Source organism: Hylobates moloch, unplaced genomic scaffold (assembly GCF_009828535.3).
Source record: "Hylobates moloch isolate HMO894 unplaced genomic scaffold, HMol_V3 SCAFFOLD_8, whole genome shotgun sequence".
In the NCBI taxonomy this organism is placed as follows: Eukaryota; Metazoa; Chordata; class Mammalia; order Primates; family Hylobatidae; genus Hylobates; species Hylobates moloch.
The window spans coordinates 41,641,711-41,712,327 of record NW_026652283.1 but is presented as its reverse complement, the minus strand read 5'-3'; the positions used below and the strand labels follow the sequence as shown (position 1 = coordinate 41,712,327).

Sequence of the window (70,617 nt, the reverse complement as noted above, 5' to 3'; positions counted from 1 at the left end):
AGATCGAGACCATTCTGGCCAACAAGGTGAAACCCCATCATTACTAAAACTACAAAAATTAGCTGGGTGTGGCAGTGCGTGCCTGTGATCCCAGCTACTTGGGAGGCTGAAGCGGGAGAATAGCTTGAACCTGGGAGGTGGAGATTGCAGTGAGCCAAGATCGTGCCACTGAACTGTAGCCTGGCAAGACTCCGTCAAAGGAAAGAAGAGAGAGAGAGAGGAAGGAAAGAAAGAGAGAGAGAGAGAGAGAGAGAGAAAGAAAGAAGGAGAAAGAAAGAAAGAGAAAGAAAGAAAGAGAAAGAAAGAAAGAAAGAAAGAAAGAAAGAAAGAAAGAAAGAAAGAAAGAAAGGAAGGAAGAAAGAAAGAAAATTGTTGCAGTTTAAAAGGAAGAACAACCCAGACGCAGAGGCTGGGAGTCTGGGCAAGTGGATCGCTTGAGTCCAGGAATTCAAGATCAGCCTGGCCAACACAGTGAAACCCTGTCTCTACTAAAAATACAAAATTAGTCGGGTGTGGTTCCACGTGCCTGTAGTTTCACCTACCCTGGAGGTTGAGGTGGGAGAACCGTTGAGCCCAGGAGGCAGAGGTTGCAGTGAGCCAAGATTGTGCCATTGCACTCCAGCCTGGGTGAGAGAGTGAGACCCTATCTCAACCAATCAATCAATAAATGGAAGAACAAATTCCTGGCTAAATATGAAGATTGTTCACATGTGCTTATCTCCACTCCTGAAATTCCACTAAAATGACAGCAAGTGGATTAGAAGAAATTTGTTTTAATTTACAAGTACACACACAAAAAAAGGAACGCCAGGCGCGGTGGCTCACTCCTGTAGTCCTAGCACTTTGGGAGGCTGAGGCAGGGGGATCACCTGAGGTCATGAGTTCAAGACCAGCCTGACCAACATGGTGAAATCCCATCTCTACTAAAAATACAAAAAAAAATTAGCCGGGCATGGTGGTGGGCGCCTATAATCCCAGCTACTCCGGAGACTGAGGCAGGAAAATCACTTGTACTCGGGAGGCAGAGATCACGCCATTGCACTCCAGTCTGGGTGACAGAGAAAGACACCACCTCAAAAAAAAAAAAAAAGTCTAGTATCCAGTTTTATCCCCACTGACACTGAGCTCTGGGTGGCTCTTAAAAATATAAAAAATTTTAAAATTTTATAAAAAGAGTCTAGTATCCAAACTATATAATAAATTCTTACAACACGACAACGAAAAGACAACTCAGTTAAAACTGGGCGTGGTAGCTCACACCTATAATACCAAGGTGTGGTAGCTCACACTTATAATACCAGGGTGTGGTAGCTCACACCTATAATACCAGGGTGTGGTAGCTCACACCTATAATACTAGCACTTTGAGAGGCCCAGGCAGGAGGATCCTTTGAGGCCAAGAGTTCAAGACCAGCCTGGGCAACATAGAGAGACCTCCTTTCTACAAAAGATCAAAAGATTAGCTGGGGCCAGGCATGGTGACTCACACTTGTAATCCCAGCACTTTGGGAGGCTGAGGCAGGTAGATCATTTGAGGTCAGGAGTTGGGGACCAGTTTGGCAAACATAGTAAGATCTGGGTATCTACTAAAAATACAAAAATTAGCCGAGCATGGTGGCATGCACCTATAATCCCAGCTGCTCGAGAAGCTGAGGTAGGCAAATCACTTGAAGCCAGGAGGCAGAGGTTGCAGTGAGCCAAGATAGAGCCAGTGCACTCCAGCCTGGGCGACCAAGTGAGACTGTGTGTCGAAAAAAAAAAAGATTAGCTGGGTGGGGTGGCTGGCCTCTGTAGTCCCAGCTACTCAGGAAGCTGAGGTAGAAGGATCACTTAAGCCCAGGAGGTAGAGGCTGCAGTGAGCCATGATCATGCCACTGCAGTCCAGCGTGGGCCATAGAACGAGACAATATCTCAAATAAATAAATAAATAAGCAAGCCAGGTATGGTGGCACACGCCTGTGGTCTCAGCTACACTACTCAGGAAACTGAACGGAGAGGATTGTTTGAGCCCAGGAGGTCAAGGCTGCAGTAAGCTGTGATGGTGCTACTGCACTCCAGCCTGGGTGACAGAATATGACCCTGTCTCAAAAAAAAAAAAAAGTGGGGGGTGACAAAAGATTTGAATAGACATTTATCCAAACAAGATATACTAACAGCCAATAAGCACAAGAAAAGATACTCAACATTATTAGTTGTTAGAGAAATGCAACTCAAAACCACAAGAAGCCCCGGCACAGTAGCTCATTCCTGTAATCCTAGCACTTTGGGAGGCCAAGGTGGACGGATCATTTGAGGTCAGGAATTCCAGACCAGCCTGGCTAACATGGTAAAACCCTGTCTCTACTAAAATACACAAATTAGGGCCGGGCACAGTGGCTCATGCCTGTAATCAGAGCAGTTTGTGAGGCTGAGGCAGGCAGATCACCTGAGTTCATGAGTTCTAGACCAGCCTGGCCAACATGGCAAAACCCAGTCTGTACTAAAAAATACAAAAATTAGCTGGATGTGGTGGCATGTGTCCGTAATCCCAGCTACTCAGGAGGCTGAGGCAGGAGCATTGCTTGAACCTGGGAAGCAGAGGTTGCAGCGAGCCGAGACATGCCACTGCACTCCAACCTGGGCAATAGAGCGAGATTCCATGTCAAAAAATAATAATAGGCCGGGCGTGGTGGCTCACACCTATAATCCCAGCATTTTGGGAGACCAAGGTGGGCAGATCACCTGAGGTCAGGAGTTCGAGACAAGCCTAGCTAACATGGTGAAACCCCATCTCTACTAAAAATACAAAAATTAGCTGGGCGTGGTGGCACACCCCTGTAGTCCCAGCTACTCTGGAGGCTGAGGCAGGAGAATCGCTTGAACCCAGGAGGCAGAGGTTGCAGTGAGCCAAGATCATGCCATTGCACTCCAGCTTGGGCAACAAGAGCGAAACTCCATCTCAAATAATAATAATAATAATAATAATAATAATAATAACATAAAATAAATCGGTAAAATACAGAATTACCCAGCCTTGGTGGTGCATGCCTATAATCCCAACTACTCAGGAGGTGCAGGTAGGAGGATTGCTTGAGCCCACTAGAAGGCAGAGGTTGCAGTGAGCAGAGATCATGTCATTGCACTCCAGCCTCGACAACAGTGTGGGACCCTGTCTAAACAAACAAACAAACAAACAAACAAAAAAACCACAGTGAGATACCACTTCCACACCCATTAAAGATGGCTATAGTAATAATAATAATAAGCTCGAGAATAACAGGCGGGGCTTAGTGGCTCACACCTGTAATCCTAGCACTTTGGGAGGCCGAGGTAGGCAGACCACTTGAGCTCAGGAGTTCAAGACCAGCCTGGCCAACGTGGTAAAACCCCATCTCTACTAAAAATCCAAAAAAAAAAAAAAATTAGCTGGGGGTGGTGGCGCACACCTATAATCCCAGCTACTCTGGAGGCTGAGGCAGAAGAATCGCTTGAACCCGGGAGGCGGAGGTTGCAATGAGCTGAGATCGTGCCACTGAACTCCAGCCTGGGCAACAGAGCAAGATTCCATCTCAAAAAAAAAAAAAAAAAAAGAAAAAGAAAAGAAAAAACAAATGTTGGCAAAAATAGGCAAATAAAAGAAACCACTGAATCATACACTTTATTTTTTATTTATTTTTTTTTTTGCAACAAGTTCTTACTCTGTTGCTCAGTCTGGAGTGCAGCAGTGCAATCATGGCTTACTGCAGTCTCAACCTCCCGGGCTTGAACAATCCTCCCGCTTCAGCTCCCTGAGTAAGCAGCTGGGACTGCAATGCACGACACCACATCCAGCTAATATATATATATATGTATGTATTTTTTTTTTTTTTTTTTGAGTCAGAGTCTCGATCTGTCACCCAGGCTGGAGGGCAGTGGCGCGATCTTGGCTCACTGCACTCTGCCTTCTGGGTTGAAGCGATTCTCGTGCCTCAGCCTCCCGAGTAGCTGGGATTACAGGCCCGTGCCACCATGCCTGGCTAATTTTTTGTATTTTTAGTAGAGATGGGTTTTTGTCATGTTGACCAGGCTGGTCTCAAACTCCTGACCTCAGGTGATCTGCCCACCTCGGTCTCCCAGAGTGCTGGGATTACAGGCGTGAGCCACCATGCTGGCCAGCTAATATTTTGTCTTTTTTTGTAGAAACGGGGTTTCACCATGTTACCCATGCTAGTCTCGAACTCCTGGGTTCAAGCAATTTGCCCACCTTGACCTCCCAAAGTGTTGGGTTTACAGGCATGAGCCGCTGCACCCGGCCTGAATTGCACACTTTAAATGGTTAAAATGTTGAATTTTATGGCATGTGAATTTTTCCTCAATTTTTAAAAAAAGAAAATGAGGGGGAGGAGACAACAGCAATTGACAGATATATACAAACCTTGTGAAGCTTGAAAGCAGACAGATAAGGGCTGGCTGATTTAGCAAAAGGCCAGAAAAATCAGAAACTGTAACTGCTTATGGTGGGAGTGGGAGAAGGAGAAGTATCAACCAGGAGCAAGCCCATGAGTGCATCAGAACCCAAGAACTGCTCATCAACTGGAGGCACTGGATATTTCTAAAGGCAGGATGGTAGGATGGGGCTGAAAAGAAGAAGATTGGATGAAAGTAAAAGGAATTAGACTCCTAAATTTTCTCCCTCAACTTCTGTAATCAGGTGACCGCCCTCTTCCTACCTGGCGGGAGACAGGTTGAATTGAGAGGCTGTGGATTTGGGAACACCAGGCACAGCTGAGAACAAGAGTGATGGACTGTACTGAAGTCAGGGCGGGATTAGCTGAACGATAAGGTAGATCCCTTCATCTCCTTTCCCCTCTTGGTACCCAGAAGGCTGGCAGCCAGGTTTCTAACCTCGCCCTGGTAGATTAGAGGGCTTCTGTATGTGAAAATAGAAAGGTAGGCTGGGTGAGGTGGCTCATGCCTGTAATCCCAGCACTTTGGGAGGCCGAGGTGGGTGGATTACCTGAGGTCAGGAGTTCGAGAACAGCCTGCCCAACGTGGTGGAACCCCGTCTCTACTAAAGATAAAAAAAAAATAGCTGCGGCTGGGCGCAGTGGCTCACACCTGTAATCCCAGCACTTTGGGAAGCTGAGGCAGGTGGATCACGAGGTCAGGAGATCGAGACCATCCTGGCTAACGTGGTGAAACCCCATCTCTACTAAAAATACAAAAAAAAAAAAAAAAATTAGCCAGACATGGTGGCAGGCGCCTGTAGTCCCAGCTACTTGGGAGGCTGAGGCAGGAGAATGGCGTGAACCTGGGAGGCAGAGCTTGCAGTGAGCCGAGATCGCACCACTGCACTCCAGCCTGGGCGACTGAGCAAGACTCTGGCTCAAAAAAAAAAAAAAAAAAAATTAGCTGGGCATGGTGGCAGGTGCCTGTAATCCCCAGGTACTTGGGAGGCTGAAGCAGGAGAATAGCTTGAACCTGGGAAGTGGAGGTTGCAGTGAGCCGAGATTGCACCATTGCACTCCAGCCTGGGCGACAAGAGTGAAACTCTGTCCCAGAAAAGAAAAGAGACGAAAAGAAGAAAAGAAAAAAGAAAAGAAAAGAAAAGAAAAGAAAAAGAAAGACTGGTACTGACAGTTGAGGAGTCCCCTGCTAGGTACCTGCCTAATTTTTAGTGAAGCTCAGTAATCAATACCCCCCCCACACACACCCATTTAGAGCTTTCAATCAGCTTTTAATGCCTCACTGTTTTGTTTTGTTTTCTTTAACATGTGGTCTCACTGTATTGCCCAGGCTGATCTTGAACTCCTGGGCCCAAGCAATGCTCCTGCCTCAGTCTCCCAAGGGATTACATATGCACACCACCATGTCTGGCTCTACTCTGTAATATACATAAACATCTATACCAAGGATTGTCGGGTGTTTGAGAAAGCCTCTAATGAAACACACAGAGCAAAGTAAGCCAGGGAGAAGTCAGAGAAAACAGAGAAAACGGAGCACGAAAGACTTTCAAAATCTATAATAAATATGAAAACTATTATTAATAGCCTCAGAGGAAAATGGGAAAAAGATTGCGTCCATGGAAAAAGAACAGGAAGCTGCAAAAAGGGAACATTTAGGGAACAACAAGAAAAAGAGCTCTTAAAAATTAAAAAATATCAGTCAAAAAATGTTTAAGTTGAGAAAAGGGTTGGAAGTTGAGAACATGAATAAAAGGATTGGACGTTTGGCTGGGTGTGGTGGCTCACACTTATAATCCACCTGTAATCCCAGCACTTTGGGAGACTGAGGCAGGTGGATTGCTTAGCTCAGGAGTTTGAGACCAGCCTAGCAAATATTGGGAAACCCTATCTCTGTTTTTATTTTAGAAAAAAAAGGATTAGAAGTTTGACTCCTAGGAAGTCGAACAGAACACATAAAGGTAGAGATGAGAGAAAAGACAAGACAAGACAGGAGTTTCAGAGAGGGAGAGGGGAAAAAAATGGAGGGGAGGAATTTCCCAAAGGAATAATTACAGAGTGAATTGGTTTCCAGATTAAAAGGTTTAGGGCAGCTGGGTGTGGTGGCTCATGTCTGTAATCCCAGCACTTTGGGAGGTCAAGGCAGGCAGATCACTTGAAGTCAGGAGTTCGAGACCAGCCTGGCCAACCCCATCTCTACTAAAAATAACAAAATTAGCCAGGCGTGATGATGGGCACCTGTAATCCCAGGTACTTGGGAGGCTGAGGTGGGAGAATTGCTTGAAACCAAGAGGTAGAGGTTGCAGTGAGCTGAGATTGTGCCACTGCACTCCAGCCTGGGTGACAGAGCAAGACTCTGTCTCAATTTAAAAAAAATAAATAGCAGGGCGTAGTGGCTCACGCCTGTAATCCCAACACTTTGGGAGGCTGAGGTGGGCAGATCACGAGGTCAGGAGATCGAGACCATTCTGGCTAATACGGTGAAACCCCGTGTCTACTAAAAATACAAAAAGTTAGCCGGGCGTGGTGGCAGGCACCCGTAGTCCCAGCTACTCGGGAGGCTGAGGCAGGAGAATGGCGTGAACCTGGGTGGCAGAGCTTGCAGTGAGCCAAGATTGCGCCACTGCACTCCAGCCTGGGAGATGAGTGAGACTCCATCTCAAAAATAAATAAATAAATAAATAAATAAAAATAAATAAATAAATAATAAAAAGGCTTAGCTCAAAGAATTCAAAAAGATGCTGCAATGCAATTCTGACACTATCTAGAGTTAGGCCAAACTTCACAAGTTAATGGCACAGTCTCCACAAGACTGCCTTCACTTCAGAAACCAGCTATTAATAGAAGCTCAGGGTTTCCCAGGCCACCCACACTTCTGACCAAATGACTACAAATCTGGGGGTTCCCGCTACCCACTCAGGTTCAATAATTCCATAGAACACCAAACTCAGGAAAGCACTAAACTTATAGTTACAGTTTTATTATAGCAAAGGCAATACAAATCAGGACCAGGCAAAAGAAGAGACACAAAAGGCAAAGTCTTGGAGGATCCCAAACTTGAAGCTTCCAGTGTCCTTTTCCCACGAAGTCAGGATGCATCATCCTCTGGCACATTGATGTGTAACAATACACACAGACTATTATTAACCAGAAAAGCTCACCAGAGCTTCAGTGTCCAGAGTTTTTATTGAGGGTTCATTATGTAGGCACGATTGACTGAATCATTGTCCAGATGATTTAACTAAATCTCCAGCCCTCTTCCCCTGCCCAGAGGTCAGATTGATTATCAAGTGGCTCAAAACCCCAGCACTCTAATCACATGGTTTGTCTTTCTGGCATGGACAGCCCTTATCATGAGTCATCTTAAACTATCTAGGGGTCCCCCATGGGTCACCTTGTTAGCATAAGCTCTCAGTGCCTACCATAAATAACAGACACCCCTATTACCTGGGAAATTCCAAGGATTTAGAGGTTACCTCCAAGGAACTGGGGAGAAAGGCCAATAAATTCTTTATTCCAACAGACCCCCACCAAGGCACATCATTGAAAACATTTAAAATGCCAGGGACAAAGAATATATCCTAAAAGCTACCAGAGAAACAGGTCACATACAAAGGTTTGTAGTTAAAATGACATCAGTCTTCTCAATAGCAATACTGGTTGCTAAGAAACAGAAAAGAAGTACTTTTAGAATTCTCAGGGGAAATTATTTTCTAATCTAATATTCTATAGCCAGCCAAACCATCAACCAAAGGGTATACTAAAGACAATTTCAGAAACACAGAGTCTCAAAACTTTTACTTCCCAAGTACCTTTTCTCAAAGCAGCTGCTGGAGGATATGCTCCACCAAAGTGAGGAAGTAAAACAAGAAAGAGGAAGAAATGAGCTCCAGAAAACAGGGGATGCGACACAGGAGAGAAGCAGAGGGAATTTCCAAGATGATGGTAAAGGGAAGTCACAGGATGACAATTGTGAAGCAGGCCAAGAGATCAATAAGTTCAAACTGGAACAGGAAGACAAGGGGCTCCAACCAAGATGATTCCTAGAAAAAAAATGTAACTGATAGACTGATTACCTAGTGTGTTTGACCATGTGGAGTAATCTTTGTAGCTCTAGTGGGAATGTGTAGGGTTAAATTCATAATAGATATGTAGAAATCTAAGCAAAAGAAAAACTGAGGCAATTTAACACTGAAAAAAATATTGTATAAGAAAGGAATTATAAACTGGGTACAGTGGCTTAGGCCAGCATTTGGGGAGGCCCAGGCAGGAGGATCACTGAGCCCAGGAGTTCAAGACCATCCTGGGCAACATGGTCAGACCCTGTATCTACAAAAAAAAAAGAAAAAGAAAAAAATTTTTAATTAGCCAGGTGTGGTGGTGCGCACCTGCAGTCCTAGCTACTAGGGAGGCTGAGGTGAGAGGATCGCTTGAGCCCAGGAGGCTGAGACTACAGTGTGCCAAAATGGTGCCACTGCACTCAAGCCTGGGCAACAGAGTGAGACCCTGTCTCGAAAAAAAAAAAGAAAGGAAAGGAAATTTAGGCTGGCTCTGGAAGCTCTGCCTATGAGTATAAGTTAGCCTTGCTCTGCAAGGTGCAATTTAAAAAAAAAAAAGAAAAGAAAAAGGGCTGGGCATGGTGGCTCACGCCTGTAATCCCAGAACTTTGGGAGGCTGAGGCGGGTGGATCACCTGAAGTCAGGAGTTTGAGACCAGCCTGGCCAATACGGTGAAACCCCATCTCTACTAAAAATACAAAAATTAGCCGGGCATGGTGGCGCACACCTGTAGCCTCAGCTACTCAGGAGGCTGAGGCAGGAGAATCGCTTGAACTGAGGAGGTAGAGGCTGCAGTGAGCAGAGATCATGCCATTGCACTCTAGCCTGGGCAACAGAGCGAGACTCTATCTCAAAAAAACAAAGAAAAAGAAAGAAATTTAAAAATCAGGAAAAAGTAGATATCTGTATTGGTCAAAATATGGAAAGAAATATGAGGGACAGGCCTGGCATGGTGGCTGAGGTGGCCGGATCACAAGGTCAGGAGTTCGCGACCAGCCTGACCAACATGGTGAAACCCTGTCTCTACTAAAAATATAAAAATTAGCCGGGCATGGTGGCACACACCTGTAATCTCAGCTACTCAGGAGGCTGAGGCAGGAGAATTGCTTGAACCCAGTAGTCGGAGGTTGCAGTGAGCCGAGATCACGCCACTGCATTCCATCCTGGGCAACAGAGTGAGACTTTGTTTCGAAAAACAAAAACAAAAACAAAAAACAAAAAACAGCTAAAACAATAGCTGCCTTTGGGGAGTGGGAATCAGTTGATAGCAAGACAGAAGATGGCCTTTTTTTTTTTTTAACTTTGCCATATGCCTAATTGATTTTTAAAAAAATTATTACATGTATTTTGATTAAAAACATATTTTAGAAAAAATAAAGGAAATAAAATATTGCCGAAAAATGGAAGGTCCCTGGGGTAGCATTTGTTACTTTGGTAAATTCATCACCATCCTGGGTCCAGCTTAGAAACCAGAGTTGTTAGCCCTAAAAGCAGCAGCATCTCTACGGAACAGACACACATTAACCAGGCTCATGAGACTGATATTTCAAATCAGATGCCAATTCATTAATTTATAAGAGGAAGCAGGGCTTTGAAGCAGACTGGATCTTCCTGTTCAATGATGAGTGCATTCTCTCCCTGTGGACTGATCTACATAGGAAACAGAATGGTTTTTAGAGGGTTGCTTGGTGATCCAGAGCATGAGTGAGGTAGGGGGTGAATTGAGTGGCTCCGAAGAATGGTACTTCCATCTCCCCTGTTCCTGGACCAGCATCTTTGTCCCCAGAGAATGGACACTGCTGGTGATTGTCTTGGCAACTCTCCCTGATCTCTGGCTTCCTTGGCTGCCCAGAACCTCCTAACTGGCACCCTCTTTCTTTAGCTGCATTAATACTTTAAACCAGATTGTAGTCTAGACTGGGCCTGAGAGTTATTCTGTCTCTATAAGCTATAGTTTGGCTCTGCGTCCGCAACCAAATCTCATCTCGAATTGTAATTCCCACGTGTCCAGAGAGAAACCTGGTAGGAGGTGATTGGATCATGGGGGCAGTTTCCCCCATGCTGTTCTTGTGATAGTGAGTGAATTCTCACGAGACCCGATGGTTTTATAAATGGCAGTTTTTCCTGCACTCACACACTTTCCTGCTACCTTGTGAAGAAGATGCTTGCTTCTCCTTCTCCTTCTGCCATAATTGTAAGTTTACTGAGGCCTCTCCAGCCATGCGGAACTATGAGTCAATTAAACCTCTTTTGTTTATAAATTACTCAATCTCAGGCATTTCTTTACAGCAGTGTGAAAACACACTAATACAATTGACATATCTCTACTTTAAAGCATTAGAGGTGGGATGTGGTGGCTCACATCTGTAATCCCTGCACTTTGAGAGGCCAAGGTGAGAGGATCACTTGGGCCCAGGAGTTTGAGACCAGCCTGGGCAGCATAGGGAGACCCCATCTCTACAAAAAATTAGCCAGGTGTGGTGGCGCATGCCTCCTATGGTCCCAGCTACTCAGAAGGCTGACATAGGAGGACCCTGGAGCCTAGGAAGTCAAGGCTGCAGTGAGCCATGATTGCGCCATTGCACTCCAGTCTGGGCAACAGAGTGAGACCCTGTCTCAAAAAAACATAGCAAAAAAATTCAGAGGCCAAGGCAGGTGGATCACTTGAGGTCAGGAGTTCAAGACCAGCCTAGCCAACATGGTGAAACCCCGTCTCTAGTAAAAATACAAAAAATTAGGGGGAGGGTGGAGGGATAGCATTATGAGAAATACCTAAAGTAAATGACGAGTTAATGGGTACACCAACATGGCACATGTATACATATGTAACAACCTGCACATTGTGCACATGTACCCTAGAACTTAAAGTATAATAATAAAAAAAAAAAGGGACAGAAGCAGTATGACCTTTAAAAAAAAAATAGCTGGGCATGGTGGCAGGTGCCTGTAATCCCAGCTACTCGAGAGGCTGAGGCAGGAGAATCACTTGAACCGGGGAGGCAGAGGTGACAGTGAGCCAAGATTGCACCACTGCACTCTAGCCTGGGCAACAGAGTGAGACTTGTCTTAAAGGAAAAAAAAAAAAAAAAACGCAAAAACTAAAGCATTAGAGTTTTGTGTTCAGTCATATACTCAGCACCCATGATGTGCCAGGCTCTGTTTTAAAGCCCTGGGGTACAGGCATGAATAAGGCTGACATTTGTCTGCCCTCATTGAGTTTACAGTCTGACAAGGAAGACATTAAACAAACAAAAGTATGCAAAGTGAAGAAGCAGTGTAACTCTCAGAAGACAACTTAATTTCCTTTTTCCTACTTCTTGAGGAGGGACAGCACCTCCTGGTTGCCCCCAGATATCATCTACAATGAAACCGTGAGAAGAGCTGCAGGGTGGGGGCTGTAGTCTAGGTAAAGAAGGCCCCTTCTCCAAACATAAATTTCCAGCCTCCCTTGAGGTCTATACCACCAGTTATTCCAATAAAGTCATTTTCTGCTTACATTTGTCTAAGGTTGGTTTTTTGTTTGTTTGTTTTGTTTTGTTTTTTTGTTTTGAGACAGAGTCTCGCTCTGTCGCCCGGGCTGGAGTGCAGTGGCGCAATCTCGGCTCACTGCCAGCTCTGCCTCCCGGGTTCACGCCATTCTCCTGCCTCAGTCTCCGAGTAGCTGGGACTACAGGTGCCCGCCACGACACCCGGCTAATTTTCTTGTATTTTTAGTAGAGATGGGGTTTCACCATGTTAGCCAGGATGGTCTCAATCTCCTGACCTTATGATCCGTCCGCCTCTGCCTCCCAAAGTGCTGGGATTACAGGCGTGAGCCACTGCGCCCGGCCTAAGGTTGGTTTTTGTTATTTATAACCAATAACCCAGACTAGTACAGCAACCATCTCAGACATCTGCGGACCAGAGAAAAGTCACTAAAAGACAATCCAACGCCTGTGCCTTGGGGCTGCAACCAAACCTGGAACCCTTCTGATTTGTGGCTTCCGTTTAGCACAAAGCAGGGCACACAAGCTGTCTCAATGAAATCTGGTTGGCTGAGTCCCTCAGTAAGTCAGTTAGTTCACAAATGTCTGCCAGAAGCTGTTCTAGGTGCAGAAATCACAAAGCAAGTAGGAGCAGGTTTCTGCCTTCAAGATATCCCACATGCAGCACAGACCCAACGTATCTAAAACGGAAGGCTGTCATTTTCCCTGCCTTCCCAACCCATGTAACAACTCACATCCGTGTCCCATGCTCCAACCGCACTGAATTGCTTGCCCTTCTCACTTCCGTCTGCCAACAGTGAGTAGTTTGGTGTTCTTAGACCACAGGGGAGGGAGGGAAAGAGAGAGACCGCAGGCAATCAGGCTGGGGTATACAGACACCAGACCTTGATGCCAGGTGGAGGAATCTAGATGCATTGGCTGCTGTCCCAAGTTACTCTCCTCTGGCCTAAATCTCAGACTGGCCGTATAGTTTAATTTTTTTCTCTTCCACCAAAGGTCATCTGTGTAGAAGATGACACAAAGGGGGACCCAGCACGGTGGCCCGTGCCTCTAATCCCTGCACTTTTGGAGGCTAAGGAGGGAGGATCATTTGAGCCCAGGAGTTCGAGGCTGCAGCGAGTCATGATCGAGCCGCTGCACTCCAGCCTTGACGCTGAGTGAGACCCTGTGTCTTAACAAAATATATTTAAAATTTAAAAAGAAGATTATACAAAGGGGTTATCATCTTGGCCAGTGATGCAGGGCAAAACTTGAAACAACTTGGTCTGGCAGTATTTTCCAGATGCCAAATCCTCATTCTCTTTTCTCTGCTGTACAGCTCCCACAGTGTTTTGTGTGAGATGAGAGGGAGCATGGCGGGTCTCAGCCCTGGCTTTGCCCTGGGAAAAATTCCTCATTTCTGCACCGCCTCCCCAAAGTGGGGGCTAAGCCAGCGCCGTCTGCCTCTCCGCCTAGCCCAGGCCCCTTGCCTAGATGCTCTATTTCCCTAAAGTCACAACAACTCTGTGAGGTAAGCATTACCATCCCTTCATTTTACAAATGAAACTGAGGCTCAGGAAGGTTACGTTTCGGGCTATAAATCCCGGAATCTTCGCTTCGATGCCGTCCAGGCTTGGGCCACCGAGCTCAAGAAATGGGCCGACGGGTGACCAGACGGACGCCGGGATCAGCCCAAGTTCAGGGCTGAGGGCCGCCAGGTGGCGCGTTTCCCTCCCCCCCTACCCCCCGTGGCGGCTCGGGCGCACCTGAACCCAGCGGGGCGCGCCGGGGAAAGTAGGCGCGCAGGGTGGGGCAGGGAGTAGCCCTAATTCCCCAGCTCGGAGTGGGCAAGGAGCACGGTTTAGCTCAGCCGGCTGGCACCGCCAAGCGGCCGCCGGGCCGCATCAGCCCTCCTCCTGTTTGAGCTCCCCAGCGTGCAATTTATTTGGGGGCTACCGGGGATAGAACGGAGCAGGCGAGCGCTGCCAGGAGGTGGGGCCGGCCCCACCTGTCGACTGCCCGTAGTGGGCAGGGAGAGGGCGGGGTTTGTCCCATAGGGCCCGCCCCCTAGTCCCCGGGTCCCGGGCGCGCGACGAGATATAAGGCAGTCAGGAAACAATGCGCCAGCAGCTCGCGCTCCCGCGCCGATCCCGAGAGCGTCCGGGCCGCCGTGCGCGAGCGAGGGAGGGGGCGCGCGCGCGGGGGGCGCGCTCGTGAGTGCGGGCCGCGCTCTCGGCGGCGCGCATGTGCGTGTGTGCGGGCTGCCGGGCTGCCCCAAGCCGGCGGGGAGCCGGTCCGCTCCAGGTGGCGGGCGGCGGGAGCGAGGTGAGGCTGCGGGTGGCCAGGGCACGGGCGCGGGTCCCGCGGTGCGGGCTGGCTGCAAGCTGCCTTCTGGGCACGGCGCGCCCCCGCCCGGCCCCGCCGGGCCCCGGGAGCTGCGCTCCGGGCGGCGCTGGCAAAGTTTGCTTTGAACTCGCTGCCCACAGTCGGGTCCGCGCGCTGCGATTGGCTTCCCCTACCACTCTGACCCGGGGCCCGGCTTCCCGGGACGCGAGGACTGGGCGCAGGCTGCAAGCTAGTGGGGTTGGGGAGGAACGAGAGAGTCCGGCAGCCGGCTGTGCCGAGGGACCCGGAGACGCCTCCTTCGCCCTGCCGGCACCCGGTCAGCACGTCCCCCCTTCCCTCCCGCAGGGAGCGGACATGGACTACGACTCGTACCAGCACTATTTCTACGACTATGACTGCGGGGAGGATTTCTACCGCTCCACGGCGCCCAGCGAGGACATCTGGAAGAAATTCGAGCTGGTGCCATCGCCCCCCACGTCGCCGCCCTGGGGCTTGGGTCCCGGCGCAGGGGACCCGGCCCCCGGGATTGGTCCCCCGGAGCCGTGGCCCGGAGGGTGCACCGGAGACGAAGCGGAATCCCGGGGCCACTCGAAAGGCTGGGGCAGGAACTACGCCTCCATCATCCGCCGTGACTGCATGTGGAGCGGCTTCTCGGCCCGGGAACGGCTGGAGAGAGCTGTGAGCGACCGGCTCACTGCTGGCGCGCCCCGGGGGAACCCGCCCAAGGCGTCCGCCGCCCCGGACTGCACTCCCAGCCTTGAAGCCGGCAACCCGGCGCCCGCCGCCCCCTGTCCGCTGGGCGAACCCAAGACCCAGGCCTGCTCCGGGTCCGAGAGCCCAAGCGACTCGGGTAAGGACCTCCCCGAGCCATCCAAGAGGGGGCCATCCCATGGGTGGCCAAAGCTCTGCCCCTGCCTGAGGTCAGGCATTGGCTCTTCTCAAGCTCTTGGGCCATCTCCGCCTCTCTTTGGCTGAAGCTGCCCGTGTAGCCCCCAACCGTGTCTGTCTGGCACGTGGGTGTGTTGGTAAACAGTTTGGAGAAGTGGCATAGGAGCCAGCGTCCCTTTGATGATTATTGGAGCCCCAGGGGACAAGGGATATTAGGTGAGGGTTGGCGCTTAGAGAGGACAATACTGGGGTTGGACTGTAAGGGATTTCTGTCCTAAGGAGTCTGGAAGGGGGTCCCTTAAGAGACACTCCAAGCCTGAAGTTTTTTTGCTGCTGCCTCTTTCCCTAGGAAATTCACATTCCCCTAGGGGGAGAAGAAGCCGAGAGCCTTTTGTGCAAAGCCAAAGCCTTCATCCTTTTAAAAACCTAGGTCTCCAGTTGGCTTTACTTTAAAATGCCAATAATAAATGCCCTCTTCTCTTGCCTCCCCACCACCACTTACCACTTGTGCATCCCTGAGACAGGGAGGGAAGAATGAACACTCCCCATTAACAGATGGAAAAACTGAGGCTCAGAGATAGACAATCACTACAAGTCAGCTCCAGCTTTCTGCCATCTAGCCAGCCCCTCTTCCCCAGTGCTCCATCCCAACCAGGCACCTCTTCCTTGATGTTTGGGTCTTTGTGGTAGCTTATCTTAGAAGCACGACACCTTGCCTTGCTGTTTGTCCTGAGATGGGAAATTGTCCTTCTCACTCCCCCTCAATACATCTCTAGCGTCAGCTGCTCCCTGGCATTCAACAAATATTCACTGGCCCCTACTTTGTGGCAATCTGTGGGCTACGTGCTGGTCAAGGCCGTAGAGCTCCAGGCCCTCCTCTCTCATCCTTGATGCAAGTGCAAACCTCGCTGAGGGCAGACTGGGGCATCCTGTGCCACTAAACTACATTGTTCTTATTCTGGCATCTTAGACCTCCACACCGATGAGAAATACTGGAGAGGGTATTTTTGTAGAGTGTAGACTGAGGCTAGTGACAAATCAATCAGGACCAAGAAAGCTCACTGTAGCTTTTAGGAATAACTTTTACACGACCATTTGATAGGGAACTGGGGAATGGGGTATGGAAGTTTTCATACACTTGAGAGAAAAAATAGGATAACAAGAAAAATTAAAAGTCTTTTTTTTTCCCTGGTCCACTGTGTTAAGGTCATTTTTAACCAGCTTGCTTTCTACACCAAGAGTTTATGTTCGTTTAATGGCTGGAAAGAGAATCTTGAGATCAAAAAAAAAATAAAGATGTATCTCTACAACGGCTGGTGGAGTGGTAGAGTGGAAAGAGCATTGCTTTGGAAGTTGGACATTTTAGTTTGAGGTCCAGAACGTTACAAAGGTGATATGTGGACTTGGCTGATCTGGGCCTCAGTTTCCCCATTTGCACACGATGGGGTTGGACTTGATTGTCCTGCTGAAGACATTTCCTTGTCTGGGTAGAGTAAGACACTACTCTCTGAAAGGGGGAATGGTGTCTTAAATTATTTCTTTCTTAGAATCTTCCTGAGCCACGAGGCTTAACACTGAAAATTAAAAGTTTGGGATGTAGGGAAGCCTGCTGAATCATTTTCTGACCTACCCTTTAACCTGAACCTGTTTGTGAGCCTCTAGTTCACTCACAGGCCACATGGCCTGGAACAAAATGCAACAGATTGCAAACAATGAGGCGGGGGGTGGGGAAAGTGATTGGCAGCAGAGCTCACCCAATAGGGGCTAGGGGCTGGGTAAGACAGCATTCCAAACACAGCGTAATCAGCCAATCATGGGCTTTGGGGCCAGGAGGGCTGAATGGTCAGGTTTTATTAATGGAGAAATAATGCGATTGTCCACACAATGGAAGCCTTCCTGACAAAGGGGCTCAAGCTTCCTGATATGCAAAGAAGCTGAGAACGGAGCTCTTCCGTTGCGAGGCCGAGATCCATTAAGGTGGACTTCTGTGTGGAGGCCGCAAAATGTGTGGAGCAGGAGGAGAGTTTTCTCCCAATTGCCCCTCTCCTGGTTAGGTTAACCTAAGAGACCTTCAAGCCAGTGAATAAGAAGGGCATGTCCAGGTGTCTCCAGGTCTCTGGTGTTTTGAGCCCCGTATCTGGGACATTCTGCTGCCCAGTCTCTGCCTCTGGTGCAGGTAGTTTGGAAATGGTCGCTTGTACCTTTGTGAAGTTCCTGCAGCTTCACCGACCTATGATTACAAATCTAACCTTCTAGTCCAGGGAAGGAGGTGGGGCAGGGGACCTATAAATGATGGATGACTTTAGAAACCCATTGAACCCAGGAGCAAAATGCTCCTAAGGGAAACCCTTTCCCTCCCCTCTGTGGGTGAAGAGGGATGGGTTGTAGCCCTCCCTTCTCTGAATCTTCAGCTGAAAGGGATGGCAGAATAGAGAGGTGGGGGAATAATAGGATTTATAACTTGTGAAAAGTAACAATTCCCCAAGTGCAGGCTGTGCTGGGCAGGAACAAAGGGCAGCTCTGCCCACAGACCCCTCATTTACAATTCTGATGGGGCATGAAAGAGCCCGACTGGGGAAGATCTTTAGAGCTAAACTTTGTCCCAGGCCGGTAGCTCTTTCTCTCCATCCCCTCTGTGGGGGAGGGGAGAGCCTTTGCAGACTGGGGGCCGTTGGCTTGGGTCTGCCTTTTGTTCTTATCTAAGCCTTGCTGTGCAAAAGGAAATTGGAGAATATTTTCCTTCTTGCTAATGTCCCCTCCTTTCCTTCACTGTGCCCTTACCCCATTACAAATGAATCAGCTTTCTGCTCACCTCAATTTGTATATATCTAAATTGGAAAAATGTCACCTACCTTCCCAAGCACCAGTGTAGACAGCTAAAGCTGTAGGGTCTATGTTTGTGTTTCTCATGGGATGTGTTTCTTCTCTTGATCTCTTTTCTTGGACAGAGAATGAAGAAATCGATGTTGTGACAGTAGAGAAGAGGCAGTCTCTGGGTATTCGGAAGCCGGTCACCATCACGGTGCGAGCAGACCCCCTGGACCCCTGCATGAAGCATTTCCACATTTCCATCCATCAGCAACAGCACAACTATGCTGCCCGTTTTCCTCCAGAAAGCTGCTCCCAAGAAGAGGCTTCAGAGAGGGGTCCCCAAGAAGAGGTTCTGGAGAGAGATGCTGCAGGGGAAAAGGAAGATGAGGAGGATGAAGAGATTGTGAGCCCCCCACCTGTAGAAGGTGAGGCTGCCCAGTCCTGCCACTCCAAACCTGTCAGTTCTGATACTGAGGATGTGACCAAGAGGAAGAATCACAACTTCCTGGAGCGCAAGAGGCGGAATGACCTGCGTTCGCGATTCTTGGCCCTGAGGGACCAGGTGCCCACCCTGGCCAGCTGCTCCAAGGCCCCCAAAGTAGTGATCCTAAGCAAGGCCTTGGAATACTTGCAAGCCCTGGTGGGGGCTGAGAAGAGGATGGCTACAGAGAAAAGGCAGCTCCGATGCCGGCAGCAGCAATTGCAGAAAAGAATTGCATACCTCAGTGGCTACTAACTGACCAAAAAGCCCGACAGTTCTGTCTTACAAAGACACAAGTTTATTTTTTAACCTCCCTCTCCCCTTTAGTAATTTGCACATTTTGGTTATGGTGGGACAGTCTGGACAGTAGATCCCAGAATGCATTGCAGCCGGTGCACACACAATAAAGGCTTGCATTCTTGGAAACCTTGAAACCCAGCTCTCCCTCTTCCCTGACTCATGGGAGTGCTGTATGTTCTCTGGCGCCTTTGGCTTCCCAGCAGGCAGCTGACTGAGGAGCCTTGGGGTCTGCCTAGCTCACTAGCTCCGAAGAAAAGGCTGACAGATGCTATGCAACAGGTGGTGGATGTTGTCAGGGGCTCCAGCCTGCATGAAATCTCACACTGCATGAGCTTTAGGCTAGGAAAGGATGCTCCCAACTGGTGTCTCTGGGGTGATGCAAGGACAGCTGGGCCTGGATGCTCTCCCTGAGGCTCCTTTTTCCAGAAGACACACGAGCTGTCTTGGGTGAAGACAAGCTCGCAGACTTGATCAACATTGACCATTACCTCACTGTCAGACACTTTACAGTAGCCAAGGATTTGGAAACCTTTATATATTATGATGTTAGCTGACCCCCTTCCTCCCACTCCCAATGCTGCGACCCCGGGAACATTTAAAAAGCTTGGCCTCTAGATTCTTTGTCTCAGAGCCCTCTGGGCTCTCTCCTCTGAGGGAGGGACCTTTCTTTCCTCACAAGGGACTTTTTTGTTCCATTATGCCTTTGTTATGCAATGGGCTCTACAGTACCCTTTCCCACAGGTCAGAAATATTTCCCCAAGACACAGGGAAATGGGTCCTAGCCTGGGGCCTGGAGATAGCTTGGAGTCCTGGCCCATGAACTTGATCCCTGCCCAGGTGTTTTCCGAGGGGCACTTGAGGCCCAATCTTTTCTCAAGGCAGGTGTAAGACACCTCAGAGGGAGAACTGTACTGCTGCCTCTTTCCCACCTGCCTCTCATCTCAATCCTTGAGCGGCGAGTTTGAAGTTCTTCTGGAACCATGCAAATCTGTCCTCCTCATGCAATTCCAAGGAGTTTGCTGGCTCTGCAGACACCCTTGGGCCCCTTCCAGCCTGCCATGAATTAGATCTCTTTCCCAGAATCTGGGCCTTTCTGAAGTTTTGGGGAGAGCTGTTGGGACTCATCCAGTGCTCCAGAAGGTGGACTTGCTTCTGGTGGGTTTTAAAGGAGCCTCCAGGAGATATGCTTAGCCAACCATGATGGATTTTACCCCAGCTGGACTCGGCAGCTCCAAGTGGAATCCACGTGCAGCCTCCAGTCTGGGAAAGTCACCCGACCTAGCAGTTGTCATGTGGGTAACCTCAGGCACCTCTAAGCCTGTCCTGGAAGAAGGACCAGCAGCCCCTCCAGAACTCTGCCCAGGACAGCAGGTGCCTGCTGGCTCTGGGTTTGGAAGTTGGGTGGGTAGGGGGTGGTAAGTACTATATATGACTCTGGAAAACCAGCTGCTACTTCCAAATCTATTGTCCATAATGGTTTCTTTCTGAGGTTGCTTCTTGGCCTCAGAGGACCCCAGGGGATGTTTGGAAATAGCCTCTCTACCCTTCTGGAGCATGGTTTACAAAAGCCAGCTGACTTCTGGAACTGTCTACGGAGGACAGTTTGGGTGTAGGTTACTGATGTCTCAACTGAATAGCTTGTGTTTTATAAGCTGCTGTTGGGTATTACGCTGGGGGGAGTCTTGTTTTTTATATTGTATTTTTGTATGCCTTTTGCAAAGTGGTGTTAACTGTTTTTGTACAAGAAAAAAAAACTCTTGGGCAATTCTCCTGTTGCAAGGGTCTGATTTATTTTGAAAGGCAAGTTCACCTGAAATTTTGTATTTAGTTGTGATTACTGATTGCCTGATTTTAAAATGTTGCCTTCTGGGACATCTTCTAATAAAAGATTTCTCAAACATGTCAGAGTGGGGGCAGCTTATGCCACCTGAGTCCTCCTCAACCACAGAAAACTATTTCAGGGTAGCCACAAGTGATCCAGAGGGCTGCACTTCTCTAACCATGTTGCTAACCTGGTCATTCCACTCTGGGTTCCTGAAATGCCATTTCAGACATGTTGAAACAATGTAGGCTCAGTACTCAGTGAACACGGAATTCTCTTGTGAATTGCAAAGAGTGCTGAATTTGTACTTTAGAAGGCTTGAAATCCTGGCTCCACCACTTCTGCAGCCTTTAGCTTTATCTTTCTGAGTCCTAGTTTCCTTATCGGTAAAATGGGGATAAATGCTACTTCACTGGGTTTTTGCAGGTATTAAATGAAGTGGTAGACTTTAAACTGCTTTCTAAACTATAAAGCCTTATACTCTTTAGGATGGTGTTATCTTAGTGGTATGATGACCTTCTGCAAGATGTCTTTTAAAATTTTTTTGAGAATTTATGTTGCAATGTACTTTTTTCTTACAGAAAGATAGTTTTAAAATTCTTTCTCCTGGCTGGGTGCAGTGGCTTATGCCTGTAATCCCATCACTTTGCGAGGCTGAGGCAGGCAGACTGCTTGAGCTCAGGAGTTCGAGACCAGCCTGGGCAAAATGGCAAAAACCCATGTCTACAAAAAGTACAAAAATTAGCCAGGCATGGTGGTACACGCCTATAGTCCCAACCACTCGGGAGGCTGAGGTGGGAGGATGGCTTGAGCCTGGGAGGCAGAGGTTGCAGTGAGCCAAGATTGCACCACTGCACTCCAGCCTGGGCAAGAGAGCCAGACCCTGTCTCAAAAAAAAATTCTTCCTCCCTTAATTAATGAAAGAAAGTTTAAGCTTCATTTTCTTCCCATAGTTCTCATAAACTTGCTGTAAATGCAAGATGGGAATTCAGTAATAGCTGTTCCTCATAGGGCACTGCTTATGTCTGAACACTCTGCCATATCAACCATGTGTCAGGGCTACAGATGAAGAAACTGAGGTTCTAAGAGTAAACAAAGCTATGCAAATTCACAAGCTTGTAATTCAGTTGTGATTTGAAACCAGCTCTGCCTATCTCCAGAGCAAGGGGTCTTAGTCACTACATTATGATGATTAGCTTGTTTGTTAGCACGGGGTATGTGGAGAAGGTAAACGTGGAATTCCATCATTTAACTGCTTGTTGGAACTCTCTCTCTTTGGGGCTATTGTGCCTGCCACTTATTGGGATGAAATGGAGCAAATGTCCCATGACCAGCAACTCTGAGGCATATGTGTGCTGGGTGGGATAGTGTTGCTGCAAAGGGGCCCCATCTGGGACTGAAAAGAAATCAGTTGCTGTTCAGGATGGTCATGAGCATCATGGTGAAAGAAGCCTCCACTAACTCCTCCTTACAGATGGGACTTGGGTTGGTATTGCCCACCCGGATTCCTATGGAGCCTCAGTAAGGTCAAAAAGCTCCTCTTAATTCCTCACATTTGCAAAATGACCCTCTCGTGACCCTCCAACCTGGTAAGTAAGCAATATCTGCCTGATGGTACTAGAGCCCAGAGAGTTTTCTTGCTCAAAGTCACATAGCAAAATCAGGATTCCAAACCCAGTCTCCTATCAGGTAAGCTTCTTCCACTTGTCCCCCACTGCACATAGGTAACACACTTAGAACCTAAGAAGCTGTTTGGTAAAACTGACATGGATTATTGGAACTCTTTTCTTAAAACTCCCAGTGTATTTTTCTCCCTTTTTTGAGGCCATTAGTCAAGGGTCTGGTTTGTAGGACGTATCTCCCTTTACTGGACCTTGAAAGAATTCAATAAAAATTTTTGAAAGCACTTAGTACAATAGTATGGACCCATGGGTACAGGCATGAATGTTAGTAGTTTTGCATATCTTAATTCTTACAATAACTTGGAGAGCAGGATGCTGTCAGCCCCATTTCACAGATAAGCCAACTGAAGCTCAGAGACATTTAAGTCGTTTGCCTAAGCCCACACACCTAGTACCAGCTGCCTGACTCCAAGCTTCAGCTCTTTTGAGTCAACTCTGCTGAGAAAGGAGTGGGAATAAAGCCATCTCCTGGGGGAAGGGAGGGTGTTTCTGGAATTCGAAGTATTTTAAGCTCCTTCCTAGCTCATTTCTACAGACTCCTACCTCTATCTTTGTCTGAAAATAGTCAGGAGTTTATTCCTGGATTTCAGAGGACAACTTCTACAAATTAGGTTTGCCTCTGAATAATGCACCTAAGGGATCACACTCCCAACTCAGGGACATAGACAATACGGGGTGACCCAGAAGCCACACTTGGTGTAGCAAAGAGAGAAGGACATCATCTCTGTTAGACAATAAAAGGCTAAAGTGTATGTTTAACTTCTGCCTCTGTTGGCAGTTATTTTGGGGAACTGAGACAGGTTGAACTATCTTAGATGTGCTCAATTTGTCTACAGTGCTCTCGAGGTCAGGATATTCCAGAATATTAAAAGGGGAAAAAGAGGATGGGGATGGCTTTGCTGATCTGTGATAAGTGATAGGAGGGAGTGTGAGAGAGGTTTCTTTTTAAGGATAAGATAACCAGCTGGGAGATGATTGATGACCGGGCGACTGGGAAGGGGGAAGGAGGAGGTGTCTAAATGTGTCAGCTAGAGTTCTGTTTGTTGGTGTGTGGGCATTTCTACTGTAAGCCCAGTGGGCAGCTTTTGTTAATGTCTGTTTATTTACACCCCCTGGCCAAAGGGAGCAACTGTATTAATGTTACCATTCTCTTGGCAAGCAAATGTAAATATTTAAAAAAGAAAGTCTCTAATCAGGTGTGTTATTAAATGATTAGGCTCAGTGCCAAGGGTCCAGTAGGTGCCCAGTAAATAATGGATTTCTTTTAAACTTGTAGGAAGCAGTATGATTAAGTGGTCACCCACACCCAACAGGTCTCAGTTCCAAATCTTGGCCCTGCGTTTTCTAGCATTTTCTTGACCTTGGGCAAATTATTAACCTTTCCTAACCCTAGTTTTCTTATCTATAAAATAGGTAGAAATAATAGCATGCACTTCATTGGGTTGTCAGGGCAATAGTAAGTGCTCAGTAAATGATTAGTATTATTTAAACCATGTTAACAAGCCACACCTAGAATATAGATTAGTCATATTTGAAAGATGATAGAAGGAATTGGTAAAATAATAAATCTTCCCAGAGTGCACATATTGATGCTTCAAGAGGTGGTAAATTATTAGGGAAGAAATAGCCAGGTTTGGGGAGCTTGAAATAGGCAGCAGAGGAGGGAGGGCAAAGACTGGAGCCTCAGACTGGTTCACAGCATTCACAGCCCATGGCCAGCAGAGGCTGTGCATCAGCAAAGCCATTGCACATACAAACCCTCTACTTTTCCTTACTGGGCACTGTGGTGCCTTTAAACTGAGCTAGAGTCAACTGACTCCATTTAGTCATTAATGCCTATATTATTAAGACAGTGATTCTCAAACCTGAGTGTGTCTTAAGAATCTACCCACCCGGCCAGGCACGGTGGCTCACGCCTACAATCCCAGCACTTTGGGAGGCTGAGGCGGGCGGATCACGAGGTCAGGAGTTCGAGACCAGCCTGACCAACATGGGGAAACCCCGTCTCTAGTAAAAACAAAAATTAGCCAGGCATGATGGCATGCGCCTCTAATCTTAGCTATTCAGGAGGCTGAGGCAGGAGAATCACTTGAACCTGGGAGGCGGAGGTTGCAGCAAGCCGAGATCGTGCCATTGCACTCCAGCTTGGGCGACAGAGTGAGACTTGGTCTCAAAAAAAAAAAAAAAAAAAGAATCTGCCCACCCTAGGTCAGGGCCAGGAATCTGCATTGCTACCAAGCAAGCAGGGAGGTGAATTCCTGAGGCCACACTTAAAAAAACATTGATATAAGGGGTTGGAGCCCAGGTTTTGCAAAGATAAAAAGTATTCACAGAAGGTGGTGTAGATGCCATGGTTAAGAACTTGGGGCCAGGTACAGTGGCTTATGACTGTAATCCCGGCACTTTGGGAGGCAGAGGTGGGAGGATCACATGAGTTCAGGAGCTTGAGACCAGCCTGGGCAGCATAGCAAAATCCCATTTCTACTAAGAAATTTAAAAAAAAAAAAAAAAAAAAGGCTGGCAAGAGGGCCTGTGCCTGCAGTCCCAGCTACTCCGGAAACTAATGCTGTGGTAGGAGGATCACTTGAGCCCAGGAGTTTGAGGAGGCTGCAGTGAGCTATAATTGTGCCATTTCACTCCAGCCTGAGTGACAGAGACCCTATCTCTAAAACAACAACAACAACAAAAAACAAGGACTTGGGGTTACTACCTGTGTGCTGTTGTGCAAATCACTCAACCTCTCTGAGTCCTACAAGAATCCTTCTTCTGTAAAATGGAGATAATAATGATATCTATGTCACAGGACTGTTGTGAAGATTAAAGGAGTTGTTACATGTAAAGTTCTTAGAACAGTGCCACAGTGCCAGCTACATAGTGACAGCAATATGTTTGCAATGGTACGTGAAGCTATGGTTCCTTCCTTCTGGAAGTTTATGAGCATGGAAACACAATCAGAAAATATTCTGGTCTGAAGTAATATAATAACAAAAAGATAACAAACATGATCACAAACTAAGGCAATATGTGTCTCAAAGAAGTGCTATGAACCTCAGAACGGGAAGAGAACATTTTGTTTAGAGTCATCATGAAAGTTTTTGTTGGAAATTGTAACATTAAGCAGAACTAGAAGTACAGGTAGTATTTGGCTAAGTGAAAAGAAGGATGTTCTAGGCTAAGAGAATAGCTTTGGGGAAGAGCAGTTAAGAAGGTTGTGTCAAATTTGGGGACAGGGGAGAAATCTGGTCTGATTTGCTGGCTGGGTAGTCTCATTTTTACAAAATAAGGAGGATTGTACTAGATTTCTAAGGGGATCCTTTCAAGAGCAAACATCCTCTTTGAAATAGGGAAGTCAGGGGAAGAAACTGATTGTGGTTTGGGACATGATGAAATTAAGGTGATGGGGTCATCCAAAATGAAGTACCCAGCAAGTTGAAAATGTGATACTGAGGCTTTAGAAAGGGATTTGAATGGAAGATACAGGCTTGAGACTCATGAGGATATAAAGATGGCAGGGTAAAGTGGCTCATGCCTATAATCCCAGCACTTTGGGAGGCTGAGGCAGAAGGATCACTTGAGGCCAGGAGTTCAAGATCAGGTTGGGCCACATAGTAAGACCCTGTCTCTGCAAAAGAAAAATAAATAAATTAAAAAGCTGTTATTATTTATTTATTTATTTATTGAGACGGAGTCTTGCTCTGTCACCCAGGCTGGAGTGCAGTGGCACAATCTCGGCTCACTGCAACTTCTGCCTCCTAGGTTCAAGTGATTCTCCTGCCTCAGCCTCCCAAGTAGCTGGGATTACAGACGCCCACCACCATGGCCAGCTAATTTTTGTGTTTTTAGTAGAGATGGGGTTTTACCATGTTGGCCAGGCTGGTCTCGAACTCCTGACCTCAGGTGATCCACCCACCTCAGCCTCCCAAAGTGCTGGAATTACAGGCGTTAGCTACCATGCCCAGACCTAAAAAGCTGTTATCTTGACACTGGGAGGCTGAGGCTGGAGGATCACTTGGGGCCATGCATTTGAGACTAGCCTGGGCAACATAGTGAGACTCTGTCTCTTAAAAAAAAAAAAAAAACGAAACCGGGCGCAGTGGCTCATGCCTGTAATCCCAGCACTTTGGGAGGCCCAGACGAGGTCAGGAGTTCGAGACCAGCCTGGCCACCATGGTGAAACCCCGTCTCCACTAAAAATACAAAAATTAGCTGGGTGTGGTGGTGCGCGCCTGTGATCCTAAGGAACCACGAAAGATTGCTGGCAACCACTAGAAGCTAGAGGAAGGAAGGGATTCTTCCCTAAAGGGAAGCACGGGGGCATGGCCCTGTGGACACCTTGATTTCAGACTTCTAGCCTCCAGAACCACGAGAAAATAAATTTCCCTTTGTTTTTTGTTTGTTTGTTTTTGAGATTTAAAAAAAAAAAAAACAAAAAAAACAGCCTGTTGCCCAGGCTGGAGTACAATAGTGCAATCTCTGCTCACTGCAACCTCTGCCTCTCCCGTTCAAGCGATTCTCGTGCCTCATCCCTGCCCCTGACTGAGTAGATGAGGCTATAGGAGTGCTCCACCACGCCCGGCTAATTTTTGTATTTTTAGTAGAGATGAAGTTTCGCCATGTTGGCCAGGCTGGTATTGAATTCCTGGCCTCCTGCCTTGGCCTCCCAAAGTGCTAGAATTACAGGGGTGAGCCACCATGCCCTGCCAATTTCCCTTGTTTTAAGCCACCCAGTTTGTAGTAATTTATGACAGGCCTAGGAATCTAATATAGGAATCATGTTCATCATAAAATATCTCCCACAGAAAATATTTTTTATTTGGGTAGCTAATTAGCGTGAAGATTGGGCTGCAAAGGCATCTTAGGTTGTACCAAAAAGCTAGTGTTGGCCGGGTGCTGTGGCTCACACCTGTAATCCTAGCTCTTTGTGAGTCTGAGGTGGGCAGATTAGTTGAGGCCAGGAGTTCGAGACCAGCCTAGCCAACATGGCGAAACTTCATCTCTATTATAAACTTGTATAAATGAATTTTTAAAAAGACTAGTGTTGGTCTTTGACCCAACTTTCTTCCTTACCTTGGAGACAGATGCTTCAGGCCTCCCATAGCATGTTCCTTTTTCTGTCCTAAATGTCACCACATACTCTAAAATTCCATCTGGAACCTTTTGGATGATCTGCTTTAAATGGCCCTTTTACTGTAATGACTACATCTTTTGCCTTCTCCCTGTGAATTTCTTTCTTTTATTTTTTGAGACGGAGTTTCGCTCTTGTTGCCCAGGCTGGAGTGCAATGGCACGATCTCAGCTCACTGCAACCTCCGCCTCCCAGGTTCAAGCAATTCTCCTGCCTCAGCCTCCCGAGTAGCTGGGATTACAGGCATGCGCCATCACACCTGGCTAATTTTGTATTTTTAGTAGAGACGGGGTTTCTCCATGTTGAGGCTGGTCTCGAACTCTTGACCTGAGGTGATTCGCCCGCCTCGGCCTCCCAAAATGCTGGGATTACAGACGTGAGCCACCGCACCCGGCCAAATTTCTTTCTTTTTTAAAAGAGATTTTGAATGAGTTATTTAAAGTATACAGAGGATAGGAAATACTACTGAATAAACACTCATGGGTCATCACTGAGATTTTTCTCCCTATCTTTTTGCACCTCCCCTACATTCTCCTTTTCTGCCATCTTTCTGTGCCCATCCCACCCTATGTATTGCTTTCAATTTCCTAAAGAAGGTGAGGTAGGTGCAGAACTCCTAACTATATATCTGCCCTTGGGGTATGACACACACAGTGGGGGTGAGAATTAAATGACTGATTGTGGGCTTTCAGTAGGGCAGGCAAGGAATTATTATTCTCCAAGTAATTTGAGTATCCCTGGTACCTCATTTCTGCATTTTAGATATGCTCTTCCAGACTGAACTTATCCTGGCATATTTGCCTTTAAAACCAGGATTTCTTTGCCCATAATAATCTGTAATGCATGGAGCATTTTGGAGATGGGATTCTGCATCCATCACCTCTAGACATATACATACATTTTAAGTGAGAGACTCTCTTTCTGTTTGAGCCTCCCTTCCAGAACACAGTGAGCTACTTCCCCTCTGGCCTCACAGAAAGGGGAGGCGAGTCAGAGCCAATATCTAGGCATGAGTACAACTAGCTTCCCTGACTCCCTATTGCCTTCTTTTGTCTCTTTTTTACCCTGCAAAGCTTCCCATTAGAGGGTTTTATGTAGTTTTTTAAAGAAATACTTATTATCTCTTGGTCATAGACTTCAATTTCCCAATTTTCCCTTGAACTTAATGTCTCCAATTAGGATTTCAAGTTACAGAATATCTTTCAGGACCTATTTTTAGTATAATTTAGAGTTCAGAAGATCACTAGGGAGACAAACAAAGCTACAAATAAAATAGCCTAAAGTATTTTAAAAAATATTTTCCCATTCTCTTTTGGTAGGACTAATAGAATTACGATGAATGGAAATGATACTTTTTTTTTTTTTTTTTTTCACTTCTCATTTGTTTTGGACCACAGGCTCCATTCTGATTTAGGAGTCTCTCCTGCTCAGCATTTTGGTGATAATTCTCCCCATGGTCTATAGGATCCCTGTTCTCTTTGTTTCTATAGCAACAGTCCTGTGTTGCTTGGCTAGAAGCAATTTTCTGCTGCTATGGTGAAGCTCCATTTTTCCATTCCTTTCTCCCTAGTTGCCTTGGTAACGAGTCTCTTCATCTTCTGGTCTCTTGGTGGTAAATTCCACCCCCATCTTTTTTTCTCTTTCTAGTAATAGTCACCTGGTTCATGACTTGGACAGTGCTATCCCATCTGTGAGTGAGCATACTCTGTCATGGTCAGATTGTCATCATGAAATCAGCTTCCCTTTTCCTTTAATTGCATCATTTCTCTGGCCTGCCATCTTTCTGGTGGTTGTCATGGTAACTGTACCCTCTGAAAGTCTCTAGGCAAAGGTTCTACAGTTAACAACCATCATGTGAGAGTGTCTGCCAATATGTGGCCATGCATCTCCATTTTAAACCCAGCCCCAGGCGGGTACTACAAATTGGAGAGAACAGGGCTTTTGATCAAAGCAGGCTGGATTGAGAAAAGGAGGGACAGGGGACCCAGAACTGGGAACTGGTATTCTCCAAACAATGTACGTGGCAACAAGGTTTAGGCTGGATTTGCAAGAGTGGTCATTATGCCAATGGGGATTCAAGTGATCGATAAATGTATTAGCAGTCATTCCAGCAGGCCTGTCAAATGCTTGAAACTTGCAGGGGTCACTCCTTTGGCCCAGGGGATCCTGGTGATATGACCTGAGAGTTAGAGCCAATCTCAGTGAAAAAGCAATTATAACTCTTTTTTTTTTTTTGAGACAGAGTCTCGCTCTGTCGCCCAGGCTGGAGTGCAGTGGCGTGATCTCAGCTCACTGCAAGCTGTGCCTCCCGGGTTCACGCCATCCTCCTGCCTCAGCCTCCCGAGTAGCTGGGACTATAGGTGCATGCCACCAAGCCTGGCTAGTTTTTTGTATTTTTTTTAGTAGAGATGGGGTTTCACCTTGTTAGCCAGGATGGTCTCAATCTCCTGACCTTGTGATCCACCTGCCTTGGCCTCCCAAAGTGCTGGGATTACAGGAGTGAGCCACCGCGCCTGGCCTAGAACTCTTAAGTTGGCTAACAAGGGGTTAGTAGAATAGGCATTTAGGCACCTTTACACATTACTGAAAATTTCTCTGCCCTTAGGCTGCTGCTTTTACCTCTTTAGAGAGGCAGATGGGGTGTTACCATTATAATAATACAAAGTGTTCAACAAATAGTGTGGGTGTTATGTGCCAGGGCATTGTAGCAGGCACTCTTCAGATATTACTTCATTTTCTCCTCATGGCAATCTTGAGAGGAATTTAAAGATAAGAACACTGAGGTTAAGAGGTAAATTTAGGCCAGAAGTGCTGGCTCACTTCTGTAATCCCAGCAGTTTAGGAGGCCCAGGCAGGAGGATCACTTGAGCCCAGGAGTTGGTCACCAGCGTGGGCAACATAGCAATACTTCATCTCTCAAAAAGAAAAAAAAAAAAATAGTGGGTGTGTTGGTATGGGTCTGCAGTCCCAGCTGGGGTGGGGTGATGGGGTGCTGAGGTGGGAGGATTGTTTGAGCTCAGGAGGTCAAGGCTGCAGTGAGCTGTGATTGATTGTACCACTGCACTGCAGCCTGGGCAACAGAGCAAGATCCTGTCTCAAAAAAAAAAAAGAGGTGAAGTTAATGAAGTTCACAGAGCTGATAAACGGCAGAGCTGGGATTTGAACCCAACTCTATATGACTCCAAAGGCCTTTCTTAAAATGGTGTGGTCTCTGGAATTTTGGTCCTCTCTGATCCTAATTTTTTCCACCTCCATTTTAACCTCAGGGTTGCTACAACTTTAATCCTTTCTTTTTTTTTGCTTTCTTTTTTTTTTTTTGAGACTGAGTCTTGCTCTGTTGCCCAGGCTGGGGTGCAGTGGCTGATCTCGACTTACTGCAACCTCCGCCTTCTGGTTTCAAGCAATTCTCCTGCTTCCTGCATAGCTGGGATTACAGGCACGCGCCACCATGTCTGGCTAATTTTTGTATTTTTAGTACAGACGGGGTTTCACCATTTTGGCCAGGCTGGTCTTGAACTCCTGACCTTGTGATCCACATGCCTCGGCCTTCCAAAGTGCTGGGATTACAGATGTGAGCCACCACGCCTGGCTATTTCTTTCTTTCTTTAAGAAGGAATTTAGTTCTTGTTGCCCAGGCTAGAGTGCAATGGCGTGATCTTGGCTCACTGCAACTTACACCTCCCGGTTCAAGCGATTCTCCTGTCTCAGTCTCCCAAGTAGCTGGGATTACAGGTGTGCACCACCATGCCCACCTAATTTTGTATTTTTAGTAGAGACGGGGTTTCACCATGTCGGCCAGGCTGGTCTCAAACTCCTGACCTAAGGTGATCCACCCGCCTTGGCCTCCCAAAGTGCTGGGATTACAGGCGTGAGCCACGGCTCCCGGCCAACTTTAATCCTTTCTACCTGCCTTCCTTTTCCCTTTCCTATTTTGCAGATTGTAGTTTACTTGCTTGTTTTTCTCTGTTCTCACTCCACCCGTGGCATTCTTTGGCCAAGGAGACGAAAAGGTTTGTCTTCTGTTTTTTTTTGTTTTGTTTGGGACGGAGTTCTCCCCTTGTTACCCAGGTTGGAGTGCAATGGCGTAACCTCGGCTCACTGCAACCTATGCTTCCCGGGTTCTCATGCCTCAGCCTCCCAAGTAGCTGGGATTAAAGGCATGCGCCACCACGCCCGGCTAATTTTTGTATTTTTAGTAGAGCCGGGGTTTTACCATGTTAGTCAGGCTGGTCTTGAACACCTAACCTCAGGTGATCCACCAGCCTCGGCCTCCCAATATGCTGGGATTACAAGCGTGAGCCACTGTGCCGGGCCAAAGGTTTGCTTTGTGATTGAGTATGAGGTTGTACTACCGGATGAAAATATTAGAGCAGCTGACCTGGCCTGAGAACTGGGCAGACCTCATTCTGGAGAATGCCACACCTCTGAGCTTACTGCCCTGGGCACTAGACCAGCAAGTCATTCTCCTCTTCGTTTAACAAGTATTGGGTGTCTCTTGGGTACCAGGTACTGTGCTAGACACTGGAGATACAGCAATGATCTAGGCAGAATTTGTCCCAATAAGTCAGACAAAAAAACAACAGACCTATTTATAATTTTATATTGTAATAAATACTGTGAAGAAAAATAACTTGAGTGCTGTGAAAGAATAATAGGGACGGATCTATTTAGATAGGGTTGCCATCTACCATTTAAGACGACAGGTGGCCCGGCGCAGTAGGGCACGCCTGTAATCCCAGCACTTTGGGAGGCCGAGGCGGGTGGACTGCCTGAGCTCAGGAGTTCGAGACCACCCTGGGCAACATGGTGAAACCTCGTCTCTACTAAAATACAAAAAATTAGCCTGGCATGGTTGCGGGCGCCTGTAGTCCCAGCTACTCGGGAGGCTGACGCAGGAGAATCTCTTGAACCCAGAAGGCGGAGGTTACAGTCAGCCGAGATCGCGCCACTGCACTCCAGGCCGGGCGACAGAGGGAGACCCCGTCTCCAAATAAGAAGAAGAAAAGAAAAAGACGGCGGGTAGTCTGACACCAGTTAGTTGACTGCAGTCATGTCGCCTGGGTCCTGCCGCTCACTCCTCCTTAAGCAACCTCACTACAAAGCCCGAGATCTGCGCAGGAGCATAGACGGTTGCCATGGGGACAGCTGCTCCGGCGCAAGCGCAGACTGCCATAAGATGGCGTCCGTGGCGGCTGCACGAGCAGTTCCTGTGGGCAGTGGGCTCAGGGGCCTGCAACGGACCCTACCTCTTGTAGTGATTCTTGGGGCCACGGGCACCGGCAAATCCACGCTGGCGTTGCAGCTAGGCCAGCGGCTCGGCGGTGAGATCGTCAGCGCTGACTCCATGCAGGTATGGCAGTGCGGCTGGCCCGGGCGCCTGGGAACCCGGGAGGCCGCGTGGACACCCTGTGGCAAAGGTCTTAAAGGGTGAACCCCGAGGCTTGTAGGGGCGGAGGGGGTAGGTAAAGGGAGCCCATACTTACTAAGCACCCGCCGCATGCCAGACACAGTGCCAGATGTTTCCCTTATCATCGTCCCATCAACTTCTCACGACGTTACTGTTTGGTAGATACTATTATCTCCTTTTATGGAGAAGGGAATTGGGGCTTAGGGAGGGGAAACGACTTTTTCCATGTCACATAGCGAATAAGTGGAAGACATAGTATTTGAACCTACAAGGTCGACAGATAGGTATCCAGTAAATATCTTTTGAATAAAAATTATTTCCAGAGCGTTTGTTGTAACTCTAACCCTAACCCAGCGAGATCAGGATAAATTGGATACCACCTGCGGTGTCTGCTGGGGGAGTGGAATAGGGTTGACAGTCAGGAGACCTGGATTCTAGTCCTGAATCTGCCATTGGCCATGTGACTTCGGATCAACAATGTCGTTTATTTGGACGTTATTTTTTGTATCTGTGAAGGGAGGAAAATGTCACCTACCGCACAAGGTTATAGTGCTTAATAAATGGGATCATGAGCGTTAGAACGAAGAACAGAGTGCCCTGTCCGGAATAAGGCCAGACTCGTGGTAAATGCTTTTTTAAGCAGAGGTTTTAAATCATAATGGCTGATTTAAAGTTGAAGGGGCTTTGTCCTCTTCTTCGAACTGGGAGGCCCAGAAGGGGTGTACATCACATCTGGGAGCATTTTGCTCCATTAAGAGTGGGTAGTGGGTGACATTTTGGGTAAATCTCTGATGGAGGAACTACAGCAGCTATTTGTTGAAGAGAATTTACAGTTATGAGCCTTCACAGAGTAAATGAGATGTTGAACATGAAATGCCTGGCAGTGAACATAGCACCTGATGAGTACTCAGCAAAGAAGGGCAGTTCCTTTCCCCAACTCACCCAGAAGCCAGTGGGCATAGTTTCTGCTTTCATTAGTTTATTTGGCATGACAAGACCATCAGCACACATGAAACGATCAGATAATTCAACAAATAATTTGTTTGCAGTCTACTTTGTGCCAGCTTCAGAAGACAATTTACCTCAAATCCCAGCTGTCTTTTCCAAGATATGCAGCTATAGCCTAACCTCTTCATGCGTTTGTTTCTTCTTCTGTAAAGTAAGAAGAATAATATCAATAACACAACATGATTGTGATGAGTAAATGAGATAAAGTATGTGCAGTACTTAATACAATATATGTCACATAACAAGAGCTAAAAATACAGTAGCTGCTATCTTCTGCAAGGCCCTAATGGAGAGACAAAATCATAATTTCTGCCCTTGAGTTTTAGTCCAGCTGAACATAAAACAAGGCGGAGCTAATAAATGTTTGGACAGAGATATTAATGGATTTGCAAGATGTTGGGAGGAGAGAGACTACAAATATAGATTTTATGACAAGTATTATAGAATTTCTGAGACAGGAGAAATTATCGAAGGCTGGCTTAGTACGGAAAGCTCTCTGAAAAAGGGCTTGAAAAATAGGTCAAGTTTGGATAGGTAAGAAAGAAGAAAAAGCTTATTAAAGGGAAGAACATGAAGCTGGTCCAAAGGTATTGAGTTGTCTCAGTTGATTGTTCACAGTCAGTTACAGATGGAACTCCTTTTTCTACTCTTTGGCCCTTTCTCACTACTGTACATGACTAGTCTTAAAAAAAAAAAGGAACATGAATGAAGATGAAGATTTAGAGGGTGAAATGGCCATAGTGTGTAGGTAGGATAGTAAAAGGAGACTGTTCAGTTGTAGATATGGAATGTGAGATGAGTAACATGATGAAGGCAGTGTGTAAGGAACATTCATTTGTGAGCAGTATGTATGGTACTTGGATAAAAAATATCCAAGAATGGTATAATAGTAGACCTTTGGTCTGATACCTCAGAGACTTAAGTAATAAGTGTTTCAGTAAGATGGAGTTACACTGATGACATCTAAGGTCCATGCCAATATTTATGTTCTATCATTTCTTTTTTTTGGAGACAGAGTTTCGCTCTTGTCGCCCAGGCTGGAGTGCAGTGGCGCGATCTTGGCTCACTGCAACCTCTGCCTCCTGGGTTCAAGGATTCTCCTGCCTCAGCCTCCCAAGTAGCTGGGATTACAGGCACCTGTCCCACACCCAGCTAAGTTTTGTATTTTTAGTAGAGACGGAGTTTGGCCATGTTGGCCAGACTGGTCTCGAACTCCTGACCTCAGGTGATCCACCCGCTCCAGCCTCCCAAAGTGCTAGGATTACAGGCGTGAGGCACTGCACCCGGCCTTACATCTATTTTTAAGTAGGTTACCTGGTTCTGGCAGTGAGGGTTGGATATAGCTCTATAGTAGCTATTATGTCTCGTTACTCATAGCTGTGTACCATAGAAATGTTTCTATCTTTTTTCTTTTCTTTTTTTTTCGAAACGGAGTCTTGCTCTGTCGCCCAGGCTGGAGTGCAGTGGCGCAATCTCTGCTCACTGCACCCTCTGCCTCCCAGGTTCAAGCAATTCTGCCTCAGCCTCCCGAGTAGCTGGAATTACAGACGCCCGCCACCATGCTCGGCTAATTTTTGTATTCTTAGAGATAGGGTTTCACCATGATGGCCAGGCTGGTCTCAAACTCTTGACCTCGTGATCCGCCCGCCTTCGCCTGCCAAAGTGCTGGGATTACAGGCATGAGCCACCGCGCCTGGCCCAACTTGTGTTTTTAACCAGTGAAAGGAAATGCTGCTTTTCAGTGACTTGAGGTTGACTCAGAAGTATTTGGTAAACATGTAAACAAAATGATATTGTTGATGTTGAATCACCACCTACTTGAAATAACATTTTCAATTTCAAGTAACTCCACAGGCAAAGCAATAATAAATATCAACAACTCAGATGTGCAAAGCACTGTTTACCAAATGTTTACAGTTTCTTCTTTTTCTTCTTTTTTTTGATTCGAGGTCTTGCTCTATTGCCCCGGCTGGAATGCGGTGGTGTGATCATAGCTCACTGCTATAACTTTTTGTTGTTGTTGTTGTTGTTTTTTGAGATGGAGTATTGCTCTGTCACCAGGCTGGAGTACAGTGGCACTGTCTTAGCTCACTGCAACCTCCGCCTCCAGGATTCCAGTGATTGTCCTGCCTCAGCCTCCCGAGCAGCTGGGACTACAGGCACGCGCCACCAGGCCCAGCTAATTTTTGTATTTTTAGTAGAGATGGGGTTTCACCATGTTGGCCATGATGGTCTCAACCTCTTGACCTCGTGATCCCCCCACCTCGACCTCCCAAAGTGCTGGGATTACAGGCGTGAGTCACCACGCCCAGCCTTTTTTTTTTTGAGATGGAGTTTCGCTATTGTGGCCCAGGCTGGAGTGCAATGACACCATCCTGGCTCACTGCAACCTCCACTTCCCAGGTTAAGTGATTCTCCTGCCTCAGCCTCCCTAGTAGCTGGGACTACAGGCATGTACCACTGCACCCAGCTAATTTTGTATTTTTAGTAGAGATGGGGATTCACCATGTTGGCCAGGCTGGTCTGGAACTCCTGACCTCAGGTGATCCGCCTGCCTTGGCCTCCCAAAGTGCTGGGATTACAGGCGTGAGACACTGCGCCTGGCACTGCTATAACTTTGAACTCCTGAGTTCAAGCAGTCCTCCTGTCTCAAGTAGCTGGTACTATAGGCATGGAACACTGTGCTGGTGATATATATATATTTTAAAAATCCTCACAGTAGCCTCATAAAATGGATATTATCACTTCACAGTTAAGAAAACAGGCCTAAGGTCTTAGAATAAGTAGCAGACCTGGAGTCTGAACATGAAATTTTCTGCTTTACATGCTCAGTGGCATATCTGCTACACAAAGCCATTTCCTTTAAGATGACCAGGGGCTGTGGGGTTCAATCAGTAGGGAGTTTTTTGTTTGTTTGTTTGTTTGTTTGTTTGTTTTTGTTTTTGTTTTTTTTGAGACGGAGTCTCGCTGTGTCTCCCAGGCTGGAGTGCAGTGGCGCAATCTCGGCTCACTGCAAGCTCCGCCTCCCGGGTTCACGCCATTCTCCTGCCTCAGCCTCCCGCCTAGCTGGGACTACAGGCGCCCGCCACCTCGCCCGGCTAATTTTTTGTATTTTTTTTTAGTAGAGACGGGGTTTCACCGTGTTAGCCAGGATGGTCTCCATCTCCTGACCTTGTGATCCGCCCGCCTCGGCCTCCCAAAGTGCTGGGATTACAGGCGTGAGCCACCACGCCCGGCCTGTTTGTTTGTTTTAAGATGGAGTCTCACTCTGTCACCCAGGCTCATGATCTTGGCTCACTGCAACCTCTGCCTCCCATGTTCAAGCGATTCTCCTGCCTCAGCCTCCCGAGTACCTGGGACTATAAGCGTGTGCCACCATGCCTGGCTAATTTTTTGTATTTTTAATAGAGACGGGGTTTCACTGTGTTAGCCAGGATGGTCTCGATCTCTTGACCTCGTGATCCGCCAGCCTCGGCCTCCCAAAATGCTGAGATTACAGGCATGAGCCACCGCGCCCGGCCGGGAGTTTTTAACTTGTATGCCAATCATCCTTCTTAGGAGTGTGCAACATTTTGATCAGGAAGAAGATGTATTTTAGGATTCATATTGTAAATCGCAGTGTTAATTCATGGTGATATCTGTCAAGTGGAGTGTTGAGCTGACTGGAAGCCACCTGATGTATGCTGGGGATAAAATTTGCTGCAGCTGAGAGATATTAATAGAATCGAATATCAAGTTCGTATCAAAGACAGATAGTGTTTATTGGAACAAAGGGTAAACTTGGATTTGTGGAGAGCCTAGACAGAACAGTAAACTTCTTTGTTGTAACACACCAGTGACCAAATAGAAAGTGTGATCACTAGAAAGTTTTTTCAAGTTTCCAAATTGAGTTTTTTAAAACCAATATTTGCATTTTAATAATTTCTTTTGGTGTGCTGCTGAAAATTTTCTATTCAGAAGTGTACCAGTAACTCAAAAACTATTGTACAACGCTATCTTAGATGTTAAATTGTCTCATACCTCATACTGCTTTTGTCACCCCTTTGTCCTGCTTTAAACTGTAGGGTCATCTAAGGCAACACCTACCCAAGGTCAACCCTACAGCACCTACAGGGCAGTTCCTATCCAGAGAAAGTATTTGTTTTTGTAAACATTGAATAAATACTTTAAGCTTTGAGATAAAACTACAATGGGGTTGTTAAAGGTATTGTGTCTGTAGTGATAATTTCTTCATGTAGCCTGATATGCAGTGACTTGCTTCTGTAGCCATCTAACATCTGAAGGTCCTGCCTGTCCTCTTTCTTCCCAGTGTTCTTTTTTCTTTTTCTTTTTTTTCCTATGACACAGCCCCAAGAGGTCCTGAGAACACATGCCCTTCCATGATTCTTATGCAAGGTAGTTGTGGATTGGGAAGTCAGAACTACTTTCTGAGGGGATTACCTTCTTTGGGATTTCTCTTGGGTTTTGCTGAGGATTTCTACATGGCCATTCTGACAGAAATGAGAAACAACATTTGTGCTTTCTGAATCTTCTGAATGCTGGTTGTTTCACAAATTATAGAAATAAAAATATTCTCTTTCAGTAGTAAGAGTCTGAATTCAAGGAGGGACAGGTAATACAATCCCTGTTTTCCAGGATGGAAAAACTGGAGCTACAGAAAGATTAAAGAGCTGTCTAGAGATCACACTGCAAGACACTGGGAATTGGATCTGGGTCTTCTAACTCATTTGTAGAGTCTGATATATTTCAGGAAGATGATACCGAAGGTCTTCTTTTCAGTCTGAGTCTTTTTCTTGGCTTGTAAATTCAAGGTACAATGCCGGGCCTTCAGTGACTGGATGAAACATTGTACTGAGAAAATTGAAGGCCCTTGCCAAACATGTACAATGATGGCCTGGAAATACAAACTACCAACTATATGCTAAGAGAAAAGAAACAAAGCGTTCTGTTTGGGTTTATAGAGAGGAAGTGTCTCTAATGCCTCGTTTTTCAAGTCCTGTGGTGAAGCAGTAGCCGTACATAGGAGCACAGTTCCTTTTGTGTTTGTTTAAACCTATAAGAGGAGAAACAAATGATTTTTGGCAGTCTGACTAGTAAGCAAGCAGAATATGTGTCATCTTATCATCTAATAGATGTGGAGCTCTTTGTTCTTTTTTTTTTTTTTTTTTATAAATGTGATCTGTTTTTTTTTGGCAAAATCCATTTACCAGGTGATTTGGAGTTGGTCTGGAAGCCGTTTCCCCAACTGGCCTCCCAAAGGGTAGTTCTTTTTGCTCTGTCACCCAGGCTGGAGTGCAGTGACTCCATCTCGGCTCGCTGCAACCTAAGCCTCCCAAGTTCTAGCCACTCTCCTTCCCCAGCCTCCTGAGTAGCTGGGACTACAGGCACCCGCCACCACGCCTGGCTAATTTTTTGTATTTTTAGTAGAGATGGGGTTTCACCGTGTTAGCCAGGATGGTCTCCATCTCCTGACTTCAGGTGATTCGCCAACCTCGGCCTCTCAAAGTGCTGTGATTACAAGCGTGAGCCACTGCACCCAGCCAAAGGCAGTCTTTTAGAAGGACTGAGACTTACAAGAGGCTAAAAAGGAAATCTCAAAATTTTCGACTCATCATTCATATATATATATATACATATAAATAAATGAGTTTCTAGGTCCCTTGGTTCACCTCCATTGTAAGTGAATTTAGTTTTCCTTTGGCTACAGTATTAAGCTGTGTATGTTGTACATATGTGGTCACATTTTTGCACCTACAGGGAGAACTTTGGAGTCAAATCTGTGTTATATAAGGAAGGAGAAGTGACTACTGGCCAAATAGGAAACCATAGGAGAGCACAGATGAGGCTTGCAGATTCAGATTCATGAGGATGAGTGCTATCCTGATGTTTCAGTGCCTGAGGCAGGGTGTTGAAGCAGCTCCACTTCAAAAAGAAATATATATATTTGAGGAGTAAAAGTTACTTGGGGTATATAGGAATTCATATATGTGCTCCATTGTGATTTAATGGAATTGGTTTTGTTTTTCTCTGTAGTTTTGGATTCCTTGGAGACTTGAATCAGACCAGGACCCTGCTTGCCTCTTGATCCCTTTGGGGCTCTGCTTGTACCTCCCTCATTGTGGCAGTCAGAGTTCAAGCCCTTGCTACAGGAATGATCATAATAATTATACTACTGAAGATAATAGCAAGAATAATATATATGTCAGGCACTGTTCTAAAAGTTTGACAAATATTATCTAATATCCTCACCATAGCCTTTTGACGTGGGTGCTGTTATTGTCTCATCCCTACCAAAAATTACTTTATTAAATCCTCATCTCCATGCTGTTTTATACTTTTCCCTCTAACTCTTATTTATTTATTCATTCATCCTCCATCCCATTCTTTTCCTCTGTACCACTGTGTACATTTTATCAAGCAGAGAAGTGGGAAGAATAATATTACTGACAAAAGAACAGTAGGGGCAAAGTTAAGAAAATGCATGGTATGTTTCAAGGAATGACCAGCAACTATCTGGCATAGAGGGTACTTGAGGGACAGTGGTAGGAGGTAAAACTGAAAATATAGACCCTGGGAACAAATTTTTGAAGCCCTCAAAAGTCATGCCATGAGGTTTGAGGTTTTAAAGAGGGAAGTGGTAGTAAATCTATTTTTTTTTTTTTTTTTTTTTTTGAGACAGTGTCTCGCTCTGTCACCCAGGCTGGAGTGCAGTGGCGCAATCTCGGCTCACTGCAACCCCCACCTCCCGGGTTCAAGCAAGTCTCCTGCCTTAGCCTCCTGAGTAGCTGGGATTACAGACGCATGCCACCACGCCTGGCTAATTTTTGTATTTGTAGTAGAGACGGGGTTTCCCCGTGTTGGTCAGGCTGGTCTCGAACTCCTGACCTCGTGATCTGCCCACCTCGGGTTCCCAAAAGGCTGGAATTACAGGCATGAGCCACTGCACCTGGCCTGTAAATCTATTTTACAAAGTAACTGGGTGGAGAGTGGGTTAGAGAAGGAAAAACAGTTTAGGATTCTGTTACATTAGCCTGGGTGAGAGGCTGGAGTTGGGCTTTGGCTGGAGAGAATAGGTAACCATTTTGATATTTTGGAAACAGAACCAACAGGATTTTGGTTATTGAATTGGAAGGACTATGAAAAAAATGAGAACAAAGCATTTTTGTGTTCAGAAATATGAGACATGCGGGGGCCGGGCATGGTGGCTCACGCCTGTAATTCCAGCACTTTGGGAGGCTGAGGCAGGCAGATCACCTGAGGTCAGGAGCTCGAGACCAGCCTGACCAACATGGAGAAACCCTATCTCCACTAAAAATACAAAAGAATTAGTCAAGCATGGTGGTGCATGCCTGTAATCCCAGCTACTCAGGAGACTAAGGCAGGAGAATCACTTGAACCCGGGAGGCCAAGGTTGCAGTGGGCTGAGATCGCACTATTGCACTCCAGCCTGGGCAACAAGAGCGAAACTCCATCTCAAAAAAAAAGAAAAATGAGACATGCTTATTAAAAAAAATCCAATAATACTGAAAAGTACAAAGACAATATAACCATAGTCTTAGCATCCTGGAGTAACGATTTTGGTTCACATCCTTCCAGACATTTGTATATATATTTAAGCACATGTGTCATGTGTGTATATGTTATTACATAAATTGACTCAGAGGTTAGATGCTATTCTATTTTCTTTTAACACTATGTTATGGATATCTTTATATGTTAATGTATATAGCTATATTAGTAGTCTCAACTTGGGGCGATTTGGCCTCCTAGGGGACATTTGGCAATCCCTGGAGACATTTTTGGTTCTAATAACTGGGGAGGTGGGTTCCTGGCATCTAATGGATAGAAGCCAGAGACATTGCTAACATTCTAGTAGGCACAAGACAACTTCCCATAACAGAATTATTTGGCCCCAAATATTAATTGTACTAAAGTTAAGAAACTGTCCTATATTATTGTTTTTATAATTTTTTATTGATTGATTGATTGAGACAGGATCTCACTGTGTTACCCAGGCTGGTTTCAAACTCCTGGGCTCAAGCAGTCGTCCTTCACCTTCCAAGTAGCTGAGATTACAGGTTTAATTTTGATTTTGAAATAGTTGTAGATTTTAATTTTAATTTTTTTGAGACAGAGTTTTGCTCGTTGCCCAGGCTGGAGTGCAATGGTGTGATCTCGGCTCACTGCAACCTCCACCTCCTGGGTTCAAGCAATTCTCCTGCCCCTGCCTCCCGAGTAGCTGGGACTACAGGCATATGCCACCATGTCCAGCTAATTTTGTATTTTTAGTAGACAGCGGGTTTCTCCATGTTGGTCAGGCTGGTCTCGAACTCCCAACCTCAGGTGATCCGTCCGTCTCGGCCTCCCAAAGTGCTGGGATTACAGGTGTGAGCCACTGCACCTGGCCTGAAATAGTTGTAGATTTACACAAGAGTTTCAAAGATAGTACCAAGAGTTCCTGTATACCCTTCATCTACCTTGTCCTAATATTAATATCTTAGATCATCATGGTGCATTTATTAAAACTAAGAAATTGATATAGGTACAATACTATTACCTAAATTGTAGTCTTGGGTTTCACCAGTTTTTTCACGTATGTCCCTTTTCCATTTCAGGATTCAATTTAGGATACCGTACTGCAGTTAGTCATCATGTATCCTTAGTGTCCTCCAATCTTTGACAGTTTTCAGTCTTTCCTTGTCTTTTACGACCTTGATACTTTTGAAGGGTAAGGATCAGCTCTTTTGTAGATGTCTCTCCATTTGGGTTTTGGTTTCTCATGATTAGACTTGGCATTATGGATTTTGGGAAAGTATACCACAGAAGTGAAGTACCCTCTCATTGGATCACACCAAAGTATGATATCAACATAGTATTAGCATGGCTTATTACTGGTGTTGGTAACTGATCATTTGGTTGAGATTGTTATACACGTTTCTCCACTGAAAAAGTCACGATTTTTCCCTTTTCGTGTTATTTTTCTTTTCCATTTCCATTAAATGACAGTACCTAGTCATATTTGTTGGAAATCATTTGCCAAGTCTGGCCCACACTGAATAGAAGGAGAATTAAGCTTCATTTTCAGGATGAAAGCTTATCAAATAATTTGCAGACATATGTTAAAAGCACTACAGTAATTAATAAATATTTTAGGGGAACTACTCTCAGGCTATGCAGATGTCCTGTTTCTCCTTAAAGTTTCACCCTCTGATTTTAGCATTCATCAGTCTTTCTTTTCTTTCTTTCTTTTTGTTTTCTTCCTTTCTTCCTTTTCCTTCCTTTTCCTTCCCCTCCCTCCCTCCCTCCCTTCCTTCCTTCCTTCCTTCCTTCCTTCCTCTTTTTCTCTCTCTCTCTTTCTCTCTCTCTCTCTGTGTGTGTGTGTGTGTGTGTGTGTGTGTGTTTAATACTTCCTGTCTGGTACTACAAGATGCTTCTAGTCCCTTTCAGTGGAAAGAGCTAGGAAATGTATGTATGTATATTAATCTATATATACACACATCTATATTTCTCTATCTGTATGTATATTAAAATAAGCATGGGTTTGTACTGGTATCTCTGACTAATCTAGCACCACAAGATTCATTCTAGTCTTCCCCGCTTGCTTATTTGTGACTTCTTTCTCAGAGTAAGAAATTTAGCGCTCATTCCCTATAGTATATTTACTTATTTGTGTAACCTGTAGTTTCAGTGATTACTCCTGTGAGAAATTTACGAACTAGAGTACAATGTTTGCCTACAGTTTGTTTGTTTGTTTTTGTCCTTACAGTATCAAGTAGTAACATTGTTTTATGAAGTTACTTAGATCAGCTCCTTTTGTCTTCCTTCCTGAGGTTATATCAGACGTTTGTAATGCAGTTAGATTTCGTTTGTTACAGTCTGTAGTCTATCCTGGGTTCCCAGATATTCTGGTTATTTTAAAAAATTTGCATACAGTGGCCAGCTGCAGTGGTTCACACCTCTAATCCAAGCACTTTGGAATGCCAAGGAGGGAAGATTGCTTGAGGCTAGAAGTTTGAGATCAGCTTGGGTAAGTGGTGAGAGCCCATCTCTACAAAAAAAAAAAAAAAAAAAAAAATTAGTCAGGCCTGGTAGCACACACCTGTAGTCCCAATTTCTCCTGGCTCAAGCAGGAGGATGGCTTGAGCCAGGGAGGTCAAGGCTGCAGTGAGTCATGATGGTGCCACTGCACTCTAGCCTGGACAACAAAGCGAGACTCTGTCTCAAAAAAACATTTTTTTAAATTTTTTGCATACATATAGTAAAGTGTACTCTTTATGATGTTTAGTTCTATGGGTTTTGACAGATGCATAGAGTCAGATATATACCCCACAGTACCATACTGAACAGTTCTGTCACCCTAAAAAATCCCTCACAGTGCCCCGTTGTAGTCAACCCTCCATCTCCCCCAGTCTCTGGCAACAACTTACCTGTTTTCCATCCCTGTTGTTTTGCCTTTTCCAGAATGTCTTAAAATGGAATCATACAATATGTAGCCTTTGAGGTTTGGCTTTTTTCACTTAGCAAAATACATTTTTTTAAGGTTGATTGATTGATTGATTGATTGGAGACAGGGTCTCACTCCGTTGCCCAGGGTGGGGTGCAGTGGCACCATCTTGGCTCACTGCAGCCTCAACTTCCTAGGCTCAAGCAATCCTCCCACCTCAGCCCCCCAAGTAGCTGGGACTATAGGCATATGCCACCACACCTGGCTCATTTTTGTATTTTTTTGTAGAGACGGTTTCACCACATTGCCCAGGCTGGTCTGGAACTCCTGAGCTCAAGCAATCCACCTGCCTCAGGCTCCAATTATAGGCTTGAGCCACTGCACCTGGCCAGCAAAATATGTTTAAAATTCTTCCGTGTTGTTGCATGCGTCCAGTGCTCTTTATTGCTGAGTAGTATTCCATTGTTTGGATGTACCATAGTTTGTCTAGTCACCTTTTTTTTTTATGAGATGGAGTTTCTCCCTTGTTGCCCAGGCTGGAGTGCAGTGGTGCGATCTTGGCTTACTGCAACCTCCGCCTCCCAGGTTCAAATGATTCTCCTGCCTCAGCCTCCCGAATAGCTGAGATTACAGGCCTGTGCAACCACGCCCAGCTAATTTTGTATTTTTAGTAGAGACAGGGTTTCTCCATATTGGTCAGGCTGGTCTTGAACTCCTGATCTCAGGTGATCTGCCCACCTCAGCCTCCTAAAGTGCTGGGATTACAGGCGTGAGCTACCGTGCCTGGTGTCTATTCACCTATTAAAGGACATCTGGGTTTCTAGTTTTTGGTGATTATAAAGAAAGCTGTGGTAAACATTCATGTACAGGTTTTAGTGTGAACATTTCATTTGAGTGAATACTTAAGAGTGGGATTGCTAGGCTGTTTGGTAACTTTGTGGTTTAACTTTATAGGAGACTACCAAACTGTTTTCTAAAATGACTGTGCCATTTTGTATTTCTCCCAGTAGTGAATGAGAATTCTTGTTCCTCTGTATCTCTATATTATTTCCAGCATTTGGTATTGCCAGGCTTTTTTTTTCTCTTTTAATTTCAGCAGTTCTAATACATATGTACTGGTATCTCATTGTCGTTAATTTACATTTCCCTAAAGACCAATGATGTTGAGCTTCTTTTCTTTTTCTTTTTTTTTTTTTTTTTTTTTTGAGACGGAGTTTTGCTCTTGTTGTCCAGGCTGAAGTGCAGTGGCAGGATCTCGGCTCACTGCAACCTCTGCCTCCTGGGTTCAAGCAATTCTCCTGCCTCAGCCTCCCGACTAGCTGGGATTACACGTGCCTGCCACCACGCCCGGCTAATTTTTTGTATTTTTAGTAGAGATGGGGTTTCACCGTGTTAGCCAGGATGGTCTCGATCTCCTGACCTCGTGATCCACCTGCCTCAGCCTACCAAAGTGCTGGGATTACAGGCGTGAGCCATTGCGCCTGGCCTGGGGCCGGATAATTCTTTGTGTTCGGGGCTGATGGCTAGACCAGAGTGCATCACTGGATGTGTAGCAGCATCCTTGGCCTCTACCCTCTAAATGCTAGTAGCACCCCCAGCCCTGCAGTTGTGACCATCAAAAATGTTTCTGGCTGGGTATAGTGGTTCATACCTGTAATCTCAGCACTCTGGGAGACGGAGGCTGGCGGATCACCTGAGGTCAGGAGTTCGAGACCAGCCTAGCCAACATAGCAAAACCCCGTCTCTACTACAAGCACTAGCCAGGCGTGGTGGCAGGCACCTGTAATCCCAGCTACTTGGGAGGCTGAGGCAGGAGAATTGCTTGAACCTGGGAGGTGGAGGTTGCCGTGAGCTGAGATCACACCACTGCACCCCAGCCTGGACATTGCCAGATGTCTCCCAGTGAACAAAATCACTTGAGTTGAGAACCATGGCTCTGGATTCTGCTGGTTTTCTTCTTCTAGGTCTCTGTTGTGGATTTCTTTTTTTGTTTTTTGTTTTTTCCATATCTTTTGTTGTTGTTGTTGTTTATAGTTTTTTTCATCTCTCTTTTTTTTCTCTGTTGTAGATTTCTTTTACCTTCATTAGTTCCTCCAGGCATTTCAGCTCTGTTGATTTGGAGAGTTCAGGTTATTTCAGCGCTGTACCATTTTTATAAATTTTTTTTTTCAGTCTGGAAATAAACCATCAATAGAGGTGCAACAAAGTGGTGTATTTTTCTGTAATGCCCAATTTAATGCCTAGAACATTAAATGTTTAGTGGTTATACACTCTTACATCATGTATCTTCTTTAATTACAGCTATTTGTGTCTAACTTGGACTCTTTGAGGACTAGGACTCTTTTTTTTTAAGAGACAGGGTCTTGCTCTGTTGCCCAGGCTGGAGCACAGGGGCACCTTTTTAGCTCACTACAGCCTTGGACTCCTGGGCCCAAGCAGTCCTCCTGCCTCAGCCTCCCAAGTAGCCGGGAGGCACGTGCCACCACACCTGACTAATTTTTAAATTTTTGGTAGAGATGGAATCTCACTGTGTTGGCCAAGGCCGGTCTTGAACTCCTGGTCTCAAGTGATCCTCCTACTCAGCCTTCTAAAGTGCTGGGATTATAGGTGTGAGCCACGATGCCCGCCCATGGGACTTTCTTAATCTTCTTTTCATAACTAACATGTTGCAGTATACCTAACACATAATAGACACTTAGTAAATGTTTGTAGAGATAAGTCAATTATGTTAGATAATTGATGAAGTGGATTAAACCCGGAATTTTTCAGAATATTTCAGTCATCAGGCCTTACAAAGAAGCCAGTAGTCCCTTAGTATTGTCAAAATATGGTTTGTGCAGAGAAAAGCATTTTATTCCAAATCATTTCCGTGTACACAGATCACAAGTATCCTCTGGGAGAAGGGGAAATGGAGCAGAGTGGCATGCTGTCTTTGAAAGATAACACAGATCCTCTTGGCTCTTCCCAGCATTCAGGCTGATTGTAGGTAGAATGATGCTGAAACTGTAATTGAAGCTGAAAAATAGGGGAAGTGTAAGGCATTCAGCTACAAATCTCACATGTGAATGTTTTTTAGGCTGGTAATAAAATAATAAGCCTGATTGTGGCATTTAGAGCATGGATGTGACCTAAACCTCTGGACCAAATGTGATATTTACAAAATTGATTGATTTCTAAGTTTGTTTGGATATTTACGCTTGGTACAAATGTGAAAAATGTTGTGTTTTTGCTTCTTAACTGTGCAGTATGATTTTATTTGATAAAAGATGCCCATAAAAACACATAATTAATAACTGTACAGCTCAATACATTATCAAAAAGTTAAAATACCTGTGTAACCGCAACTCAACTGAATTTCAATTCAAGAAATAGAATATCACAAGAAATAGAATATTACCAGCTCTCAATAATTTTGAAAATTTTATTTCATTGCTGCTATTCACTAGTTTCTTATTGTGCCTAAAAGCTATCATCCAAGTCTTTTTTTTTTTTTGATTGTGATATAACATTGACCATTAACCATTTCGGTGGCCATTTTAGCCATTTCAGTATTTCAGTGGCATTAAGTACAATTGCATTGTTCTGCAACCATTACTACCTTCCATCTCCAATAGGTTTTTATCTTCTTAAAATGCAACTGTGTACCAGTTAAACAATAAATCCCTATTCTCCCCTCTCCCCAGCTCCTTGTAACTAATATTCTACTTTGTCTCTATGAATTTGACTACTCTAGGTACTTCATATACATGAGATTGTACAGTGTTTGTCCTTTTGTGATTGGCTTATTTAACTTAGCATAGTATGTTCAAGGTTATCCATGTTGTAGGGTGTGTCATAATTTCATGCCTTTCTTTTTTTCTTTTCTTTTCTTTTCTTTTTTTTTTTTTTTTGAGACAGAGCCTCGCTCTCTTGCCCGGGCTGGAGTGCAGTGGTGCGATCTCGGCTCACTGCAACCTCTGCCTCCTAGGTTCAAGCAATTCTTCTGTCTCAGCCTCCTGAGTAGGTGGGATTACAGGTGCCTGCTACCACGCCTGGCTAATTTTTATATTTTTAGTAGAGATAGGGTTTCACCATATTGGTCAGGCTGGTCTTGAACTCCTGACCTCAGGTGATCCATCCACCTCAGCCTCCCAAAGTGCTGGGATTATAGGCATGACCCACCGCCCAGCCAATTTCCTGCCTTTCTTAAGGCTGAATAATACTCATTTGTATGCACAGACCACATTTTATTTGTCCATTTATCTGTGGATGGATACTTGGATTACTTCACCTTTTGGCTATTGTGAATAATGCTGCTGTGAACATGGATGTGTAAATATCTGTTCAACACCCTGCTTTCAATTCTTTTGGGTATATACCTGAAGTGGAATTGCTAAGTTTATGTTAATTCTGTTTTATTTCTTAAGGAACTGCCATATTGTTTTTCTTTCAGTTTTTGTTGTTGTTGTTTTTAAGTTCTAGAGATGGGGTCTCGTTATGTTGCCTAGGTTGATCTTGAACTCCTGGGTCTGCCTCAGTCTTCCAAAATGTTGGGATTACAGGCATGAGCCACCTTGCCCTTCCCGAAACTGCCATATTGTTTTCCACAATAGCTGCACCATCTTACATGCCCCTCAGCAATGCACAGGGGTTCCAGTTTCTCTACATCCTTGCCAACATTTGCTATTTTCTGTTTCTTTTTTTTCTTTTTCTAATAGCCATTATAATGAGTGCGAAGTACATCCATGTCTTTTTTGAGACAGAGTCTCACTCTGTCGCCCAGGCTGGAGTGCAGTGGCACCATCTCAGCTCACTGCAACCTCTGCCCTCCGGGTTCAAGCGATTCTTCTGCCTCAACCCCTGAGTAGCTGAGATTACAGGCGTGTGCCACCACGCCTGGCTAATCTTTGTATTTTTAGTAGAGACGGGGTTTCACCACGTTGATCAGGCTGGTCTTGAACTCCTGATCTCATGATCTGCCTGCCTCGGCCTCCCAGAGTGCTGGAATTACAGGTGTGAGCCACCGCACCCGGCCGTCTTTTTTTAAATAAACTTTTTGTAATGGAAATTTCCCAACATATAAAGAAAGTAGGGCAAATAATGAAATGAACTATCCATATATCCATCATCTAGAGTTGATAATTATGAACACTTGGCCAATCTTGTTTCACTTAGAGTCTGTCTCTCCTTTCCCTATTGTTGCAATGCAGGTCACAGTCATATACTTTCATTTATTGTACTTTAATATACTGTGATACAGGTTGAGTATCCATTATGCAAAATGCTTGGGACCAGAAGTGTTTTGGTTTCCTAGTTTTTTCTGATTTTGGAATATTTATGTTTACCAGTTGAGCATCCCAAATCTGAAAATCGAAAATCCAAAATACTCCAGGGAGCATTTCCTCTGAGTTGCGTGTTTGGTGCTCAGAAGTTTTCAGTTTTAGATTTAGTTAACAACTATAAAACATACCCATAAAACCATATTATATGTAAATCAGATGTCTAGTCTATATCACCCACATCTTTATGACCCATTTCTTTTCATCTGAATGTATAAGAGGCAAAGAGTTAACAGATCACCCAAAGATGACAATTTATTTTAGTAACCAAGATTTAGTACTTTTATGAGTTACAGTTTTTGTTAACTGTGAGTAAGAGCTCTGCTTTCTTTAAACCATTAATACTCTTTTCTTCTTCCTGATATTTGGTGGCATTTGTGTTATCTATCATAAGCAGTACAATAGGCCACTTCCTTTAGTAAATAAGGTGAGCTAGCTCTGGGTTACCTTCTGTTTGAATTATATTTATGTCTCCATTTGTTTAAGCTCACCATTTTAAGGGCCTCTAGAAGATACACCTAAAGGCAGATTACAGGAAGAAATTTTATCTAGCCTTCTAGGGTTTCTGATAGAAGGTGCTGGTAGAGATATTTACATTTTGACCTTGTTGGAGGTGTGGGTAATTGTACATTTGCAGCTATGCATTTGACACTGATTAACATTAATCTCAGTGTAAAAACTTAGAATCCTTTTTACTGTAACATACTTAACAGGATTTAGAAATCCTCTACTAGCCAAATCAAGTTGTTGCTACGTGAGCTCTTTAAAATGGGATCTTTTGGAATTCTAAGCTACAGCAGAGCCAACCAAGGGCGTGGGAAAAAGAGAGAGAGAGAGGAGTAAACAGTTATTATTAACTTTTTCCTCCCTTTAGTTTTCTTTCTTTCCTTCCTTTTCTTTTCTTTTCTTTTCTTTTCTTTTCTTTTCTTTTCTTTTCTTTTCTTTTCTTTTCTTTTCTTTCTTGACAAAGTCTGGCTCTATTGCCCAGGCTGGAGTGTAGTGGTGTGATCTCGGCTCGCTGCAACCTCCGCCTTCCAGGCACAAGGATCCTCCCACCTCAGCCACCCTAGTAGCGGAACTACAGGTGCGTGTCACCACACCTGGCTAATTTTTGCATTTTTTGTAGAGCCGCAGTTTAGCCATTTGCCCAGGCTGGTCTTGAACTCATGAGCTCAAGTGATCCGCCCGCCTCAGCCTCCCAAAGTGCTGGGATTACAGATGTGAGCCTCTGCGCCTGGCCTCTTTCTTTTTTTTTTTTTCTTTTGAGACGGAATCGAGTCTTGCTCTGTTGCCCAGGCTGGAATGCAATGGCGTGATCTTGGCTCACTACAACCTCCGCCTCCTGGGTTCAAGCGATTCTCCTGCCTCAGCCTCTTGAGTATAGCTGGGATTATAGGCACACGCCACCACACCCAGCTAATTTTTTGTGTATTTTTAGTAGAGATGGGGTTTCATCATGTTGGTCAGGCTGGTCTCGAACTCCTGACATCGTGATCCGCCTGCCTTGGCCTTTCAAAGTGCTGGGATTATAGGCATGAACCACTGCGTCTGGCCTCCGCTTTAGTTTTCTTAATTTGCACAGAAGACACCAGTGTATAATAACCATATGACCTTGTATAACATTAGAAGGAAGTCTTGTTCAAGATACACAGAAAAGAATACTCTATGATTTATGATTCCATTAATTTTCAGGTATGAGAACGTGAGTCTGCTGTCAGGCACAAATTAAATGAGTTAAAAAGGCAGAGTTGATACTTTCCTTATGGCTCTTATTTACATTATTTTTTATTTATATGCTGTTTTACTGTTTACCGATTTTATTTCACTGAAGATCGCTTATATCCTTGCTTGGTAAATGACCTCAGTCACTAAGAGCATAGAGGCTTCTAAGTATTAAACAGTAACACTAAAATTATTTCCCTTTCTCCTTTAGTTATTGTGATAGTAGTGGTGATAATGGTAGCAATTAGGTAGTAGTGACCCTCAATGTGGCCCTTAAAATGTGCCAGGCAAAAACTAAGTGCTTTTTAGTAGTAACTCATTTAATCCCCACAACAACCCTATGAGATAGATATTATTATTTTCATTTTACTGATGAGGGATTGAGGCCCAGAGAGGTTAGTAACTGACTTCTGCAACTACGAATAACTAGTAAGTGGCAGAGCTAGGAAATGAGCTGAGGCAGCCTGGCGCCAGAGTCTTTCCTCCTAACCATTACACTGTACTGTACTTATTTGACACCCATGTAAGTAAAGGGAAACGTGAGATAAAAATGCTTTTAACATCTTTGTGGGCTCTACAGAACTTATTATTTGTTCATTCAGTGCTCCCTGTAGAATCAGTGATTACAGAGAACATTTAATCTCAAAGTATTCATCCCTATTTTCAAACTGGTATTTTCAGATCTGTTCTTGGAGACCTTGCATTTAGAAAAAGTACACTTGAACTTTTTAGTCGAATTGGCAGATCAAGAGCTCACAGACAGGATATTGCCTTTGAGTATTTAGATTGTCCTTGCTGACCCCTGAAGCAGTAATTTTGATAGATCACAGTGTTTCCACTAGAGTACAGCAGTATTAGGGGTTCTGACTTCAAAGTGTGTATGTGTATGTTTTATATGTATTTTTGTAGACTCTTTCTCCATAAATGGAACCAATCTTATACAAATTCTGAAAACCTTTTAGAGCCATTTAAATCCAAAAAATACCTAAGCATTTTGAAGTAGAACTATGAGCAATGAATGCAAAATGTTACCTTTCTGGAGTCTTGTGATAAGTAAAATAAATAAAACAACCTGCCCAATTTTCAGTGCTTTAAAGTTCTGGCCATGCAGAATTAGTTTTTACTAATTCTGGGCATGTATTTACATATCCTTCTTACCTTTAAATCTGAGCTAATAGCTACTATTTGGTAAGAAAACCAATGCTGTATTTTCTTCTTTCTTTGTTTTGGGTTTCGTGGATCTAGCTGTGCTGTTTGTTAGAATACATCTACCCTGGTGCTTTGGGTCAGTGAAGTGTTTGGCAGGAGGGAGAAATAGATCAAAATTTCTATTCCTTTTTTTTTTTTTTTTTTTTTTTTGAGACGGAGTCTCGCTCTGTCGCCCAGGCTGGAGAGCAGTGGCGCAATCTCGGCTCACTGCAAGCTCCGCCTCCCGGGTTCACGCCATTCTCCTGCCTCAGCCTCTCCGAGTAGCTGGGACTACAGGCGCCCACCACCACGCCCGGCTAGTTTTTTTGTATTTTTAGTAGAGACGGGGTTTCACCGTGGTCTCGATCTCCTGACCTCGTGATCCGCCTGCCTCGGCCTCCCAAAGTGCTGGGATTACAAGCGTGAGCCACCGCGCCCGGCCATTTCTATTCCTAAGTATGCATTTTTTATGGAGGTGGTTGACTTTCTCATGTTAATTTTCTTTCCCCTAGGTCTATGAAGGCCTAGACATCATCACCAACAAGGTTTCTGCCCAGGAGCAGAGAATCTGCCGGCACCACATGATCAGCTTTGTGGATCCTCTTGTGACCAATTACACAGTGGTGGACTTCAGAAATAGAGCAACTGCTCTGATATCCTTAGGAAAGGCAGCAGCTGGGTTTGGTGGGTGAAAGCAGCCCAAGCCAAGAGAGAAGTTTTCTTTCTAGTGGCAATTTCTTCTCAGAAGGGGCACCCAAGGCCTAATTACTGATAGATGCCATCCCCATCAGACTATGGACTGAAAGATACAGTGTCTTTGTCACTCAAATTCTTGTCCTTAGACTGTGGCATCATCATTCTCTGGGAACTTGTTAGAAATGCTGATTCTTGGGCCCCACTCCAGACCTACTGAATTAGAATCTGCATTATAACAGGAGTCCCCAGTGATTCATATGCACATTAAAATTTGAGAAGCACTGTTTTAGTGATAAGAACACCAATTTAAAAATCAGAAAATTTGTGTTACAGTCCTAGAACTGCCTTTTTTACCATGTGAATTTTACTGGGTAAAGCATTTCCTTAACCCCACTGAGCTTCGGTTTTCTATCCTTTAAATGGAGATACGAAGTTAATCTATAAATATAATGGAGTTATAGTTAGAATTTCAAAGAGATTGTTAGATAGGAGAGGACTGGAAAATATAGTTCTAGGTAAAACCAAGAAATTTTTGCAAAAAGAATAATATAAGGGGGATTGCCCTTATGTCTTAACATGCAGACTGCCTTTAGTATCTGGATTGCTATATATTAAAAGATTGAAAAGTCATCATAATTATAATAGCATGGAACTTATTTAGTACTAGATATATTTGTGGCACAGAATAGAAAACCCAGATATAGATTCAAATGGAAGTGTGTAAATTTTTTTTTTTTTTTTTCTCCTAGAGACAGTCTCATTCTGTTGCCTAGGTTGGAGTGCAGTGTCACTGTCATGGCTCATTGCTGCCTTGACCTCCTGGGCTCAGGTGATCCTTCCACCTCAGCCTCCCAAATATCTGGGACTACAGGTGCTTACCACCACACCCAGCTAATTATTTTTATTTTATTATTATTATTTTTTGAGACGGAGTCTTGCTCTGTTACCCAGGCTGGAGTGCAATAGCGCGATCTTGGCTCACTGCAATCTCCGCCTCCCGGGTTTAAGTGATTCCCCTGCCTCATCCTCCCGAGTAGCTGGGACTACAGGCACATGCCACCACACCTGGCTAATTTTTTGTATCTTTGGTAGAGACGGAGTTTCACCATGTTGGCCAGGCTGGTCTCGAACTCCTGACCTCAGGTAATCCATCTGCCTCGGCCTTCCAAAGTGCTGGGATAACAGGCATGAGTCACCGCCCCTGGCTGTTTTATTTTTTGTAGAGATGGATTTCGCTATGTTGCCAAGCTGGTCTTGAACCCCTGGGCTCAAGTGGTCCTCCTGCCTCGGCCTCCCAAAGTGCTGGAATTACAAGTGTGAGCCACCACACCTGGCCCCAATCAGCCTTCTTGATTCGACAGGTGAAGGTACTAGATACTGAGGCCCAGAGTAGAAGGGTGTTTGCTTAATATCACAGTCATTTCATGGCTTGCACAAGTAAGTTAAACCTTTTCCTGTGAAGTATGTCCTATCCCATCTTCTTTCCTCTTTCCACTCTCTCCTCTTCTGGAATCTTAACATTTTTCCCTCCCCTTTTTCATTTCTTTGCTCACTTTCCCTTTGTTATTTTTGTTTTTTTTTTTGAGACAGAGTCTCGCTCTGTCACCCAGGCTGGAGTGCAGTGGCGTGATCTCGGCTCACTGCAAGCGCCGCCTCCCAGGTTCACCCCATTCTCCTGCCTCAGCCTCTCCGAGTAGCTGGGACTACAGGCACCCGCCACCACGGCTGGCTAATTTTTTGTATTTTTAGTAGAGACGAGGTTTCACCGTGGTCTCGATCTCCTGACCTCGTGATCCGCCCGCCTCGGCCTCCCAAAGTGCTGGGATTACAAGCGTGAGCCACCGCGCCCGGACTTCCCTTTGTTAATCATACTACAGGTTGAACATCTGAAAATCTAAAATCCAAAATACTCCAAAATCTGAAACTTTTGGAGTGCTGAGATGATGCTCATTGGAGCATTTCAGTTTTCAGATTTTCAGGTTTGGGATGCTCAACCAGTAAGTATAATGCAAATAATTCAAAATCTGAAACATTTCCTTGGTCCCAAGTATTTTGGATAAGGGATATTTAACTTGTATATAATTGAATTTTATCTTACTGTGGAAATTGTATGCTCCCTATTCTTAATTTAAAGGGGGAAATAGAGAATTTGTTTTCTCTTTTTAAAACAAACAATGTTTTTTCTTTATGATCCTTGATTGGTAACATCTTTCTTCCCACCCCGCCTTAGCCGCTTAAGGGTTAGTGGGATTCTAGTAGAAAAGAGGTGGTCTGTCTCTATGCCTGCAGATTGGCCGGCAAGGAGAAATGTGTAAATGATATTTACCTGGATATTGAAAGTCTTTTTAAAAAAATTATTTTCGGCCAGGCACAATGGCTCACGCCTGTAACCTCAGCACTTTGGGATGCTGCAGTGGGTGGATTGCTTGAGCTCAGGAGTTCAAGATCAGCCTGGGCAAGCAACATGGTGAAACCTTACCTCTACAAAAAATACAAAAATTAGCCAGATGTGGTGGCGTGTGCTTGTAGTCTCAGCTACTTGGTGGTGGGAGCTGAGGTGGGAGGATGGCTCGAGCCCTGGGAGGTCGAGGCTGCAGTGAACTGTTTTTGCGCCGCTACACTCCAGCCTTGGTGACAGAGTGAGACCCTGTTTCAAAAAAAAAAATTATTCTCAGGAGCAAAGGCCTTCTTAAAGCAGATAATTATCTGTTCAACGGAGACTCTAAAGAGAAAAATTTAAAGTAGCAGAGATGTAAAAACAATAGTGGCTAAATTGAGGGCTTACTATTTTTTAGGCATTGTGGTAGGGGATTTCTGTGCATTGTCACATTTAAGGCTTATGGGGATTTTTACAGGTGAGAAAACTGAAGCTCAGACAGGCTGAGTAACTTGCTCAAGAGCTGAACCTGGAAATTGAAGTCTATTTATCTGCAGAATCTGTGCGTCTCACTCAATTTGGTGAAGCCTCAAGTGGCAAAAATGTGATAGTCTCTCCATGATGGTAGAGACTGACTGAGTCTAAGAACCTTAGAGAAACCAGCTTGTGTTTTGCCTTAGAAGGCAAAGTCATGCAATGGATGTCACCTTGATGGCCTCCTGAGCATCTGACACTTGGTTCTGTGAGAGTCCTTGGGCTTGTGCTTGTTGAACTGATTTGGAATACTAATAAAACTTTGACTTTTAGCAGCAAGACCTAGAAAGTTCTAGAGCTGGAAGGAATTACCACTATGCATTTGTCTCTGGTTTCTGCAAGTCCCTCCAGAACTGATTGGACATGATTCTGGAAATTTGTTGGAAACTTTGAGGGCTGGTATCAATGCATTTTGGTTCCCACCCTTTCTCCTCTGCTCTGCAGATAAATGAATGTGGTTTCTTGCTAATAGTGTCCTTCCAAAGTGAGTCAGGATTCTCTTGATATCGTGATATCTTTCTTAATGTTCACATTGAAGATATATTTGCCCGAGACAAAATTCCTATTGTTGTGGGAGGAACCAATTATTACATTGAATCTCTGCTCTGGAAAGTTCTTGTCAATACCAAGGTAAGTTCAGTTCACTCGTAACTCACTGAGGAAATGGATGGCTCTTTCTTGCTGGCTAGTTTTAGTGGGAGAAAGGTTGACTCTTGCCTATTTCTTATACTCAGCAACTATAATTTTCCTACTTAATATTCTCAAGCAAATGCCACCTCCATATGTGAAGTGTGTTCCTCCAGGCTGGTCTATGGGAAGGGGCTGTGTGTGGGAAAAACGTTGCTGTGTGGATTAATTAGCATCTCCATATAAATTAACAGTGCATTAGGCCGGGCGTGGTGGCTCACACCTGTAATCCCAGCACTTTGGGAGGCCAAGGTGGGTGGCTCACCTGAGGTCAGGAGTTTGAGACCAGCCTGGCCAACGTGGTGAAACCCCGTCTCTACTAAAAATACAAAAATTAGCCAGGCGTGGTGGCGCGTGCCTGTAATCCCAGCTACTAGGGAGGCTGAGGTGGGAGGATCACTTGAGGCTTGAGGCAGAGGTTTCAGTGAGCTGAGATCGCGCCACTGTACTCCAGCCTGGGCAACAGAGCGAGACCCTGTCTCAAAAAAAAAAAAATAAGAGAGAGATGCGATTCAAGAAAAAAATATGTATAATTCTTTAGAAAAATTATATTTAAAAAAAACCAGTACGTTAGCCATTAGCCTGATTCAGTATTTCCTGGCTGGCAGCACAGTATGTATATCAGGGAGATATCCAACACTGACCTTATTTACGTAGGTGCTACTATGTAGGGTCAGACTGTGTAAACTGTCATTTACTGGCAATCCTGGTCTCCTTGTTCACCCTTGCTAAGAAGACTAGACTCCTGGATATGTTAAAATAGACATATTAGCCCTGGTACCTGTTTGAACTTCTGACAAGGAAGCAAATAGCCAAGTGTTTCCCTATGCTATAAGTCTTCTGTCTCTTTTGTTTGCTGTGGCCTCATAGCACTTACCACAGCATATTAGAATTTTCTGTTTATGATCTCCCACTATATGGCAAGATCTTCTGATTATTCTATATTCCTGACAGTTAGCAAAGTGCCTGGCACGTACACTGTCTCAGTGTTGGTTGAATTAAATTTACTTCTGAACCATCATTTAATAGCCCCAGGAGATGGGCACTGAGAAAGTGATTGACCGAAAAGTGGAGCTTGAAAAGGAGGATGGTCTTGTACTTCACAAACGCCTAAGCCAGGTGGACCCAGAAATGGCCGCCAAGCTGCATCCACATGACAAACGCAAAGTGGCCAGGTAAGAAAGCCTGGCCCACCGACCCCAAATTCCTTTACAGCTAGGGAGCAGTCAGTTCTTCGGTTTGCCCAGGTGATGAGAGAGATTTGGTAATAGCAGTTAGTGGAGATTGATGTGTTGTTCTAGCTCAGCAGGTTGGGAGGCCCTGAGTTATTGCTTCAGTTCAACTCCCTCAATAAATAATTGCAGCCTACTTTGTTACATTTTAAATGCATAGTACAATATCGTTTTCCCCTAGGGCCTATATAATGTTGCTTCATTTTCTATTTGATCTTTGCTTGTATAACAGTTTTCATATACATTTTTTCTGGCATGCAGTGTGTTTACATTGTGATTTGGGTTTCATAATTGATTATGCAATGCCGTGTTCTGCCCCAGCAGCTTTCCCAGTGGGAGGTGGATTTTATAAACTGTCTCACAGATCAGCTCACCTTTGCACATGGAGACTATCTGGTAGGGAAGAGAGGTAGTGAATGAACTCACAAGGTCATGTTTTTTTAGGTTGTTTTGAAATTGCAGCCTCATGTTAGGTTTATTTTTCTGCAGTATTAGGAGTGATACCACTTCTGGCATAGTAGAACATCTAAAGAAGGACCTGTTCTATTGATGGTTATACAGATTAAATATTAAAGTAACGTCTCATATTCATAGGGGTTGTGAAGTATTCCACTCAAATGAATTTGATATTTTTCCTCCTAATTTTACCCCCCTCAGTGAAACTTAATGTTAGAATATAGGATTTAAAACATTCATTATTTTTATTACTTTTTTTCTTTTCTTTTTTTTTTTTTAAAGAGAGAGAGTCTTACTTTGTTGCCCAAGCTGGAGTACAGTGGCACAATCATGGCTCACTGCAACCTTGACCTTCTGGGCTCAGGTGTCCTCCTGCCTCAGCCTCCTGAGTAGCTGGGACTACAGGTGTGCACTACTATACCTGGCTAGTTTTTTAAATTTTTAATTTTTTGTAGAGATGTTTTGCTGTGTTGCCCAGGCTGGTTCCAAACTCCTAGGCTCAAGCAATCCTCCTGCCTCAGCCTACCAAAGTACTGGGATTATAGTCATGAGCTGCAATACTCAGCCAAGAAAAGGATTTCTTCAGGTAGGGTTGTCCTTTGCATGGCAGGGGGGTGGGGCACAAATTGTAATATCTAAGTTTTTTCACCCCCTTAAGGGCGATATAACCCCATTAAGAATGCATGTTTTAATTAATGAAGTTTATACTTTTCAGTATCCAAACATTTTAAACACTTTAATAGAAAACATTCAATTTTTTTTAAACCTAGGAACATTATGATAAACATTTGTTTTTAGATTGTTTTATTACATGATTCTAGAGCTTGGTGTTTATTATTCTCTCCTTTTACTAATCAGTTCTTTCTTATCACCTCTCCTCATTTTGCTGCGTCTAAACGAGTAATGAGTTTGAGAATTTTTTCTTAGTAAGAGTCAATAGGTTCTAAGCAAGAGCTCTAGAGTCTCATTTAGAGAATGAGGACTTTTTTTTTTTTTTAATCTTTCTTTTGGCTTGAGGCTGTATTTTAACTCCAGATAAGTGAGATATCTATTACTACATTTTTTCTCATAGATCTTCTTTGAGAAACCAGTGATACTGAAAGACAAGGGGGTCTACACTCTTGCGTTAGGGTTTCAGGAAGTAGAATTGGGTCAGGAAGAGAAAGATCACTTTCAGGCTGATAAGTTGCAATCACCCAGAGTGGTAGAGTATAGATTTGGGAGTTAAATTACCTAGTGCTGCATAACATAATAGATACAGACAGAAGTGGATGGTGGCTTAAGAATAAGTATGTGAGTTCTTTTCTCAGTGATCTTTGTGCCAGTAGAGCACTGGATTAGCCAGGAGCATTCTTCATTAATTTGACATATTTAAAAAGAAAGCTGATGAGCTGGATGTACAACATGCTTTTATACTGTGGGAAAGGCACGCCAGCCAGACCAGACTTGTTGACTTGTTACAGAGTGTCCCAAACAAGCTCTTTTACTGTTTATCTGAAAGTGAGTGAGTACCATTCTGTTTGTATAGAAGAAACCTGTTGTTTCTGAACCTGTTTAACTGATTTCAGAATAATTTATGTATCTTTAGAAAAATAGTATTATTTCTTACTTTACCTAAAGTTTTCTTTAGTACCCTTTTCTGAGTAGCTGTAGGACTGGAGTAACCCTAGACCTTCATGTCTTCTGGAACTTAATGCTGAGAAAATGAGAATAAGCCTTTCTGCGTCCCCCCTTTTTGAAGAGACAGGGTCTGTTGCTGCTTAGGTTGGTCTTGAACTCCTGAACTCAAGGAGTCCTCCCAGTTTGGCCTCCTGAGTAGCTGGGACTACAGACGCGCACACTGTCATGACTGGCTTTCAAGAATGAGGCTTTCTGTAATAGCCTTTCTCCTTGTTTTACTTGAGAATGAATATTTTCTATTGGTTTTTATGGGTGTGCCCCCTCCGTCCCCTTTTAAATTACTTAGGAGCTTGCAAGTTTTTGAAGAAACAGGAATCTCTCATAGTGAATTTCTCCGTCGTCAACATACAGAAGAAGGTGGTGGTCCCCTTGGAGGTCCTCTGAAGTTCTCTAACCCTTGCATCCTTTGGCTTCATGCTGACCAGGCAGGTAACAGCCCTTTAATGCCCTAGAGTCCATCTGTGATGGAACTTAGAGTAATAAGTTACTGTATAGAAAATGCTTAGAACCACGGGTGGCTCATAATAAACACTAAACAAGTATTAGTTATTAATTTTATTATCATTATCATTATTTGTTGACTTAGGCATAGTGCCATTCCCCTAGATATCTGTTAGGAAAGGGAGAAAGGATAGCCCTGGCATTAGGAGAAGACATCACAGGTAGAGTGGGATGGGATGGATGGAATGGGAAAGAGACTGCCATACAGGGAAGGTCCAAAGGAGAAAAAGAAGGCAGTCTCTTGTGGAAGGTTGGCTGGAGACTAGAATGTTCTAGAAGCAGTATGCCTTATAATTAGCTTGCTAGCCTGATGGTGCTTTGTTGCTAAAGTATAATTATGTCCTGTGGTAGTAGTAACTTATTCATCCAGCAAACATTCAGTAAGCATTCAGTGAAGTGCTGGGTATTCTGTGTGGTACTTCGGTTTCAGAGTTGAAGAGACAGTGCCTTTTCTTAAGGAATTCCCAGTCTAGTGGGACAACAGACAAGGAGATAGATACTATCTGTCTGTCTATTATTTATGTGATAAATGCTGGGCTAGATATATTTTCAGAGTGCTGTAGGGCCACAGAGAAGGGATGACGAACATTATCTTGGGGGGAGTCAGAGACCAGTTTGCAAAGGTAGCCTATGATAGGCCTGGAAAGATGACATCATTATGTGGACAGACAGTAGAGTGTAGCACTGAAGAGCACAGGCTCTTTTTTTTTTTTTTGAGACGGAGTCTTGCTATGTCGCCCAGGCTGGAGTGCAGTGGTGCAATCTCGGTTCACTGCAAGCTCCGCCTCCCAGGTTCACGCCATTCTCCTGCCTCAGCCTCTCCGAGTAGCTGGGACTACAGGCGCCCGCCACCATGCCCAGCTAATTTTTTGTATTTTTAGTAGAGACGGGGTTTCACTGTGTTAGCCAGGATGGTCTCAATCTCCTGACCTCATGATCCGCCCGCCTCTGCCTCCCAAAGTGCTGGGATTACAGGCGTGAGCCACCGCACCCGGCGAGCACAGGCTCTTGAGGCAGACTGTCTAATAGCAAATTCCTGCTCCACTAGCTTCTAGTTATGTGAATTGTAAGACAAATTAGATTACCTTTCTGTGTCCCAATTCTCCTGTAAAATAGAGATAATAGTAATAACACATATTTCATAGCTTCATTAAGGATTAGATGAATTAATACATATATAGTTCTCAGAATGTGCCTGACACATGATGGGTCCTCAATAAATGCAAACTTTCTAGGAAGGTTACTGTTGCTGTAGGCCAGTAAATCACAATGGTAGAGATGCAGAAGAACATAATTAAAATGGTGACAATCTGTTGTTAAATTAATCTACCATAAATTGATAAAAGTAATTTTTCAATAATGAAATTTTATAAACAAAAACTTTTACTCTACAGTTCAGCATAAAATAATGGTATCTGATTCATAATAAAGTACAACCTCTCATTCTTTGTTGCTTTGCTTGGCTCAGTAGTTTAGAATGTATCTGGGATGTCTTTTTTTTTTTTTTTTTGAGACGGAGTCTTGCCGTGTTGCCCAGGCTGGAATGCAGTGGTGTGATCTCGGCTGACTGCAACCTTCGCCTCCTGGGTTCAAGCGATTCTCCTGCCCCAGCCTCCCAAGTAGTTGGGATTACAGGCATGCGCCACTACACCCAGCTAATTTTTGTATTTTTAGTAGAGACGGATTTCACTGTGTTGGTCAGGCTGGCCTCAAACTCTTGACCTCGTGATCCACCCACCTCGGCCTCCCAAAGTGCTGGGAGTACAAGCGTGAGCCACTGCGCCCAGCCGTATCTAGGATGTCTTTGGATTAAGGTTCCATGTTCTTATCCAAGGTGTCATCTAGGGGTTCTTAAACATAAAGTAACACTAAGTTACAGTATAATGACACATTAAATTAAAAATAAGAAAGGTAAACCAGGGGATCCTCAGCCACCTCTAAAACACATTGGGATATACATTCCATATGAGAATAAAATATTTCTCCTTCACAATTGCTGTAATTGTATGCTTTCTCTATATAATGAGGAGGCATGTGCTTCATTCTGACTGTTTTTATTTGGAGTTACAAAGTCTTAAATGTTAGTAAAGTATGAATTATTATAATAATCTTTGGAATCTGAATTCTTTCTTCCATTTAGACAAATTCTCTTTTTTTGTGACCGCGTGTTCACTCGTCATGTAAGTATATAGTAGGTACCTACAACTTGCTTGCTGGTTGATGGGCTAATTTGATTCAAGTTCTAGATGAGCGCTTGGATAAGAGGGTGGATGACATGCTTGCTGCTGGGCTCCTGGAGGAACTAAGAGATTTTCACAGACGCTATAATCAGAAGAATGTTTCGGAAAATAGGTGAGGATTTGGCCGTTATTCTGACCTACTGTCCGTATTTTGCAGACAATCAAAAGACCATAACGCTAATACTGGTTTTGGGTCTACTTGTTTATCAGCCTTCATTGCAGATGCAGTTTTTTAATCTTTCAGACAGTCCCAGGAGTTAACATTTCAAGAAAGTAACCTGGTGGGTAGGGGAGGGGAAAATTTCAGAGAATCAGTAACTTCTCAGGATCTCAATTTCCTTATCTGACAGATGAAATGGCTCAACTAGGTCCATCTCCAAAGCCCCTGCTAGCTTTTAGGAGCAATGGCTCATCTGCTGATACCCTCCTGTTCCCAGCCAGGACTATCAACATGGTATCTTCCAATCAATTGGCTTCAAGGAATTTCACGAGTACCTGATCACTGAGGGAAAATGCACACTGGAGACTAGTAACCAGCTTCTAAAGAAAGGTGTGAATTCTTCCATCTAATCTAGTCTTGGACATCTTTGGGTAGCAGGGTACTCTGCTGGTATGGTCTGAGAAAGAGCCAAGGCTCAAAGCGTCCCAAATAGCCTTCAGCTCAGAACCGAGATTTTTGTCCACCAAGTCTGACATTATACTGCCGTGGCTGACTTTTTCCTGCCGGGCTGGGAGGGCCTGCCTCTCTGCAGGGTAAGGAGTGCTTACCTAGATGTTCTTAAATCTATTGTATCTTTCAGGTATTGAGGCTCTGAAACAAGTAACTAAGAGATATGCCCGGAAACAAAACCGATGGGTTAAAAACCGTTTTTTGAGCAGTAAGTCTCATGTTTTTCCTTATCCTATGGGTCTGTTTTCAATAGAATATAGATGTCCTCAGCTCACCCAGAAAATGAATTTTAGATTCTGGGCCTGTTCTAAGATTTTGGATCTGACCTAAGGGAAGTTCTATAACATAAATGATTATCCAGGGACATTTTCTTGTGATGTCTCAGAAAAAAAAATTGTTTGCATTGAGGAGTCTGCCTTCTGCCTTGAACAGATGGATACTGGCTGCAAACAGCTAAGAACAACAGCAGCACCTTGTTTGGAGAGTTGGTGTTCAGGGCTGATTTTTAGCTTCAGTTTTGTACCTGAAGAGCAGTCAGATTTCTATAGGGAAGATTTCCTAATTACAATGTTTTCTGGGGGCCAGATGAGTAGTATAAAAAGACACCTTCACCATTTCTCCCAGCGTCTCCACATGGTGCTTCAGATTGCTTCAAATGAAACTTTAGTTGAACAGCATTTTTATGGGAAAAGAAAGGAAAGTCTCATTGATTTGGCTCTGTATTGTGTCTTTGGCACTAAATTTGGTGTTATACATATATTATTGAGTCTTCAAGGTAGGTGTTATTCTTTTCTTTTTACAGATAAGAAAATGAAGGCCTAGTGAAGTTAAAATCACCCAGCTAGTCAGCAGTAGATAACTGAATGCAGGCCTGACAGAGTCCACACTCCTTTATACTACTCTTACTTCCTTTAGCTGTAACTTTAGCAAGACAGCATTAGTATTGGACCGTGGGTAAAAACTATGTGGTTATGAGCTAAAGGAGATTAAGCATAAGTGAAACTTCAGTTTTATCTTGTGGACACGTTTCAAATGTGCTTCTGAATCATCCTGTGTTTACCTTTTGCTGGTAGACTTCTGCTCTCAACTACAGACAGGGCCAGCTGAAGCCTCTGCCCTACTCGGTGCCTCTGAAAATACATACCTTGATCCCTGCTGTTGACCACTAAACTGCTAACATTCTTTCTCCCAGCTCCCACTCTCTGCCTGAGCTCTCCAGTGGAGTTCTGGTGTGGAGAGGCTCGTTGGGCTTTCTTCTGCTTACCCTGTTTTCTCTGCGTGTCCTGGTAGATAGAAGTCTTAGTGTCATCTGAAGTTGAAGCTCACTGCTGTGCTACAAATTTCTAATGCAGCTTCTCTTATCCCCATGTCTGACAATAAGCTTTAACAGAAGACTTTTTGGTAATAATTTAGAACTTCTTCCTGTAGTAAAACCACAATAATTCCTCCATCTCTGTGGCAGGAGGAGTTGATGGCACAGTGTGTGTCATATGCCTGTTCCTCATTCGTGTGTATGCCGGCAGCGTCCTGGTGCTGGAGTGAAAGACACAGCTGCCCTGTAAATCAGGAGCTGTGCGTGATTGGCCAGGGCTGGTCTGCTGGGATATGGTTCTGGCAGGAAGCCAGGGGGACTTCCCCACCCCAGCTTGGCCTTGGACCCAAGCCAGAAATAGCAGCTGGGAGCCGAGAACTTGTTGAAAGGTGCTTAGACAGGGCACAGAAGCCCAACAAAGGGCTTAGAGGAGAAAGGAAAATGTAGAGTGGCCTGGAAACAGGTGCAGAGCTTAGCCAAGGCCAGGTGTGCTGTGGATGCTGCCTGCACCCTCCTAGTCTCACCTTTCCGTGTGGTGGCAGGTGCAGCCCAGTCCAATTTATGAAGAATCTTATTTGGGGTTGGCACAATCAAAAGGCCAGCACCTGCCAGTCGTTGGCATCCCAAGGCCTTTGATGTTTTTGCCCATGGGCGATGCTCCTTTGCCTTTAGGCAACTGACTTAACCTAGCTGTGGAGGGCAATTTAGTGTGTACATAGGCAGGGAAGCTAACCACAGAGACTAAACTCTTGCAACATGGTTGGCTCAGGTGGGTGAAATACCTGTTGCTGCACTCTTTGCTACCTTCAGTCTCATCTTCATTCAGAAGTGTCTACCAGGCGGTGTTTCTTGAATACCCTCTAGATCAGGTTTTTAAAAGAAGCTGCTCAACTACATCAATTCTAAGACTTCTTTCTGGTTCGCAGATTCTGTGGCTTATTGGCTGATATGATTCTGTTCCCAGCCCATGCTGTCAGAGCATTTCATGAGTCCCAGGCCGCTGAGGGAATATATGCAAACCCGAGACTAGTATCTTCTCCTAAAGAAAGCTGTGAATTCTCTTGCCACAGATCGCCATCATTGTAAGATGATATGGAACTTAGAATAGGCACTTACTTAAAGCTGTTAGTTTATTTCTTCTTACGATGTGCTGTCTTTGTCTTGTAGCTCACACAATGGTCACTCGAGCTGTTAACTCTATTCTGGTTTCCTGGCTGATCTGGAAGATCCTGCACCCATGTATCCAGATTATGTAGCTAGTCTCATTGGCTGCAGAGCAGTTAAACCTCTAGGTCTTTCTTGGATTGTGGTTCATGTTTAGTTAGAATTAATAGCATGGTCAGTATGTTTACTCCTTTGGCTCTATGTATTTCCCTGGAGGATTTCAGAGTCCTGGGTGCAGAATAGATTGGGTTTGAGGCTGACCTCTCACAACCTTTCTTTGTCATCATTAGGACCTGGTCCCATTGTCCCCCCTGTCTATGGCTTAGAGGTATCTGATGTCTCGAAGTGGGAAGAGTCTGTTCTTGAACCTGCTCTTGAAATTGTGCAAAGTTTCATCCAGGTAATTGTGAATCATGATACATTCTATTGTCTGGTTTTCAGAGCACTTTCATTAGCTGACACCTTTGTTGCTATATTGAAGAACCAGGCCTTCTTTTCCATAGAATAAAGAAGAAGGGCTGGCTGCTTTTTAATACTTGGAGACTGCTTTTCTACTTTTACATTCAGAAAGGTTGTTGCTAAAATCTGTATACAGCCCATCTGCTCTCTGGGTTGAGAAAAAGGAATCTTAGGAAAATCCCATTTCCCTTAATAGAGAATTATATCCAGATCTCTTTGAATTGAATACTCCCTTCCACCCTTGTTCTTTTAGGGCCGCAAGCCTACAGCCACTCCAATAAAGATGCCATACAATGAAGCTGAGAACAAGAGAAGTTATCACATGTGTGACCTCTGTGATCGAATCATCATTGGGGATCGCGAATGGGCAGGTAGAGTATGGGGAGGGGCATGAAGAAATCTATAAGGGTGGGTTCACATTGACTTCATGAAATTTAGGGTCTTTGGCAGATTGAACCTGGAGTCTATTTATTTGTAAAGGGACAGCTAGATTCCTCTAAGAGCCTGTGCTCAAATTCCTTGGAGGCTTCCCCCAACTGGGGAGTTGTCTCTGTATTCTGAGATTCAGAGGAAGATCAAATGCTCTCCATCTTCAGCTGGAATTAATATTTTATACTAAGAGATCTGCAGTTAACTTTCTAGAGCTCCCTTGACTTTGTGGTCCTGCCTTGGAGGAGTTTCTTGGCCTTTCATGTTTATAATTCAGTGGGGGTGGGATCAAGAAGTAAGGGTGTAAGGGAAGCCAGGCAGCTCATCCAGGAGACTGGAAGCAGAAGCATAGCTGGGAGGGGGCAGGAAGTACAGTTACTCCTCCAGAGTGTGGTTTTTTTTTTTTGTTTGTTTGTTTTTGTTTTTTTTTTTGAGACGGAGTCTTGCTCTGTCGCCCAGGCTGGAGTGCAGTGGCGCGATCTCGGCTCACTGCAACCTCCGCCTCCCGGGTTCACGCCATTCTCCTGCCTCAGCCTCTCCGAGTAGCTGGGACTACAGGCGCCCGCCACCACGCCCGGCTAATTTTTTTTGTATTTTTGGTAGAGACGGGGTTTCACCGTGGTCTCGATCTCCTGACCTCGTGATCCGCCCGCCTCGGCCTCCCAAAGTGCTGGGATTACAAGCGTGAGCCACCGCGCCCGGCCCCAGAGTGTGGTTTTTAAAAGTGGTATCTGTTCAGTAACTTTTGAGGTAATTGTTGACATAGTGGTAGTTGCCAAAACTATGATAAAAAGACGTTAAGGGAAACTGTGTGAAAGTAAGCCTGTCGCACATGTATAAAGAAGGTTAGTTCCCCACCATCTCAGGGCCAGCCCCACCCTAAGGCTCTATCCCTGCATTAGAGCCTGGATCTGCCTCTGCCACAGAGTCACACTGCACGCACATCATTGGATTTTCAGATTTCTGTAGTCATCCAGTCAAAGTCCAGGACTTCTTCCCCAAGCCTTGAGTTTACATGGTATTTAGAAATAGGTGTAAGGTTTGCCGCTTTCAGGCACAGTGGGGCTTGTCATTTACTCAGCGGCTGGGATCCTTCTGTTCAGAGTACTGTTTTGCATGGGATTCTCAGAGAAGTAGATTTTTCTCCCCAAAGCAACCAATAGGATGATTAGGTCTATTAACTGGTAACTGGCAAAATGAACTCCATTGTCAGAGACTGGGGACGGCTGTGATTGCCCAACCAGCAGAAGAAGCCTCGATTGTCGTTGGTTTATAATGATGAAAGGGGAAGAGAAAGAGAGTGTCTGATTGTTTTTTTCTAAAGGAAACTTAGTGGTTCGATTTGTTGAATGTCCTTCAGGGATAGCCTTAGAGAAGCAACATGTGTGAGCCTTTGTGAGCTTAGCTTGTGTAAGCCCTTCTGTAGTGCCATCTGTCAAGTCCTTGCTCCCATCTCCTGCTGCCATGGAGAGCCAGCCCAGAAGCCCGTTTTTTGCCTTAGGCTCTAGCTGGAGAACAAAGCTGACTTCTTTCCCCAAGTAAGCTTTCCTCTTAATTCTAACCTCTACCTTACTTATTCTTGCTTCTAAACACTTAAAAATGATGTTTTTAATATGTATAAAAGAGAATTTAAACTAGTTGTCTATCTCTTTCAGTGTTCCCAGATGAGATTTCCTTGAAAAAAGAACAGGATAGTGAAAATAAACCTGTATGAGTTAGTCAGAAGTTGGGAACTGTCTTAGGAGTGACAGGTCAGCAGTTGATAGCAGGCAACAGTAGCCCTTTAGCTTGACTTCCTTCTTGGACCCTCAGAAGAGATCGTCGGTAATAAATGCACCTTCCTGTCTCCCTGGAGCAGTGTGTGCCTAGAGAATAGGAATCTTGCCAGAGAGTCGTTCACATGACCTTTTTGACCCAGGCACAGGTATGCCAGACCAGGAAGGACAACAGGCAATGCCCTGCAATACAGATGAGGATTTGAATTTCTAACTTTTCAACCTTACAAGTTAAAAATGCATCTATAACAGGAAGCCGCATACTACAGAGACCGGATTCTGGAAAGTGGGATCTCTTTTTGGAGGTATATAGGTCTAAGTAGAAGAGTTTACCTGCTGTGTGACCTTGGACATTTTGCAAGACCTCTCTGAACTTCAGTTTCCTTTGTATAAAATGAGCAGAATAGTACTATCTTACAAGACTGCCATGAGGATTGGTGATGTAAAGTACCTAGCAGGGAGCACTTGATATGTGGTAGCTCACTCTATTTTGCTAGCTGGCTGGCCATATAATTTATTCTTCCCTTAAAAATGCTAAGCAGCTATACCAGTACATGTGTTGATCTTGCTGTTTATTGTTGAAGAAAAGCATTGTATAGTTAATTTTACTTGCTTCTAGGATTAATTCTAGAAAATTCTAATGAGTTTTTTTGTTTGCTTGGTTTGATTTTGTCTTATCAGCGCATATAAAATCCAAATCCCACTTGAACCAACTGAAGAAAAGAAGAAGATTGGACTCAGATGCTGTCAACACCATAGAAAGTCAGAGTATTTCCCCAGACCATGACAAAGAACCTAAAGAGAAGGGATCCCCAGGGCAGAATGATCAAGAGCTGAAATGCAGCGTTTAAGAGACATGTCCAGTGGCCTTTGGAAAGGTGGTGGGGATCCAATTCAGGAGGGAGGGGTATGTTTGTCTCCCAGTCTGGGCAGAGGAGTGCTATGCAGAATTTTCTGCATAGCAGAAAAGCTCCCACCATTTTCTTTTGATGTGGTTTTAAAGTCTCATGTTCTCTATAATAGAAACAGCAGGTCTTGTCAGCTCGTTGTGTGGCTGATGTGTCTGGAAATGATGTAGTTCAGAAAAGCATTTTTTTTCTTTGAACCTTAAAGTTTCTATTATTAAAAGCGGCACAGATTCCACATTTTTATACATGAGGATCTTTTTTGTGGTGAATACCAGGATTGACTGCATCCCTTTAAAGAAGTTTTATGTCCCTGACTCTGGCTAAAATTATCTAATTTCCAGATGCTTTTTGTAGATGACTGAAGTATTTGTGAGCCACATATTGGGAGTTCTAGATTTGAGTGAATGGCAGGAAAGGGCCATCTCCATTGAGATGATTAAGTGAACCAAACTAGTTCTCGGAATTCTACAGAGAAGGAGGGAATCAGACTGAGGAAGCTGTGACATGGGACTTGAAGACCAAAGACTTCAAAATTTGCGAGTTGCTCATGTGTGAGTTATTATCACTGCTGTCTTTCTGTTGAGTTACAAATCTATATTTTTATTGAAGTTTAAATAAAAAATTTACAAGAGCCTCTTTGATCCTTAAAAAGATATGCAAGTCCATGTCTAGTTTATACACAGTATGCTCTGTTACCAACATGATAGCTTTTTCTCAAATTTGACGTTTTTCGTAGATCATGCTGTCTGTTCATTTATGTAGCAGGTGTTTATTTAACACATTATAGTCCTTGAAGACATCTAGAGAGGGTCTTTTATTGGAGATCTATTACTTCCAATTGAAACCCTCTTTCTGGAGTGACCTGAGCTGCCAGCAATGTTAAGTAGATACTTATTTATATATAACATCAAATATAGCATTTTTAGGGTATAATTCAGCAGCATTAACTACATTCACAATGTTGTGCAATCATTCCCACTATTTCCAAAACGTTTTTGTCACTCCAGACAAAC

General features: G+C 44.6%; 2 protein-coding genes and 1 long non-coding RNA gene across 5 annotated transcripts; 2 read left to right on the top strand and 1 right to left on the bottom strand.

Annotated features, from left to right (window-relative positions):
• The first annotated feature begins 14,157 nt into the window (after window positions 1-14,157).
• MYCL (MYCL proto-oncogene, bHLH transcription factor) lies at window positions 14,158-20,668 on the top strand. 2 transcript variants are annotated; one of them, XM_032160385.2, is made up of 3 exons: window positions 14,158-14,267; window positions 14,634-15,138; window positions 18,125-20,668. In XM_032160385.2, exons 1-3 carry the CDS (start codon window positions 14,187-14,189, stop codon window positions 18,721-18,723), a joined length of 1,185 nt encoding a protein of 394 aa, XP_032016276.1. In that variant the 5' UTR covers window positions 14,158-14,186; the 3' UTR covers window positions 18,724-20,668. The 2 variants fall into 2 exon arrangements, with proteins under 2 accessions (XP_032016276.1, XP_032016275.1); XM_032160384.2 differs by having other exon boundaries at window positions 14,158-15,138.
• On the bottom strand, window positions 16,996-33,122 carry LOC131384022 (uncharacterized). Its single transcript, XR_009214492.1, has 3 exons — window positions 32,644-33,122; window positions 18,029-18,352; window positions 16,996-17,459 (listed from the first exon to the last, which is right to left on the bottom strand). It is a non-coding gene; the product is annotated as an uncharacterized LOC131384022 (long non-coding RNA).
• Window positions 32,554-70,255, top strand: TRIT1 (tRNA isopentenyltransferase 1). 2 transcript variants are annotated; one of them, XM_058442465.1, is made up of 11 exons: window positions 32,554-32,747; window positions 52,997-53,139; window positions 56,625-56,721; window positions 57,808-57,953; window positions 60,433-60,575; window positions 62,888-62,999; window positions 63,325-63,437; window positions 63,688-63,765; window positions 66,324-66,433; window positions 66,746-66,863; window positions 69,378-70,255. In XM_058442465.1, exons 1-11 carry the CDS (start codon window positions 32,574-32,576, stop codon window positions 69,545-69,547), a joined length of 1,404 nt encoding a protein of 467 aa, XP_058298448.1. In that variant the 5' UTR covers window positions 32,554-32,573; the 3' UTR covers window positions 69,548-70,255. The 2 variants fall into 2 exon arrangements, with proteins under 2 accessions (XP_058298448.1, XP_058298449.1); XM_058442466.1 differs by lacking the exons at window positions 52,997-53,139; window positions 56,625-56,721.
• Window positions 70,256-70,617: the final 362 nt, after the last annotated feature.

Bases quoted from the DNA above. Each gene is read 5' to 3' on its own strand.
- MYCL (XM_032160384.2), top strand. From the start codon at position 14,187: ATGTGCGTGTGTGCGGGCTGCCGGGCTGCCCCAAGCCGGCGGGGAGCC. The intron at 15,139-18,124 runs GTAAGGACCTCC...TTTCTTGGACAG, and splicing joins CGAGAGCCCAAGCGACTCGG to AGAATGAAGAAATCGATGTT.
- TRIT1 (XM_058442465.1), top strand. From the start codon at position 32,574: ATGGCGTCCGTGGCGGCTGCACGAGCAGTTCCTGTGGGCAGTGGGCTC. The intron at 56,722-57,807 runs GTAAGTTCAGTT...ATCATTTAATAG, and splicing joins AAGTTCTTGTCAATACCAAG to CCCCAGGAGATGGGCACTGA. The intron at 63,000-63,324 runs GTGAGGATTTGG...TCCTGTTCCCAG, and splicing joins AAGAATGTTTCGGAAAATAG to CCAGGACTATCAACATGGTA.